We start from the raw sequence: 71,772 nt of genomic DNA, 5'->3' as shown, positions 1-71,772 counted from the left end.
AAATGAGAAGTATATTTTAGGAAGCATAGTCATTAAAGTTTGGATTAAACCTACTCATTAAAGTGTGTGTCTGGGAATTCTTAATCAGGTATTTACATCTACTTTCAGTTGGCTTGAGATTTAATATAGTTGAATAAGGCAGAGCCATAATAATAAACGATTAACAAGATCCACGTTTCTTGCTCAGCTTAAGAAAATTTTCAAAAGTCCATTAAAAATAACTACAAGCTCTGCAATAGCGTATTTGTAGTTTTAAGGAACTCTAAGAGCTGATAGCTAATAAAATGAGTTGAGAAGGCTCAACTGGCTTGGGCAAAAGCACAAACTGGCTATTAGTAAGATGCAGAGAATAAAGAGTAGAACAGAAAGAAGGAATCAGGTGCCACGAATGAAGAGGAAGACAAAGCAAGAGAAAGTAGGCTAAGATTTTGAGTTTGATGTATGTGATGAGAGCTACCTAAAGTTCTCCAGTGAGGGAGTGACATAGTCAAGATGGAAGTCAGTAAATATGACTCTGAGGGCTGTAACGGGTTTTATAGAAGGGAAAAAAGATGAAAGAGTAAGCAAAATGTCTTAGCAGTCTAGTGCAAAGGAATATGAAGACCGCCATTTACATCATTCAGTATTCTAGGCTAGTAGTCTATCTTTGTGCACCAAAGAATATGGCTCGCTTATTTGACATTGAATTAATTTCAAACGATTAGGGTGGTATTTACTCTCTATTATTCATCTGAACCTGATGTCATAGTCCACAGATTGAAATTCACAGCTCTTTTGTGTGTGTGTATTGGGGAGGGGGGTGTTTCACACTGACCGACACAGTGTCATTGTTGAATATTTGAACGAGTCACTAACTAGCTTCACATAAACATCTGAATTTCCAGCTTTAAAATTAGAAATTTTATTTGCCACATTTCCCACTATTCTGTATCATTGCTCTGATTGAGCCCCCTTCATGAATAATGTGACCCGCTCATTTGAGTTCACAATCTTGGATCTAAATCTTCCAAAAAGGATTTATATTTCGACATAATTTTCCCCAAATGGTTTCCCTTGCTACGTAAAGTACTAATTTAAGAATTCCCTATCTTCATGTATGCTTTATTGCTTACAAAGAACTTTCATACTTAGTACAATTCACACAGTCACCCTATGAGTTAGGCAAGGTATATATCATTTCCACCATTTTACAGGTGAGAGAAAAGAAGTTGTGACAAACCAAGAGATACATCCTCCTGGTAAATGTCCGTATTGGTACTAGGTCTTAGATCTTTTGTCTCTTGGTAATTGGTCTTCCCATTCCTCTGAGCTCCCAGGGCTATACCTCAATTTTTATATTCAGAGATTCAGCCAACAGGTCTACCTTATTATGACATCCTAGCTTTCACATTTCCTCCCACTCCATCTTATCTCTGGACTGCAAACTCTGCCCCATCTCAGCTTCTGCTCACTCCTGTCTAGCCTCAACTGATCCTTCAGTTCCCAACTAAAACCTCTCTTCCTGAGGAAACTTTCTCAGACACACCCCAAGACTTGGCTAGATATCCTTGCTAGTTACACTCATTGTGCCCTCTACTCACTTTGTTGTCACATGCTTAGCACTAGATGGATATGTGCCTCCCTGTCTGGGTCATCAGTGCTACAGGATAGGGAATAAGGGGTTCTCATTCATAGCAGTGTCTCCAGTCCCTAGAAGAACTCTGCTGGCATGATGCCAAGTTTTTGGTTTTGTTTCTAAAAATAGTGTTTTAAATGTATTAGTCTATCTTAATAAGTGAACAGCGACAGCCAATTATTGAGCACTTACTAACAATTTCTTCAGATATTCAGATGTCTTTATTCATATCAGAACTGCAGGATTCTGGATGGGGATAGAGCATGGGTCCAAAAATAGGATACTGGGATTCTCTTGTGCCACTTTCTTGACATGTATAGGGATGTGCTACTTTCACACTTTAGCTGACATTTACTTAGTTTTGGCATTTCTTATCAATGACCCTTAAATTTTGTGTGGCCCTAACCAATGTCTAGTTTGCAACCAAGATCATGAGGCAGCCTATTTGGCTTAGATGGGCAATATTTTTTTGTTTCTTGGCCTTGTCTAGTTTGCCAGTTGGCAATGTATGATTACAGTCTATATTCTTTAATGTGCTTATTTTTTTATAAGCACAATACTTTTTCCCTGGAATTCTAAAAAAAGAGTGTTTTAAAACACCCTCTAATCTCCCTATGGATTACTTACTCATTTTCATTTTTTAAAACAAAAGCTTCCATTATGTCAAGGTTCCCATAGCTAAAATTGAATAAGTACAAGCTTATTGTTTAAACCAAATGCTATATTAGGTATGCCTTGCCTTGTAGATCCTTGAGGGCAAGACTTAAGTCCTTTTAATAGTTAGGAACTCATTAAGTACTGATGGATTTTATCACAGGAAAAGAAGGAAATAAAAGTCATCAGCAGATGGAGTTTTTGAAACCAGAAGGAAGCTGCTGGCCATCAACATGGCAAAGATAGCCAGTAGGGAGATATTGAAAGCATAAATAAAATTTTTCTTTTTTAACCACTCTAACTTTTAGCTATTGTCCAGACACAAAGAATGTGATGTGGAGAAGCAGAGAAACAATGTGCAACATTCCATAAAAACAGTAGTTCCACTGGGAGACTGAATCAGAGTCCCAAGAAAACAGGTTGTAAATGAAAAGAGCCCAAGAAAATTCACATTGTGCAAAAACACTGATAGAGGTATTTACCATTACTAAATGTAAAACTCGTCTTTACTTTTCTAGATCTTGGCTGCATGTCACCTGTACTGTGAAGCACTTCCTGGCTACACAGCCTGAGTTTGTCACTTCCTCGACATTCATACGCCAGTCAGTCCCTTTGCTTATTATACCAAGTGCTACAATGCTCTAAATCTCTCTCTGCATCCCTGTGCCTCCCTAGACAGGCTGGAAACTTCTTGAAGGTGAAACCAAATTGCTACAATTGCTTCTCCAAGATCTAGCAATCTCCCACACGACCTGGTGCACAGTAGGTACTTCATAAATGAATGATCAATGTATGAATGATTACATTAAATTTGAACAATAGATTAGATACCAAGGCAGAACATTGCTTAAGAATAAGAAGAGAGCTTCATTTGAATTTCAGGGTACTAATGTCACCAATGTCACGGTCAGAAAAGGGCTCCATTATAATAACAAACAAGGATCCTCTGTATTTCCTGCCATTATTTTTACCTTAACTGAATACAGAGAAAGCTCTATATTAACATAACTGTAACACTTGCAACGAAGTAATTGGTCCAAACAGATCTTCTAATCTAGCACTTTCTTCTTGAAGTCAAAGCCCAATTAAAATGAACCATAACTGACACTAATGTCATGTCAATGCAGCATTTCAAACAGCAGTGGTGTGCCTGGAGGGCTGGGCCAGGAACCAGGCAAAACTAATTGTTGCCTTGAAATTGGGGATATGATGTTGCTAAATAAACCTCAAAAATAGTGACTCTGACATTTCTGTTTAGTAAGCCTTTTTCTCTCCTCTCTTCCCTGCAGACGCTTCTACAGATGGATGCGGAGACAGGCACCTGCTACAGGCCCTGTTCCCCCCTGGGAAACATGTGTTTGCTATTTTTCATGGCTATTCTATTTTAAGATTTGTTTCAGGAATGCTGAGAAAGGGACCACCACTAAGCTAACTTGCTCTGCCTAGCAAGAAGCAGGTGACAAGAGTTTCTTCAGTCACTGTGGGAACTAACTGGAAATGTTTGCTTCACTGGCTTTGTTATCATGTGTCTTTTAATTTCTTCAACTACTTGGGTACAGCGGGAGAGAATATTAATTAATCAGCACAGCAATGAGCCTGTCCTCTGGAAAGAGCACGGTATCTCTGCGATATAGTGTATCTCTATTATATGACATGAGCTAATTTACAGTGGCCTTCCTTTCTCGGTTATGTAGGTTACGAGAGGGCAGGCCTTCAAATAATAGACGTGTTCCATACAAAATTAATTTAATTTCACTGGGTATATTGTTAAGATACTCTACCCAACTTTGGTTAGACAAAAAACATGAAAAATAGGGACCATGATTTTTAACTTTTAACTGTGTTTTAGTATATTTCCAACCTGGGTATTACTCGAGACCTCCCAGTAAATATTGAAATTAAATCTATGGCTGGTGAACAGAAGGGGCTCGTACTGATGGGCTAGATCCACAGACTGTTTCTTGAAGCACCCGGATCCTCTGTGGAGCGTCTGCGTGTGACGTGGTCAGACTGAGATGCCCCCAGGCACTCAGAAGTTTGGACCGAGGCCACGAGACATAACATCTGGCCATAAGACTTCTCTTAATGAGTGAGGAAACTGCCTTATCTGCAGCCATCTTCATATCCCAAAGGCCTGGAGCAGTGCTCCTCAAGGTATTGTCTGTGCATCGGGCCTGGCACAGGCAGTTTTGGTATCCGTCCACCAAGAAATAAGCTAGAAATTGTGACTGAGTCTTTAGAAGCCCCTATAGCAACGTGACAGAGTAACTTTACATTTGTTGAATCTAACAATAAAGGTTTTGTATGTCTTCTTTAATCTTATTTTTCCAGTAATTCAAATTTCTTCTATCTTATGAAAAGATCAAACCACAACAGATTGTAAAGTAAGAGAGGGGGAAAGGTCCTTTTCGAGAATTAGAAGATTCAGAATGATGGTGCAGCCTAGCGTGCAGGGTCTGACCGACCTGGATGGGATTCCGGCTCTGCCACATAGAGCCATGGGGACAAATTACTTAAACCCTGTGTCCCAACTGCTTCATCTGCAAAATGCACATAATGCTATCTATGTCTCTGGAACCTGGGGAAATCCAAAAGCACTGGCTTTGCTGTCAGAGAAACCTTAGTTTCCTCAACTGTAAAGTGCACACAGTATCAGTGTCACAAGGTTGTTTTAAGGATTAAGTAATCTGGGTAAAGTCTGTAGCTGATTGCCTGTTCAGTGCCTAGCAAAACCCCAAAGTTAGCAATTAATATTCTTGAAAGTGTTTTGCACATAGTAGGTACTCAATAAACATTAGCTTTTGTCTTTCCTCGTTTGGGTAAAGGATTCTGAAAATGTTAAGCCTCATGGCCTCAGTCCAAGTTTCTGAGCGCCCTAGGGGCATCTCAGCCTGACCATGCCACATAGATGCTCTACAGAATGATCTGGATCCTCTGAGAAACAGTTAGTGGATCTAGCCCACCAATACGGGCCCCTTGTTTACCAGTGAAATTTCTCCTCATTTTTCATCTGAGAATATTCTCCTCTGGGCCATCTCTGAATTAAATGATACAATGCTGGCAGGAAGCAACTGACAAAGATATCCTAAGAATGAACAGAATAGCTATTTCAGGTAATGAGGGGAAATACCAAAGAGACATAATTCTATCCCTTCTTTCACAAATTACGAAACAGTATGTCTCTTTCTGCTCTCCCTTGAAAAAAAAATAGCTTGAGAGAGTAGTCATAACGGGTGAAAGGAAAATTAAAAAAGCTTTTACTCCACTTTCAAGTTTACAAAACACTTTGATTCTTACAACACCAGGGCACACCCTTTTAATTCTCACATCATTGATAAGATGAGGTGGCGAAATTAAACGGTTTTCCACACATATATTGCTGGTGAAGGCATACCTTAAACTTGAACCCGGTCCTTCCAACTCTCAAATCTGTGCACAGAAAATACAGGTGAAGTAGAGTTACATAAAAAAGAATATTTCAGGAGAATGTCTCAGCGTAATAGTTTGATGTGTGAAAAACTTTAAATCATGAATACAGGCCTTTGTGAAAGAAATACAATGGATAACTAAGAATGAATATATGGATGGGATGTGGGTAGAAAAAAAATGGGTATATCCAAAAATAAAGAAAAGTATTAGGAAAAATGTTCAAAGGACTACAGTTTGTGGTCTAAGGCATAACTAGATTCAAAACCCACAGACACAAATGGAAAAAAAAGAGGAAAAGCTGACAGACATTCCTAAATGGCCCCGGGCTGAGAGAGAGAGGCAGCCTTTGAGGATGTCAGGCAACCCCAGGAGAGCGCCAGTGCGTACCTTCAGCAGCAGAACTAACCTTACCCCTTGGCCCAGTTAACCATTCCCACTCTGGGAAGATCTCCAGAAGGCAAGGGAGAGATCACACTGTGAAACAAATTTCTCCAGCTGCTGCCAGATGTCTACAATCTCATCAGCTCGGTATGTGATGTTTGATGAGAGGTCAGTGGCCTCTACAAGGGCAACACCTCAAATGTTCTCAGGCATCTAGACCTTTGTGTGGATAAATTTCAGGTCTGTGCTTGAAAGGAGGTTTTGCCAGTAAAGGCAAGAAGAGAGGCAGGGCGCTAAGAATTCAAAGGGAATAAGGAGAGAATGCATCTTCTGAATAAAAGCTAGCAATGCTGAGGGTAGATCCTGCCTTTTCATGATTTTGCCTAAGATTAGACATCATTCTTTGAATAACGCATCATATAGAAAAATTGCATCAATGGGGTATGTGTGTGTCTGCACAGACGTAATAAATAACAGTAATACTAAAATCATTATTAATGTTTGTTGGCCTTTTACCATATGCCTACAACTGAGCTTTATACTCATCATTCCATTTAATCTTTACAGCAAACCAGTGGGGGTGGGTATGATTGCTTTCCTCATTTTATAGCTGAAGAAGCAGGTTTAGAAACTGTTTATACAGCTAGTAAGTGGTAGAGCAGGTATTCAAACCAGTCAATCCAACTCCAGTTTAACCATGACATTTGTGCACGAAACTTAAGCTGCAATGTTTTCATCATATCACACAAACACACACATACACATCAAAATTCTAGACTCTGCAGCAAAGAAGTCAGAGCCCCCTGTCCACTGAGTTTTTAATCTTCTGGTTTAACCCGCACCAAGCACAGCAAATTGGACTAAGAAAGAAAAAAATGCAAGAGTTCATCTTCAGAAAAAATGGGAAACGAAGGGAAAGAGCGAAATGAAAGGGTATAAATCTTTCGGTGTGGAACATCTGTCAAAAGTAGGAATGGAAAACAACGAAGAACTTCCTGTATTTCTTAAAAACAGACAATGGAAATGTAACTGTCTAAAGCTTGAAGGAATTGCATTAAGTCCAACGAAAATATACAGATTTGATGGAGCTTTCTGCTAAATTCTGACAATGATCATCTAAAACCCCTGGGTAGAAAAATGTGTACGGTATCAAGTAATTATGCTGACTTACATTTCAGCTATCTACTGCCAGTTCATCTGTCTCACAACCTTGTATTTCTCTATTCTGTGCTTTTCAAACTTGAACACGAGCATCTGGGACAGGTGAGAGTGTTGGGGAGAGGGCCAAATAGTGCCTGGCACACTGTAAAAGCTCAATAAATGTTCTCTGAATGAGTCATTAAAGGGCAAACATGGCACACCCTTCTCAAATATCAGATTTACTCAAAGGTAAGCAAATGAAAACTTTTTCTGAAACAGAATACAAAATGTAAATGAATTTCTGAGCTAAAACCCAAAGCTTCAAATTAAAAATGGACTTGCCTTCGTACCTGCTTAGGGCAACTCCCGACCCCAGACCTTTAGAGAGTTCTGTTTCTCTCCTTTCCACCATTTTTATTACTTTAGCTGAAAAATTTGGACAAGTATATGTATATGAATAAATGTGTGAGTGTATTTAACCTGGATCACGGACCATTGACCTTCGTATTTAAAAATGAGTCTGTTGAAGGGAACTGTTATCTTTATGTCACGTTAAGAGAGAAATGGTGCGTCCTTCCTTTTAGCTTATTAATAGAAAGCATGGTGGGCCCCTAAGAAGCACCAGAGCTGAAGAGTGACGGGCCTACTTCCCTCTCTCTTCTCCATGACGATTATGCTGTGACTCATACTTCATGCAATTACTTGAAACAAAAACAAGAGAAAGACATTTCATTCTCCAGCACTTTTCATTTAACAAATTAGGAAAAGAAACACAAAAATATCATCCTTATCCCCCACCCTCTATCCCTTGACCCCAGCGATAACTATCCTGAGAAAGGGTTTTGAAAACCAGAAAGCACTAACTAAACAAATGTGAGATCTCATGCTATTGGACAACTAGGAGGCCAGCTAGTGCACTAAAGTGCAGTGGAGGTTAGCTGTGTCGAGTGTTCCAAAGAATCTGGATATATCCATGGCACTGTTGATTTAGTCAAGCAGAGAGGTGCATAGTAACTGAAATATTTGGAACTTATTGATCTTGAACCTTTCTTTAGAAAATAAATGAGTATCAGAGATTCCCCATGGACTCCATGGGACATTTATAAATAAAAATTCTTTGTCAACTTGAGGCCAAATTGGTTAAAGAATTTGTCTGACTGCTAAAACAGAAGGGACCTCACATATTTTGAAAAGATTCCAGGTACTATAGCCATGGTGTGGACATCTACTGGGCCTTTAACTATTTTTAAATTTTTTTGCTAAAACTTCAAGGAAAAAAATCATTTTATTTTCCATTGTACCCTCTGTTAACTTTTTGACCCAAGCTGATAAGAAATATCCGTAGGATGGGCAGAGAACATAAAACAAAACAAAGGTTATACTCTAGGGTAAGATGGTGCATGTACGGCTCACTCCAGTGAAAGAAGAAGCTTTGTAAAATTCATTTCAATATATAGCATGTGGGCACTAGCTGAAGAATATCAGATTAATTCATAAAAGGAGCTATGATATTATCACAATAATTTGACACTTCTCAGAACTTTAGTCTTCCCACCTTAACTGTATATTATATTCATCCCTCCTAGCTGGCTCTTGTATAGTGCTCTCAAGCTTCCTTAAAAATATATTCAGGGGGCTGGCCCAGTGGCGTAGTGGTTAAGTTCGCATGCAAGCATCTGCGGCCCTGGGGTTCACAGGTTTGGATCCCGAGTGTGGACCTGACACTGCTTGTCAAGCCACACTGTGGCGGCACCTCACATAAAACAGGGGAAGATTGGCATAGATTTTAGCTCAGCGACACTCTTCCTCAAGCAAATAGAAGAAGATTGGCAACAGGTGTTGGCTCAGGGCCAATCTTCCTCACACACAAAATATATATATATATATATATATTCAGTATGAATGCAAACTGCTATTATTCATCCCAGTTTCACCACTTCCAAGGAAGTCCCCTCCCAGGAGACAGTTCCACAGCCCGCTGCTGCTCAGGGAGAAGGGCTAATGCCTTACCTCACTCTTTCTGTTCCCTAAGCTCTCATTGTAAGGATGGGAGGAAAAGGCATTCAAGATGGCAGAGTGACAGGTCAAGGATCAATATAGTGATATGCTTTAGGATATTTGCTTGATTAAGTGAGCTTCATAAAATATTTAAGGAGGTTTATACTTACCACTTAGGAAATAATCAAATTAACAGAACACAGTGAAATCAATTCTCAATTTCTTGTTCTAATAGAAGCAAACAATAACGTAAAATGTATTGTTTGAGGAACTTCACAAATATCTATATTTAAAGGGAATTTCCACCCTGCATGTTTAGTTTCTGCTAACCCAGGAGTTATTATTAAACTGTTCGGAATTCTTCTAGCGCATCTTGTTTACACGTGCAGTGATAGAAAGTAGCCCAATAACATGCTGGGTAGAAGGAGACACCCATTTTGGTGGACAAAATCCACTACAGTTAATCCTCGAAAGTGAAATTCTGCATCCTATAATCAAGAGTTGCTGGGTATTTGATTCAATACCCCAGGCATTTTCTCCCCAACATACTTTCGTTTCTCCCCCCAGCTGGCAAACAAGAGAAATTAGACTAAGAACCTGAAGAAACATAAGTACGTACTTTAATACAGAAATGCTTTTACCTGCCGCACCCGCTGTGAATGAAATGGGCCGGGCTTTCAAAGTGTTAGTCAGCTTAACTCCCAGTTGGTGGCCCTGGGAAAATGTGGCCATGCAGTTTTACTGCTGTTTCTGTTCTTTAACTGCAACTGGAATACAATAGAGGAGCCAAAGGGAAACAAAAGAGACATGGAGCCAGAAGCAACCCAAAGGATGACAACAAAGCAAGCAAAGAAGGTGATAATGAGTCAAAGACATTGTGCTCTCCAACGTTGGCATCCCAGACTATTTTCACGTTGAAGATAATTATGCTTCAGTTAATTGCCACTTGTCCCCTCAAAAATTCATCATATTTTATAGACCACAAATTACCTAATAGAAATTCATCTTTGCAACATTTTAGGAAAAGTCATATCATATACCTAGCCCAAAGAGAGAATGGCTACTATCATGCTGCTCAGACACAGATAAGATATAGCTTACACATTGTGGGAGATTTGGGTATAAACATAAAGGGTAGCGATGTTGAAAACACTAATACTTTTGGACTACAAAGAGAGCACTTTGATGGATTATAGTATGTGTACGAAATAAAGAGTGCTAGATATTTGAGCATTGGCATTTTGTATCTACGGACACCTGGAACTCCCCATATGTCCGGCTTCTGCATCATCTCTCCATTGTCTTTTGTACTTTTTTTCTTCTTATGCAGATGTTATATTATTACAACAGTAAACACAAGGCTGCCACTTACCACGAAATCTTTATTTCCAATTTTAACTTTAGAACACTTCAAAGTATGCCATTGTCATTGGTTTGTTCACATTTGAGAATTCACACACCAAAAGTTAAACCTCATCAAAAGTTAGAGAATAGTATGCCTTTTTATCCCATAAGAATTACAATGTACATAATTTATTTTTTATTTAAATATGTTGCATGATATACTGAGTTATAAATTTCTAAGCTGGAAAGGATGAGAAAACAGTAAAAATAATGTAATTGATACATAAATAAAATACATTAAACAGCCTGGCTTTAAATGTCTCAAATTGATCTTAATTTAGACAATGTATATAAAGCTTTATTTTATAGGTTTCTGTGTCATACTGACAAATGCAAATTTTCTTGGGGCTGGGATAATAATAAATAAAACCAAACGTAATCTCATCTTATGGGAAATGATAAAATCTTACCTTGTCAGATGGGACATCCAGAATGTTTCATTTTCCTTGTTATTTTATTAACAACGCAATAGCAGCCTTCTAATAGACAGTTTTTCTTATAGAATCTTGTCTTCGTGAGTAATCAGAGTCAGGGTACTAACTAGATGATCCACCGAATACAGATTATAAACAATTTTTGTCATTGTTTCAGCCAGTCTGAAAGTTCAGGATAAGGAAAAAAGAATTAAGAATTTTCCACTGAACAGCAAAAAGAAAGAATTAATATTAAGGTAATTCCACACATTATCATGAACTTGTTAGCATTTTATATTTTAACTTTCTTATAATCAACTTTTGATCCCACAAAGTATTAAAACTCAAATTACATCTACCCCCCAGATATAGCAAAGTGGTAATTTGGCAAATTTCTACTTTGAGGCCTGAATTATCTTCCTTGATCACCTACTCTACTCAAATTCATTATAAAAATGACCAATTTACCACCTCACTTCACATGAGAAAGACAATCCTACAGAATGCAGGTCCCAGGGTAGAACAACGAAACCCTACCCGGGGACAGATGAGCATGCTAGAGGATGTGCGAGTACCTCAAATTGTTCCAATTATTCTTTTGCTTATAAAACGATTTCTATACTCCCCATTATGAGTTCCAAAAACACACACTTTGAAGCAAGAGCCATTAGCATACGTCATTTTCTACTGCCAGAAGCAGACTCACAATAAATCTCTTACCTTGTAGAGAGAGAGAACAGCACAGGGCTCATAATAGGATGAGTGATGCATAAAATGTTCTTCAGCTCACTTCTCCTGGGATTTACACTTCCAAACCTAGGAACACCGTCTGCCTGCATGGGTGGAATGCTAAGCAATGCAGTAAACAACCAATGCATTATGTATAGCTTTTCGACTTTACAAAATCTAGAAGAAACTGTAAAATCAGTAAACAAATAAGCAAGTACGTGTCTAAAAATTATGGCACAAATTAGCCAGAAAAATACACAGTTTAAATAAGGAAGATTAGGTTGGGCTCATATTTTTAAGTGTGATTGTCAAAATAATATACTTTTCCTTAGAAGCTGAAGGATTATTTCATTCTTGGCTATAGGTTTAAATGAGACAGTGTTCTATATTGTAAACACAAGTATTCCACAAGGAAATCACTGGATCTGAATTACAGATAAAATGTTGGTCAAGTAGTCAATTTTCTTCAAACTACCCGAAGGAATAAAGAAGTGAATCTAAGAAAACATATGAGAAAAATTTATAGGCTCAAATTCTCATTTGATTTCCTCACTTAATTTTTTTGAAAAAAGTCACTAATTTTTTTAAGGCATAGTCTCAGATCAGACTTGTTTCCAGTCTAAATCTAGCCTGGGTTCCTTGTGTCATATTTCTTCAGGCATGAGAAGAAAAATCAATGCCCTCACTCACCTTTGGAAGAATTTCACTGCCGAGTCTCCATGGTTCTATGGGATCCAATAATCCATGGCTCAGTATTGATTTTTCTATGACACCTGTAGAAACAGCCTCTCCTTCCTCTCTAATAAAATATAGCAACAAAAATCGCGTGGTTTCTGAATGAATTAAACAGAGGCTGTTAAGCACAACTTCATCCTGTAAAGAAATGTGGTTTATTTTCTAAAAAAATGTTACCTTTGCTCAATTTTTCGGAGCAATGCAACAACTTTTTAAAGATAATGTGGACATATGTTTTTAAAGATAATTTGAACGCAGTTTTCTTAGGTCTCTTGCCATTAACTCACATATTACAAACAGTATTTCTTTTTCTAAGGAAATAGACAGTGGTAAAGACTATCAAACTTCAATTCTCAATTTTAAAATCTCTCCAAAATCAGAATCCTTTATGAGTATGAACAACCACAATCATGCCTTTAAAATCTAAAGTTTTGATAAAATAGAAGACCCTTTGAGGTGGTGGAGTAGAGTATATCAGATCCTAGAAGAGAGGGTGGGTTGACCTCTTGGGTGTATTTTATATCATTAAGAGTTGGAAGAACAGGCAAAAACCACCAGCCTTCCCACTTTCCATGACAAAAATAAATGCAAAAAAAAAAAAACCACCCTAGGAGTCATGCTCCCAGCATCCTTCACACACCTGATTTAAACCTCAACGGTGTTTGTTTCACCCTGGGCAGACTTCCTTGGGTATGTCTGAATACGTTCCCCGCAGCCATTCTGAGCTGAGTCGAGTAACTACAGTTCGCACCCCACTGTCACTCACTCCATCAGCATGAGAATCTGCAAAATAAAAATGCAGCGTTAAAAAAAATTCCTTTTACGTTTGCTTTTCCCAGTAAAATCCTAGAGAAGAAAACACAAAGCAGGTTGTTTCCCACAATGTATGTGACATCTTGGTCAAAAGTGACATGGCTGTGTTGCACTCTGACAGGTTTAGTGTTAAGACCTGACAGATAGAAACCTGCCAGAACAACCTCCCTGCCACGGATATTTAAGCTCATGTTCAAACTTTGATTTCATAGTACCAGATTAGCTTGCACAACAGCGAGCACTACTGCCTTTCATGTTCATTATAAATTATGCTATTCTTCACATTATTGTCCATTTAAGCTCCCATTTTACTAAAAGGCAGGCATTTGAACCATTCATCAAACCTGTACACAGTTTTGAATTAAAGAATTAGATCAATCCAAACTCCAGCTCTCAAGAGGAAAGTTCCATTGTTTATCAGGCCATGTCTACACTGGCTGAGCAAAGCGCTCTGTTCAGAAGGAGAAGCGCCTTTGGCAGCTAGAGTCCACATAGCTGACCCATGGATGCTGGGGTGGAGCTTCTTCACCTAATTACACAAGTGCAATGAAATTACTAAGCAGTTCATGAAAATGATGACGAAAAAGCACAGCATGATTGTTGTTCTAATTTATTTATATGGTAGTCATTGAGAATGCAACTCAGAGAAGTATAAAAAAAATAAGTGGGATGCTTACACTTTACAGGCAACGATGAATACAGGAACTGAAACAGTTGATAACTCAACATTTAGTTTAACTCAAGTCATTTTCTTCCTAAACAAGACTGTGGTGACACAATTTTAAAATGCAATACTTTTTCTCAACTGCTCTAGGTTAATCTTACAGCTCTGATTTTATATTTATGGGGGAAAAAATCTTCAGAGTTAAAATAATTAAAAAGATGATTTAGATCTCACACACACAAAAAATGGGTCGAGATGGTAATAGATATTTTGGAGGAAATATTTATACTCTTCCAACTTGCACCATCAAGATTTAGCAAGAACTGTGGGTGCATTCTATTCTGGGGACAGTACAATGCTCTCAAATCATCTTGAATGTTGAGATCCTTTCACCAATTTCTAGAATAAAAGGAGCTTTAGCAGAAATGTTCTACTAACAGCTATGAAATTATAGGCTTCCTCCTCCATCCACCCAAACACACTCCACCCTGTGAAATAATAGATACGACACTAATAACCTTTGGAATTTTGCCAGGCTTCCCCTACCAGTGAGCTGGCAGAGTTGGACCAAATTGCCTTGAAGGAATAAAGCCTCTCTCACCCCCATGGATGCCCTCAAAGAGTGGCACAGAGCATTCCATCCCAACTCTTTGAAGAAAGCAGGAGTGAAGATGTAACTGTCTGGGAATCTATCAGACTGATCTACGAGCTATACCTTACCTCTACTATTATCACCCCAAAATAAATTTGCTGCGTCAAACTCCAAACCCCAGCTTTCCTAATCACTTGGACTTTTCAAGCAGGACTATCTCCCATTTTTGCTACTCCCTTCTTCAGATTTTCAAGATAGTGGTCTGTCTCTCTGCTGGATAATTGTGCAACTTGGATGCTAAATCCTCCTTTCGCTGGGAGCAAAATTCCACCTTCAGACTGAGCCATGGCAACACATTAGTTGATTAATTTATAAATTACCACTCGAATTCTAAAACCAAAATAAATCTAGGTGATCTAAGAATTGCTTTATTTAGCAAAGTCTGTCTAAAATAAATCAAATCTAGTATCTTCTCTTCCTATATGAAAGCCCTAAGAACATCTAAATATAAAACCACTGTCAACATCTTTGCCACGCAACGTTTGAGCACCTCATGATGATGATGATAACGATGATGATGATGATATAGCAAACACTCTTGTGGCATGACCGACTATGTGCCAGGCACTGTTCTAAATGCTTTATATACATGAATTCATTTAATCTCCATGACAACCCTATAAGGTAAGTACTATTAGCTTTCTTTTACAGATAGGGAAACAGAGTCACAGAGCCAGCAAGGAATTTGCCCCAGAACTCAGAGTAGGAAGTGGAAGAGCTAGGCCATCAGGCTCCAGAGTCTATCCTGTTACGTTGCTTCTCTTCTCCTTGCCCAGCCTTGGTAACCAAACCAACTTCATTATGGGTAGAGATTTCTATCAAAAGGTTTTTATTTTACATTGGCTCTTTCTCTCCTATATGCATGACATTAATAGCCTGGAATTAAAACTTTGCTCTGTAAACTGTTCTGGCCCCTAGGCTTATTTTTCTGCCTCTTCCTCACAGGCATTTTCCTCCATACTGAGCCAGCGTCTCCTTCATTCAGAATAAGTTAGATGCACTCAGAAGCAAAATTGGTTCTCACTGATCATCATTTCAGGATACCATTTACTCCATTAAAATTTAAATTCTGGAAGATGCTTACTAATGTGGAAAATGTCAAATAAGAAAGGAAATGTAAGAATAAAAATGACTAAATAGGGCGCCTGAGTAGAGTATGTACCTATCTGTAGCCTGATGGAATCGAGCCTCCTGAGGTCAAATCCTAATGCTACATTTTGTAAGTTGCGCAAGTAGTTTTTTTCTATGACTTATTTTCTTCATCTCTAAAATGGGAGTAAAAATAGTACTGCCACTTAGGGTGAAGATTCAATAAATTTATCCGCGTGAATTGCTTAACCCAGTACACGGCACGTAGCAAGCAGCCGGTAAATACATGCTGCTGTTATTACCGCCTTCAGTTTGTACAGACCAGCCTCCAGCTGCAGCCAAGCACTAACAAGCAAAATTTTTGCCATTTTGATGTGAAAGTATTAACACAGATTTTAGGAAAACTAGTTGGGGGTCACAGGAAATCCTTTCAGCTCAGGGACAATTTGGCTTTAAAAATTCATGGTTACATAGCTCCACAAATAATGTCATTTCCCTTTACTTTCCAAGAGAACAGGCAAATCACAGAATATAACAAAACTACCTAAAAAGTAATCACCACTTACACTCCTGCCAGACACTCACCCCAAGAGCCAGAAGCAGGTTTTTCTAAATGGTAACGTTTGAAATAACATAAAAGGATTGCTTGCTTAATTGTTTGTTTTTTATATCATAATCCAGATTTATGCACAGTTACTGAAGTGAAATTGACCTGGACAGCAGGGATGCAATGTTAACAATTGTGCAATTCAGCAGTAGTAAAATTGTCCATACATTCAGCCTGTCTCTTCCTTCCTTTGCTCCCTTCTCCTCTCTATATTCTAAAAGCCTAGGCTTATGCTTAAGTCCCAACTCTTTGAGGCCACATGGTTGACTTAGAAATGGCTACTAAGGAACCTGAAATAGAAATTTCCATTGCAAAGAGCGAGTAATGCAAGGACTAGAGGAAAATGACTCGCTGAATGCCCAATTGCACTGAGCTATTCAGTAAGTGTTACACAAAGAAAAAGGAACAGATTGAAACCTTTTTCCCTTGCAGCTCTAAAATGGACACGGTCACCAGAGAAAGAGCAAGAAGCCCGGAGGCCCAGCAAGAGAATCAAGGAGAAGCTATTCTAGGTAAAGCTCACAATTTTGCCCATATATTCCCAGGATGCGCTGAACTGCCTTTTTATGGTCCAGGCGCTGTGGGACTTGAGACCCACGTGCTGGTCCCCAAGGGGCTGGCAATGAGGAGGGAAACCTTGCCACATTTCCCAGTGCCTCAGAGATGGCACATTCTTTGGCAATCCTGAGGGGAAGGAAGTATTGTATACAGTTGGACCCTAGTCAGGAATTAAACTTTTGAATAAAGGGGTCAGTGTGTAGTCTCATCTGGAATCAAGAGAGTAGACAGAAAATGGAGCAGTAAGACGAAGCACACGAGGTCGCAATTCTAATCCTACAACTGCGCTTGGGAAAGCTCACCACCTTCAATGCTCAGAAGGCACGAACTCATAAACTCACAGACCAGCAGACTTTCACTCTGAGATGAGATTTTAGCAATAACCAGCCTCCGGTTCTCTAGATGAGCATGGCGTGTCCCAGAAATAGTCATCTGCCTAGAATATCATCGAGTGAGGGGCAGTTCTAGGATTAGAACTCATAGAGGTAGAAGGTGGTTGAAGTGTTAGAGAAGAAATAAATTTTCTAATAGCAATCCAAGTATTGGAAGGAAAATGGACAGGCCAGGAAACACACAACAACGTCTACTGGCAAGAGATGTCAGCATCCTCAACAGGGAATTATCTACACAGACATAGAGGCATGAGGAGGAGATGCAGCACTTGGCATTCTGCATCCAAGAGGATGTAGTGAAGAGGGCCTATCAGGAGCTGGTTTGTTATTGGGATAATCTGGTTTGTTACTTGAGATGATGAGCTGTCTGTAGCAAAGGAAATGGACCATTTCAGCAACTTTGTGGGAAAGTTATCTGACACTCAGGCTTTCTATCTGTGAGCATCATTAAGTCAATTAAGCACGGTGCCAGGCACAAAATTATCCTCGACAAACAAAATTCTTATTTTCTTGCGGCAGTCTCATTTTTTTCTTATTGCCACATGTATGGGTCTCATGTAAGGTCATTTAAATCCTTTAACTCGAGTGATTTTAAAAAGTATTCTTTGTATTTCATATCATATACAGATGCCAACAAATGACCTTGATTTCCAAACACCAAATAATCCCCAAACACGAAATGGAAAGTTTAAAAAAGAAAAAGATCAGATCTACGAGTGGTCCTCACTGGCCACTCCACAGACCTGCTGCCATTTCTCATTATCCTTTTTTTATGGTTCCCCACACAAATTCAACCTAGGTAATTTAGTTCTTAATGAAATGAACGTGAATTAATTCTGATCATAAATTTTAATGAGACAACACTTCAGATGCCCTCAGACATTCCAAATGCAAAACTCATCTTTTTCTGTGGTGAAACTGGAAATTTTTTTCTTAGGAAACCTTGACAGTTTCACCTCTGCTATTTTGACATAATAAAACAATTTGCATATCAGTGAGGTCAGAGGGGACAGACTTGGAATCTCAAGCTCCCCACATCCTTCTTTCCATTCTACCATTGCATATTCCTCGTTCCCTTTTGTTCACAAGTTTTATAATTTCCCAGAATTACAGGGTGTACAGCGTGACATCAAGCCTGATCTTGCCATTACGCCTGATTGTTCAAAATTACACTAGTCCCAGAATGTTGACGGAATTCCTTTCAATATTTTCTCTGTTGGCTTATTAAGTGGCAGCGTCATACTTAAAGAATGATCATTTCTGGGGCCACTCTTTCAATTCTTTGATGCCTGACATCACATAAAAAATGGTCCCCCCAATCTTCTCTATCCCCAGTATATTTGACACGTCAGAAATAATTATAAGTGGCTTAATAAATACAGGAGACATTTCTGTTTAGTATTCCGGAATGGATGAGCACAAGATGGCTTTGTTATCAGCTTTATTCCAGTTGGGAATTTGCATTCAGCAGCAGCAACCTCTCATGAAAAAGCAGAAGCCTGCCCAAATGTTTTAGATTTCTGTTTCTGTGAATCCAGCCTACCTCCCAGGCACTGCCTGTTCCTCACAGATAATTATTAATGGTGAAGGCCCTTCTTCCTCAGGCATCCCTCACCTTCTTATACCACTTTTCATAGGAGCATGTTCAAGGCAGTCACTTTTCCATGTCACTTATTAATATCAGGGCAGCTTGTTTAAAAACAGGTTTCTGATTAGAATGAAAAGAAAAAAAAGCAAGAGGTGATGATAAAACCTTGCATTCAGAGCTCTCCTATTTCACACTTTCTCCTTAGAATGGGCACAGCTTATTCTTTTCATCAAAGGCAGAAAACCTGTTTTGTATCCAAAGCAAATGGAGAATGCCCACACCTATATTTCCTTTCAAAGCTTGCTATGCTCATTTATGGTAAAAAGCTATTACAAAGGGTCCCATTCTATCACAGTCTTGGTCATATTGTAGGATAAATAAAGTGGTCTCTCTACAAAATGATGCATTCAACGCACCTCTCCAGGTGGATGGAGCGTGATCTAATATTGGGGACATTATTCCTTTTCACTGATAATCAGGATTACAACAAATTTTCTGAGTCTCTGATGTGTTGGTTTTTCTTAGCTCCTCTGATGAGCCTTAGAAAGAAACTTCACCAGATGGGTTTACAAGTGGAGAGGGCCATGGTCGGCTGAAAGCTCCTGACACAAATTCTGGGAGATGAGTTTCTGAGGTGGCTGTGGCTTGATGGAAAAAGTTCTTGACTTGGTCCGATGGAATGGGGTTTCTTCTCTACTACTTATTAACCATGTGGCTTTGTACAAACCACTTATGCTCCCTGGGGCTTATTTTATAAAATACTGGTAACAATACCTTTTGAGCGCTTATATAATAAATTGAACAATGTTTATGACAATGAAAGTATTGGTTCATAATAAAGCATCGTACAAATTCTTGGCATTATTTTTCTCAAAAAATGACCTATGGCTAATGATCAAATAGGTCAAGACTGTGGACCTTAAACAGACATCTGGGGGAAAATCCATATAAAATATAATCATGTTTATTCAACACTAGGAATAAGGCTTCTTCTAAAAATATATTACCATGACTAAAATTTAATCTTATGTATATATCATATGTACTGGTGACCAATTTTCAAGGAAGGATAATGCAGTAAAATACTTGAAACTACGTACAGGGTAGACATAAATTAACACTTCTTAATAATTCAGGAGGCATTTCATTGTCTTACTACACCTAAGGGTCATAATTACGATTATCAGTGGCTAATTTACTAGAGAAATGGATGGAATCCACATGACTCTATGATATAACTGAGAATAAATTTTAGGAATTAGTCCACGCTGTCCATTTTTAATAGTCTCATGTCTCTATTTCAAAAAAGTAACATCACCTCCTTAATTCTGAATTATCTGACCTGAGCTTTTTAGTGATTTGTATTCTCTTTTACAGGATGTTAACCACAGCAGAAATGTCCACATTATAACATATCACCAAGCACGTTGCCCAAACATAATGACTTTCGGATCTTGTTCAGGGCTGGGAGTTCTACTTCAACTCTAATGCACCAAGTTTGGAAACAGCAGTAGGAAATAACTGCAGAGGTGGAAAATAAGGAGAAAATAATAAGCTGTATCCTGACTAATTGATGGGACTGACAAAAAAGAAATAAATGAAAACTTGAGGAAGACTTTGTAAGTTATATGGCACTAGACAAAAATAAAGTGTTGTTATAATTATTACTATTAATAGTCTTAGTTTACAATGGATAAGTTATATACAGCTTGAAAGAGAAGAGTACTTTTTCAAATGATGGTACATCTATTCCTCCATCTTCCAATTCTTGCTTTCTCAGCTGATCTCTCAGCCAACATGAGTGACATGTACAGTCTATTGTTGTTTTCTTCTGTTTATGCCATAGTTTGACACAGTTGGAATAGATGGGAAGATCTTGCAGAGAATAGAGGCTGCAAGTGAATTTGGAAATTTTTAAAGCAGTTGTCTCTGAAGAGTAAGGTATAAAGGTTTCTGCACATAGAAGGTTAAAGATGCTCTTTGTTACTATGGCTAAAAGCATGTAGCAATTATTGTAGGATGGTAGAATATTCTGAAAGCTCTGCATCTGCACACTGTATCTGTTAGGATGCCACTGTCACATAAGGCAAGATACATGTCATAATGATCTCCACTCTGAGCTTGGCTGCCTGAATTGTCTCCTTGAAATAAAGAATTCTGCATATGTGCATGTGTATGCATGTGCGGTCTTGAGCCCTTATGGTTGTATAATTATAAACACACACAGTTATACAAAAATATGTCGCTGTAAGAACCAAGGACACATTTGGCAGCATGCTGTAAAACTCTACGAGGCTATCAACAATCATCTGTGAACCAATTAAAAGTAAAACTAGATTAATAAAAGTAGATGTTCATTTCCACACAATGGGAAGGACTGTTTTCATATCCTTAATTAACTAGTATAAGCATCTTTGAAATACTGTCATAAGCACAGCACAGGGCTTAAAAGGAGGAGGGGAGAAAAGTATAGAGTGGTTATATAATGGCCAGTACTTTCATAAATAGAATGAGGGATATTTACATCAATTACCATGCAATGATTACTGTATACATATACCGTATATACATACTGAGAAAGCAACTTGTAGAACACTAAGCATAATTTGGTCCCAGTTAGCTTTCACACACACAGACAAGTATACATATAGAAAAAGTGTAAAAAGACAAAGATCCATCTGTTAATAGATGTTCTATCTGGGAAGGGAAGTGGAATTGGGGAGGGAGGGACAGGAGGAAGAGAGGGAGTTCCTTTTCACTCTTTAAATTTCAGTATGATTACCATTATTTTTATAATTAATTTTTAAAGAAACAGGAAATATAAGTTATGTCTCCTGTAGTCAGGGGACGTTGAACGCAATCCAGCTCTTTTGTGATTGAGCCTACTGCTATCTCTGTTGGTCACAGAGTTCTGTAGAATAGGTATTTTTAATTAATGTAAATAGCACCTTTTCTGGCATATGGCCACTTTCCCATCACAAGTACTTCCAAAGCGTCACCCAGGACATGATACCCACAATAACCTCAAATGTAAGAAAGCTGAAAATTCTAGTAAATCTATCATGCTCCTCAGCCCACATTCATAGCTAAAAGGGTTTTCCTTCTTGTTTTTAATGGGATAGATCTAAAGCCCTAGAGAAAACATTGTACCCTACTTATCAAAACCTGTCCATACATATTCACCATATAAACCCCCACAAGCAGCCATTTCAGAACCTGGGCTCAGGAGGAAAAGCACACTGCTTTCTCCACTGTCAGCGGCACTGTTATTTATCCCATTATCAGTGCAGCTAAGCTGGGATCCTTTGAAGTAACAGAAGACAAAGAACTAAGAGTCTTAAAAACTGGGTCTGATATTTTGTCAACAATATGATCAACCTGACATATCAGTTGGCATACAGGGCCCTAATCATTCATTCATCTGTTTGAAAAGACACCTTTACCATGAACCAGGCACTTTGGTCCTGGTGAGAGCATGAGATGAATTATCCTGTACTCACTCCCTGCAAGAAACTTACAATTGTACAAACAATAACTTCGAGTATAGAAAAATCTTAAAAATTATTGTTTTTCTAACCCCAGAAAAATTTATGTTTGTCTTTGATATAACCTAAAATTTTACTCATTATAAAAGTAAGCATTAATCTTTACATCCATGACTTTAAAAATCAAAATAAAAGAGTTCCTAACGGAAGTAATGAGTTAAATGGGGAGCTGGCAAACTATGACCAGTGAGCCAAATCCAGCCTGCTGCCTGTTTGTGTAAAGTTTCACTGGAACACTGTCACGCTTGTCTGCTTGTGTATTACCTGTGGCTGCTTTTGTGCCACAAGAGAAGATGTGAGTAGACACAATAGAAAATATATTAACTGAAATTGAATGGTGTACTTAAAAAACGAAATGTACCTATTTGTCCATTTTCCATTTTGGTGTGTTAATTTGGGAATCTATTTTTGTAGGATATCCTAAAAGTGATTTCTCAAGGAATGTGTGTTTATTCACTCTCTAACACTAGGAAGAACAAAAAGAAATAGTGAATAAATAGTATTGTAAAACATAGGTCAGCCAGCCCTGGTGGTCTAGCAGTTAAAAATTCGGTGGAGAGTGCCTCGGCCCAGGTTCATTTCCCAGTCAGGGAACCACACCACTGGTCTGTAGGTTCTCACCCTATAGTGGCTGCATGTTGCTGTGATGCTGAAAGCTATGCCACTGATATTTCAAATACCAGAAGGGTCACCCATGGTGGACAGGTTTCAGTGGTGCTTCCAGAATAAGACAGATTAGGAAGAAAGACCTGGCCACCCACTTCTGAAAAAAATTGGCCATGAAAACCCTATGAATAGCAGGAGAGCATTGGCTGACCGGAAGTGAGAGGATGGTGCAAAAAGACTGGACAGGGTTCCACTTTGCTGTACACAGGGGCACTGGGAGTCAGAATCCATCCGAGAGCACCAAGAACAAAACAGAAACATAGGTAGAGGGAATATATATGAGAAAGGGAGGGACTTTGCAAGGAGTGTTTTTAAATCTGAACTTTGTCACCTCACTCACACGTATCTGGGCCAAGTGCTGAAGTTCTGGTGCGTGAGGTGGGGGTAGGAAGAAAGGCTTGAGTTGAACGATCAGGATAATAATGGAGCTTATTTAACCAGTCTTTGGAAATGTTTATAATGTTGTGAGAGCTGCCCCAATTCCTGAATGTTCCTACTCTATCCTGAAAAGAATCTGCCCCCCCCCCCTCAAAAATTGCTTAAGCTAAATTTTTGCAAAACATTTGCATGGATGGAGCTACTCAGCTTACTGCCAAAGATGTTCCAGTTTAATTATGCCTGGCAAGTTGGCTGGGCTTGTTTGGCATTTCATTAACAAAAAATAAACTTCACTCTTCTTCCTGAGAAAATAGCATTTGTAGTATTTTGGGGGACAGCAAAGCTCAGTGTGCTACTTCTTGGTATGAAAAATTTATATCTGAAATGTGGATAAATAAAGCTTTAAAATCCTTTTTCTGCCATGGTAATTGACCATGACCACCCTGGAAAATTCATGTTTTAGGCATGTGATTGAATAAAGGTCACATAAAATATACCTTTACATGTTTAAAAAAATCACAGAGAAGCAATGTCATAAAATAGTAAGAGGACCGATCTGGAAATCCAGAAAATAGATTCTTATGACAGTTCTTAACTAATTGTGGTGTTCTGTACAAGCCAACAACTTAGTCTTTTTTGAATTTCAGCTTCTTTGGGGGATAAAATATAGGTAAAGTATGGATGTTGAGGGAGAAGGTAAAATAAAGATACTTGTATATTTGTGACTCAGTTATCATTTAGAAGGAACGAAAGGTAAAATTAAATTAAAGGCAAAACATATATATAAAGATATCTCTCTATATATATACATACATATCTAAGGATAGATCTCACTATATATATACATATATATAGATATATAAGGATATCTCTCTCTATATATACATATATCTTTAAAGGAACAGCCTCCTAATTCAATTGACAGCATCAGAACTGACAGAGATCTTTCCAGTTCTGTACCAAATTCTTATCCAAAGATGTCTGAATTTCGATGAAGGAAATAAGTTGCAAACAGCTGTCTGTGGACTGTATAGCTCACAGAAATACAAATTAGAAAATTATATAGTTAATGCAATGACTGGAATATGCACAGGGTATTGATAAGAATAGTTGGGATGGAGGGTGACAAGACACATAAAGGAAAGGTTCTCGGAGGAGGTGACACACTTGTGTTGACTAAAGGAAGACTACAAGTGGGCCAGGGAAGAGGAGTGAGAAGTGTATTAAAGGCAAAGGAGACAGTAAAAGCAAAGTAATAATATGGTTTATGGGTAGAATTCCCAGCTGTTGATAAGAATAAAGGGAGACAGGAAACAGAGTATTTAGGGCTAGAAACTAAGTTGGGACTCTTGTGGACTTTATCCAGCATGAAAGGGTTTTCAGTTTGCAAGTAGCAGGTTTACTTTAGACTGCATGTATGGTGGATTGATGGTGACAAGGCTGTTGGAAGAAAAGACATTTAAATGGTGCAGATACCCAAGCAAGAGATAAATCATAGCAAGTGGCAGCAGTTCTGAACTATAACAGTGGTAGTAATGACGGGCATTATAGACAGTTTCAAGAAGTTTTTAGGATGGAAGATTAGCAAGTCCTGACCAAAATGACCGTTGGGTTTCTAGTTGGGGTGAATGAGTGGACAGTGGTTCCACAAAATGATAGAGAGAACACAGATGGAGAACCAGGTTAAGGGGAACAATGAGGACATTGGTTCACACACGTTGGGCTGGAGGGTGCCTGATGGACACAGCAGGCAGCTGGATATTCGAGCCTGAATCGCAGGAAGGGAACTTGAGCTACAACAAAATGTATGAGTAATTGTAAATCATGAGAGTGGATGAGAGTATGGAAGGAGAGTGTGCAGGGTGAGAAGAGCTGGGCTGAGGATGAACCCCAGGGAGGAGGAAGAAGAGAAGAACATGAAAGAGACAGAGAAGGAACAATTTGAGGATGATGGGATAGAAATAGTGCTGTGGAAGGCAGGGGGAGCAGAGAACTTTAAGAAGGAGTGAGTGATCAACGGGAGCAAATGTGCAGAGAGATCCAGAAAACACCCAAGAAATCCATTGGATTTAGCAATTCAAGAACCACTAGTTCAGTTGTGAAGTGAACGTAGGCACCAGATGCTGAGAATTGTAAAGTGGAGACAAGGAAACGCACAAAGTACGTATAGATCAAATTTGCAAGAGGTCTGAATGTGATGGGGAGAAAAGAGATCAGAATGACGATAGACAAAGACCAGAACAAGGGAGGGGACTTTTAGGACAGGACAAACACAGGGATACACCTGAACAGATGACCATCTGTGTCTGAGTGCTAGCGCAGACCACAGCAACTGAGCTGTGGCTGTCAATGGCTGTTCCACTCCCCTTTTCTTCCCTCTTCCATTTGTCCTTTCTGTTTTCCTACCACATTCACATTTGAGAAACTTTCTGGGCAATTTGCCCTGGTCCTAGGATGGCAGGTGCTTTGGTAAGCAAACATGGAATAAGATAGAGTCAAATTCATAATTTTCTTATTATATCTCCTGAGGAAATCAGAGAAAAGGTGACTTTTTTCTTAAATAATTACTATATTTTAAAAATCTCTTCTTTAACTCTTATTTAAGCTGTGTCAGTCATTACCACAGTGCTCGTATTTTATTTTACGTTAACGCTTTTATGATAGAGTGCAGGCACATTATGAGACATCAAACATGAGATCTGACTTATTGGTGGATAGCAATTATATGTGTAGTTAGTTTTCTACAGATTAGAATCTCCTACACTGGGAAGGGATAGCACAGCCTAGTTAAAAGAACCTTATCTCAATGTAAGTAGATTTGAGATTTTCCTGGCTCTGTTACTACCTAGCCTATGACCTTAAACAAGTCCCTTCACCAAGTTCAACCTTCATTATAACTGTGAAGTGAGGTGCTTCCGCTTTAGTTTCCTCTTCCAGAATTTCCAGCCAAGAGAAAACCATGACCAAAACTCCTCTTATATTTTCTAAGATTTAGGAAATTAAATCAAAATATATTTTGTGTATAGTGAAGCAAATATTGAGCCCTTCCAAGGTCATAAAATTATGTCATATATCTTGGGAGAGAAATACCTACTGGTGATAATTAGAAAGATAGTTAGACACACAGTCTTTTTGTTTTTAAATGAAAAGCTCATCTGAATCACACAATATTTTTCTTCCCTTTCAAAGTCCAATACCAAGTGTTTGATGACAAATCAAAGCCAGATTGTTCCAGCCATAGTACACATGCCAGTGTCTCCAAAAGGAAAGTCAGAATGACAATTTCTGGAGACAAATGTTTCATTTCTGCTTCTGCTCTATTCACTAGAAGAACATAACCACAGTCGAGATTCAATCTGAAGTTCAGTAATACAAAGTCTGTGCCTTTGGTTACCACACAGACAGCAGTTTCTCTCTGTACCGTCTCCCTAGACAACACCGAATGAAATGACCTCACAGAACTCTGGGATGTGGGGGCTCAGAAATTAAAAAGTACTTTTAGCTTTATACAACCTTAACTATCATATACTTTGTGATCCTGGAGATAAAAATGGAATAAATCAAAGTGCAAAGAAATAACCTTATTCTCTTTCTTCTTCATTCCAAGGACAGAAGAAAGAACATGGAAAAAAGTATGCTTGGTCCTCTTTCCAGGACTTGCTGCATACCCTCACTCAGTCTTGCTTTATCTGTAATTTCTCCACCAAAGAAGTAAAACTTTCAAACAGTTTTTAGCTCTTTTCTAGCCTTTACGGTTTCTGAACTCTTCTGTGGCATTGGATTTTGTTGATGTTGTTGTTACTTTACTTATTTCCATCACAACTATTAAATTTACCTTACTTGGTTTTACGTCTCATCCACGGTCTCAGTCCAGGACCTGGCAATTGCTCGACTCTTTTATCTGGTCCTCTGATTTCTGAAAATTAAGACTCTTTATCTGCCTTTATATGGCTTTCAGACTTCATAAATAAGCCTATTGTCAACACATGACAGGACTGGTAGGGTTTTTTCCCTGCTTGGCCATGGACCCCATCACTTCCACTTCCTCCTTAGGTTCCACGTTGACATTTTAAATCTTAGACTCTCCTAGCTTCAGTCCATGGGAGCACCTTACCCTGCTCTATTTGCTTTGTCTCTTGATACTTTCCAGTCTGCCATATTCTCCTCTGGCAAGCCATCTCAATGCCCATGTCATCAAATCATTCCTCTTTCATCCTATGCCTTCTCCCAAAGGGTGCCCTGTTTGTGATGATGTCTTCAACTCCTCCAATCTTCTCCCTTCCTTTGCTCAGCAATGCCTGGCTCTAGCTTTCTGTAAGAAGTTTACCTTTGCTGACAAAATCTGGGAAGCAAACACACCTTCGTCATAATTTCTCAAGAACACACCATTCTTTACGCCATCCCTTTTCTTAATACCTAAAATTACCCTATGATTTGCATGTTTCATGCCTTTGTGAACTTAGTAGTATTTTCTACTAAATACAATAGGAGTATACAATATACGTTGTATCTCCTTTACTAGACTTTAAGCTCCCCAAGTGCAGGAATTATATAGCCATAAGTCAACCTTTTTGAGTACTGTCCAGTCATTATTTTTAAAATGATTTTAAAAGAGACAATAAAATAGAAAGTATTATGCAAGTTTACCTGTTCTTCCATGAAGACATAAACGAACAAGTCGTCTTGGTAACCACATAGCTTGGCTCTATCAGCTCCCTAGCAGGCCTTAAAAGCACTAAGCCTGTTTCTTACCTTGTTCCCTGTCCTGTGGAGCTAATCCAACCATAGACTTGCCTTTGAAGTCAACTGGAACATCACGCATGGGTGAGCTCCAGAGAGCACACAAAAGTAAGAAAAGAAAACTGCCGTTTTATTCTTAACCAAAGGGACTGTGCTATTTCCATGTTTCTATATGCACTTGGGCATCCCACAGCCTTCAAGAGGCAGCAGATGAAGTAGGAGAAGACGCTGAAGTTAGCAGTGTCTTGCATCAGGGAATGGGCAGCAGACGAAGCCACAATAGAATGAAAGTTTTAAATTCCTGGTAAATAATTCTCGTTTTTTTTTCTTTATCGAGAGTCATACAAATCACAAACATAAAATTCTTCAAGACTATGAAACTCCTCCCTGAGAATGTCAAGCTCTTCTGGAAATGGCATCCACTCTTCATCTAAGGCATAACAATTGCCTTGTAGACTAGCATTCAATTCCAAGCAACAGCCATTTATACAGAATATTTACTGAAAAGGAGTTGTACTCATCAACATGAGAGCACCATCAGCATCTCCAAGAAGAAAAGCATAAAGCAGCTCTCACAGCATATAGCTCTCCATGGCCACTTACAAAGTACACTCTCAAACAGCACAGTCTGGAACGCAGCAACATGGGGAAACATAAATTACACCTTTAATACTGCTTCTCATAGTCAAGGGCTTAAAACTAAATGACATTTTGGAAACTAACTGCATTTATTATGTACATACCTTTCGACCGTGCAAGTCCTTTCCTAAAAAACAAATTCTATGGAAATAAAAGAAGCAACAAGAGGCCCCACTACTTAACAACTACGTGTGCTTTAGGTGGGTCTGCTTTACCTCTCCAAGCTTCAGTGTGGTAATTTGTAAACTGTGGATTATAATAGTACTTGCCTCATAGCCCGTGTGGGTATCGTGGCTGGCATGTGGAAAATGGTCAGGAAATGTTAGTAAGTAGTGATTATAATCCTTGTTTTGCAGAGGAAGAAACTGTGTTTCAAAGATGCTAAACAATTGGTCCAAAGTGGTAGCCGGTCTGAGATTTGAATTTCATTTGCTTTGATTCCAATGACTAGACCCTTCCTTTCTCAAAGGCTGCTGCTTAACGTACAGCCTCAAAATGGACAGGAAAAGGAGACATTAGCTGAGCAGATTCTCCACATGCCATCCCAATGATCATTCGAGAATGTCTGTTTTTCAATAACCCTTTCTTCAAAGTGTATGCTCAAATATTAGAATATTAGGCTTTCAAAAACCATTCAAATCACAGAGCACTAAAATAAAATACAAATATGACCGAAATCATGACTAGTCAATATAGCCTAAAAAATGAACAGGAACCTGAAAAGCTGACACGCACTGATTACTGACAAGACGTGGATTCACCACAGGTGCAAGAAAAAGTCTCTGCGCTCCTGGACATTGACATAGCACTATAATTTCGATTTCATATTTAAATATTTCAAGATGAGGCAGAAGAAGTTATATTTGCCATCAGAAACACCATGAATTAAAATACTTTGGCTCCTTCATTGGAGGAAAGACCTGGATGACAATGAGCAAGTTATGCCAAAGTTAAATTGTTATGAACAAGCATACTGGAAATGCACCAAAGAGGTGTGCCATTCCCTGAAAGAACGAACAAGGTGGGGATGCCCACACTAAAACACATTTACTTTTAGAGGTATGGTGCTAAAATTAAATTTTAAGAAGACGAAGGACATCATGATCTAGCAAGTGAAAGTAAAACTGAAATAGGTGACTCTGCAATTCAACAAAAAATTGATGTCTTTTTTCCTAAATGTTTTCTTTTATCTCTTCTGATTCGCAAATTTAACCATTTACCATATTCCCTACGTAGAATACTTTAGCCTTCTCAAGTTTTTTTGATTTGTTTAATTTTTCTTCAAATAACGTGAACCTAAATGTGCAGTTTTAGAAGTAAGCTAGATAGAATGTTTCTAAGTCCCTAATCTTCACGTTCCAAATCACCCACTAGGGGGTAGGGAGAAATCCCACTGAAGAATTTCTCAACCATACCTTTCACATGCATGGAGTTCAAAGGTGTCTCCTGCAAATGGCTATCAAAATGAAATGCATCTCAGAGCAGACAGCAGTGAGAAGAGTTCCTTATTTGAGGGCACCAGAGGCATTCCCAAGTCAGAGCGAGAAAGTGTGCAGTGTCTCTGCTCTCATTATCTGTTTAGACAGGTGGATGGCGAATCCTGCTTCCCAAAGACACTGAGAATCAAGAGCTGCTACATTTTAGAGAGGATGCTGCTATCTATTCTCTCACTGGGGATCATTAAGGATCCTTCTGCCTGATTTTCCCCATAACGTGTCTAGTATAAGTCCATTCACATAATAGGATATGGAGGAGAATTGGCCCTATGCTACACCTTCCCCTGGCCCCTTAATAATAGGACATCTGTCGTCTCCTGTTCAGTGGATGCCATATACTGCCCATAGGAGATGTCTGCTAGGAATGGGGTGTGCATTTTCCTATCCAATTCTTCCCTTCCCTGAGGGCAGAAGGCAGAAATAGCCAAGGCTTCTCTCTATGGCTACAAAATACAAACTCCCCAAGACAAAAGAAGAGAATAATTAAGTTATTATTGGGCTTTTCAGCACACAGTTCTCAACATAACTAAAGGCAAAAACTTCAAGGCTTTTTAAGTAAAGTTTTAAAATTTTTTGGCTTTGGAAAATGATAATCAACATACATACAAAGTTGTTGTTTTTCCTTAAAATTCTGAAATTTTATACTCAGAGATAGAAACTAAGAATTGAGCTAGTCCCGAAGCTCTTTGCTCAGTGTTAGGTTTTGTTTGGAATAGTGTTTTTATTTCTGTGGATGAATGGTGTAACATTTCTGCCAGAGAGCGAAGCTATGGGCAGGGCTTTACACACCCAGGCTGTTGTTAAAGACAGCTTTGAAAAGTGGTCCACTGCATAGAAGCGTTAGCCTGTGTTCTCAAGATAATGAGAAAGTTGAAGTATTTGAAAAAACATTTCAATTTACATGTGTCCAAATTTTGGAAGAATATTGTGATGTATAATTAAGGCAATTGAAACTCCACCCCCCACATACATATTTTATCATAAATAGTCAGTAAAGTAAGGTATTTGTAAGCTTTGGACTGCTGAATTAATTACTAACCATGCGACACTTCATTTTTTTAAAGTCCTCATGAAATGAAAATCTTTTTGCTGATGAAATCAACTGGAAATTAGATAATCCATTTTCAAGAACTAGCCTTTATTCTGAATGTTCTCATCATTGCTCCCACAACAAGTAATCTGAAACAATGTTCTGAGCCAAACAGCTATATTTGATTGTTAATACTGCTTTCTACCTGTGAGAAAATAGCTTCGTCCTTCCCAGTACTGAAGTATGATTGCTAAGAGTAATTTTATTATATTATCCAATTAGTTCTTTAGAGTTCTTTTTCTCTCTCCAATTATATTATAGTTGATGAGGGAAAGATCATATTTTTCTCCTTTTATAAAATCCTCCACAGTGCCTTTAGCAACACTGGTCAGACAAGATAATGAAGGAAAAAGAGCCAATTGAATAATTGAGTAAATAAATAATTTGAAATCTTCTCAAATTTATGACAATAATCATGATTATTGAGTAAAAGAGATACCATTTTAGTTAGTTATCCGGTACCAACTTTTACCCAACTTGAAACAGAAAAAATAAAATGTCCCCAGTGATGTAGAAATTCTGAACTCTTTAACATATTTTGTTTTGGGGAAGGGAGTGCAGGGAGGGTAAAAAAGGTAAAAGAGCACATATGTGTGGTGATGGATGGAAACTAGACTTTTGGTGGTGAACATGACGCAGTCTTACAGAAGGCGAAATATAGTAATGTACACCTGAAATTTACACAATGTTATAAACCAATGTGACCTCAATAAAATAATTTTATAAATAAAATATTTTGTTCTGTGGTAAGGAACCAGAAATTCTTTGCCACATGTACTGACATTTCTTATTGTATTTACCCAACCAAAAAAAATATATAAAATAAAATAATACCACCAAAGAGAGAACTGCCTGGAGGAGGTTAAAATGGTCATAAATATTAGAAATCCAGTGAGTAACTGGGTGAATTGAAGTGGATTGCATTGCATTGCATTGCATTGAATTAGAAGGACCAAAGTAAAATAAAGACTAAACTCTGGATTCCAATCTTTCTAGCACTTTGAAAACACCAGGCTTTAAAAATAGATCTCAATCTTTAAGATGATATGCTGCCTGTTTATACGGATAATTCTATTCTCATACCATTTTCCTACTTGTCAAAACTAGTTCCCTGGACTGAATATACGCACAACAGCTGATGGGAGGCAAGGTACGTTTCATGTTTCCATTACGTAAGTACACACCTCCTAGGTGATTTCCTCGTCATACGAAAGTTATATCATTCTCGTTATTTTTCAAAAAATTTAAATTAAAAGCTGCTAACATGAAACTATTTTTGTAAATGTCACCAAATGGAATTTCTTCTAAAGATCAACAGCATCATCATACTACGTGTCTAAAAATGGAATGGTATTATTTGTGCGTCATTTACAGCCTTTTACATATTAAGTCCACAGCCAACCAACAAAACAGAGGACCCAAGGAACTTTTTGAAAAATATTTTTTGACCAAAATGAGTTATTAACTTAGCATATTTTAAAATATCTTCTTTTTGTTTGTACGCTCTAATTGGTATACCATGTCACCAAATTTGCATTATATGAATTTGAGAGGGAGCCAAAGCTTTTATCTTTGCGGTAACAAAACAATGAGTTAACGCAGAGACAATAAAATCTTCAACTGATTCAACTGATTGGGATTGCGTGGAGAAAACTGGCTGATTAAATATTTCCCTTTCCAACTGCATGTGGTGTGTTCTTATGGCAAATCACAGGGGCTAAATATTGTTCTGCATTGTGCACCCAGGTGGCAGCGAGATATCAACAATTACACACTGTAGCTAAGTGCCAAGGTTCATGCCTGAAATTAATGTCAAAATGAAAGGACCATAGAAAGTTAGGGTTAAAGGGGAGACAAGCTCATCCTCCACATTTTACTGACATCAACACAGCATGCAATAAGCATTTGGAGCACAGCTTCATTTTTGGAACTCTCATGGACTATTCAACTGCTACTATTCCAATACAGACTGCAGAAATATTCCTTGATTCTTAAAAGCAGCATATAGTTCAAAGCCTCATGGCCAAAGTTTCATCCTTACTTATCTCAACCAGCAGGTAGGGATTTCCAAAGAATGGGGGTGCATCAGCAGAGCACTCCCATATAAATTGGAGGCTACGCTGAGGTTATCATGTTCTCTGGTTCAAGGTGCCACCTTTCTAGCTTGCTTCACCCAGGAAAATTAGTACATGTTACATATATATTCTGTATTAGTAATATCTCCTTGAGGTAAGCCCTACATTCATATTTATGAATACAGGCCATGGCTCCTCCAGTCAGTAAAAGAGCTCCATAGGAGAAGTCAGACATAGTAGTTGCTTGGAGAAATATCCACCTGAATTTTCCTATGAAGCAAAATTTCTCCCTTAAGCATTTGATTTGAGAACTCATACAAATAGAGACATATATATTTCTCTTGAGATTTCAAGGCTACACTTTTGAATACAATTGAGTAAAAATATAAACAAAGTTAATCACAAGGCTGCTTATTGATAGAGGAGATTCGTACTAGGATTTTGAATGTTGAATTTGGCTTTTATTTTAAAGAAATCCAACGTGAAGGATGAACTAATAAAACTGTATGATGGTTAAAGGGATGGCTCTTTTTGGAGGAAGGGTGATCAGCCACTTCTATGATACCGAAAAATGTTCCAGGGGATAGAGAAATAAATCACATACAGCATAAAACAAGAAAATCAGCTTAGAGTCAGCTGCATCGTTAGGCCTGCAAAGTGATGGAAAACATATACAAACATAACACAATTGCATTTTTACTTAAAAATACCAGAAAGTTCATTCTATATCTAACGTATTAATGTTGATAAGACTGACAATTTATTCCCGGAAGAAGCGAAAATATATTTGAAAGTAAAGATTATTGTGTATATCTATCCATTCCTTAATAGGATCTCTGACCCTAATTAAATATTTAAAGAACTTTGAAGGCCCTGGGCTATACATTTAGGAATATTATTTTCTCTTTCCCTGCTAGCTTCCCTCCTGTTGTCAGTCTCTCCCTCCTTCAGGCCTCTCTTCCCCTCTTCCCAGCCTTTAATGTATTCCCTGCATACTCTATGCCAGGCACTGTGCTAGGCAGGGGGCGGGGGTCTCCCTTCCAAGCCTTCTGTTCCTACCTTTTTTACTTCCTTCTCTTATTTACTGGTGCTTCCCTGAACTCTTTGCCCACATGTCAGTTGGGCACATCTGCAAACATGGAAGCAGCCAGAACACAGGAAATATGTAAAATGCTACCTAGCCTCAAATCACTTAGCTGTTGCAAATGTGATGCGTCAGATGATCAATGCAGATAAAGGAATTTTAGGGTTTCGTTTCTAAGACAGGCTCTGTGGGAGCTGTTGACTTAGACCCAGGCACTGAAGGATGGGAGACATTGAGAAAACACTGGCAAAGTGTTTCAGGTGTAGGAATGACCAGAGAAAACACAAAGCAAATTTCAGGGAGGCAATGAGCAGATCAGCCTTCCAGTGTAGAAAATTCCTATTTAGACAAAGGCAATAATGCAGTTGGAAAGAAAAACTGAAGCCAAGTGGTGAGAAGTCCAAAGAAGTTGTGAGATTTTAAAATGTTCTCCTATTGGCTCTGGGGAATCCGTAGATGCAGAGGGGAATAATGTGATGCAAATATCAAGGTGGTTGTGAATAATGCACATCAAGGTGGTTGCGAACTCCTATTCTAAGGGCAGAGGCTTGCCTATAATATCCACTGATTTATTCTAAACATCTTGAGCAGGCCTAGGACTTCATAGAGGCTCAGTAATATTTGCTGAATGACTAGAAGAATGAATAGAGTCTGAAAGACCTGGGTTTTAAGTCAACTTAGCTGCTCCCTAGCTCTGTGACCTTGAGCGAGTTATTGAACCTCTCAAAGCCTCAGTTTCCTCATATAAGGAGGGATAATAACGCTGCCTTTCTCATAGTGTGATTGAAAGGATTAAGTTAGAAAACAAAGGTAACGGGCTTAGCACATTGACTGGCATATAGAAAATAAATGTTAGCCATTAATCATTAGAATTAGAGGTCCTTTAAAATAGTATAAAAAGCATTGGAAAGAGGCATGAAAAGAGTAAAACAGACTCAGTGTCTGCTGCATTGTAGGTCTGAATAGTGAGGAAAAAGGGCTGCATTTAGACATTTCTAAATGCATATCAATAGGATAACTTCTTAAAATGCATTCTGTTTTACCAATATATTCTTTAAATTGGTATAGATGCCTAGAACATATTTTAATCCACTTAAAGAAGAGACAAAAGAAATACAGATTCCAAAATGATACAGATTGTGATGTGATTAGCTCATGATGTACAAATAATTGGCGAGTCTCCTATGATCTGCAAAATCCGGCAAATAACGAATATTGAATCAATGGTGAATATTAAGTTAAAAACCACAACAATAGTGTCTATTTTCCAAATCCACATAGGAGGGCATTTTTATAATAATTTATTTGATTTCCATGTTTCAAATTTCTAGCAAATCATATTCTTCTTCAAATGTTTCTGGAAAATCCAATATTTTCAAAGACAACTGCAGCACACTATGTTAAAACCCTTGTGATTATGGTAGTTGACTATACGTCCTGTGTTCCTGGTCACATTGTGCTACCTGGTCTTTCTTTCCATAGGCAAACTCTTAGCTTTATGGTATGTTTTAGTTTTTGCATTTGGACTGTGAACTCAATTGTCAGGACAAGACAGGAAATTCAAAGATTTATTAATTACAAGTACATTGTGCTTATATAATGCCAAGCAACATTAAGAATATAAATTACAGCTTAGAGATATTATTAAGGATGTAAAAAGATTCTGTTCACTATGTGGTGTAAGAGCATAAAGTCTAGCAACTTTAGAAGGACTTGGGGTCATTACGAGTCTATATAGGCCGTCTCTTGATGAAGAAATTATAAATACCATTAAACAAACTGCAATTTTCACATTTTAAAACTGAATGAGTTTTTAAATGCTTCGATTAATTATTAGTGAGTGCTAGAGTGTATAATTAAGCTTTTTAATGTAACTTTTATTTTCTTAAGTCATTCTGGTATTCTGTAAACATAAGCATCCGACTCATGGTAATGCAAATTAAAATCTGTTGGATCATGGAGGTGATTAAATACAAAACACTTTAATAGATAAAACTTTACCGTGTGTCCTTGACAACATGCCAGAATAGTAACTTGGGGTGAAATCTTCACTAGCTATCTAACAGGGTCCCTCCCCTGCCAGTTCTTTCGCCATAATAAACTTTCTAGATGATGCTCAATGCAAATCTGAGGCTTGCCACTTGGCAGACTATTTTTGTGGAAAATAAACTACGATAGCTAAAGGAAAGATTTTATTGAATTATGCAAGTAACTTGCTTCTACTAGAAAAATCCTATATCCTAATTTCAACCCCTTGAACAACATCCCAAGGCCAGCTCAAATCTTTCAGCACTTTATACACAATTTCTAATGAAATATGTTTTGGGTTTTTTTCCCTCCAAACTCAGACAAATAGGTCAGACAAATAGCTTCAAAGTTAATACAACTTTCTAAGTGACAGATAAGAATAATGGCACACCAAAAAGACAAAAACCGAAATTATAGGAGACAGAGAGAAACTAGGAGTAACCAACTACTCTGAAACAATGGCATTTGGGAAAGAATATTAATTATGAAAAGAAAGCAAATTTGGGGAAATTTAATAAACATACCAGTAGAGGAGAATAATCAGATACTAGAGCTTAATTTTACTTTTATAAAAAACTGCACTGACGGCATGTTAATTCAGCAATAATACCATATTTTAACTTTAAGTATTCACTACAATCAAATTAAATTGCATAAAATTTTTTTCTAATTAGCATTTAGAGCAACGCAGTTTGGAAGCTAATGGCTTTGTGTAACATGCACAGAAAAATTGATTTAAGGGTTTCATTTTGACTTACATGAATATTGATCTAATATGTCACAACTCCAGTTCCCAAAAGATTTGATTCTTTAAAAGCTATGTGATTAACTTTACTTGTGCCTACATCTCCTGAAAGAATTGAGGTGCAAAGATGTTTCTGGTAACATTAGGTACAATCTTTCTAAGTTTATACCTATTCAATAAAGACAGATATAATGACTGCATATTTGCACACATATTTTTTATTTCTTACTTTATTTTTAAATTTTAAAAATTACATGACATCTGGAAGGAAAGTCAAGTCAATTTTGTGATAACGCATAGTATTTATTCCTCCCGTCCAAGTTAGCTTTCCCCTGACTTGCAAGCCTCTTTGTTTTTCCTCTTTAAACCACAAACTATCATATATAATATTTCTTCCTTTAAGATACACCTAATTCTCATAAGGAAATATCAAATTAAAATAGGAGAATTCTGGAAATACTCATATTTTATCTCAAGAGTTCAATGCAGTTACTTCAGCTGAGATAAACGCATGAGGACTTTTCTGAAATAACTTTTACATAAGGATAAAATGATTTCTATCTAAGAAACAATTACCAGCCAACACTATTATCACCAGAAATTTGTAAGCTAGAATGAGCAATAAAAACATTTTATTTGGAATGAGATATTAGAGAATAGCTATTAAAATATTTTACTCAATTTCTATTACACCTTAAAATGAAAGTCATCAAAATGTCATTACAGGCCTTTTCCCCAGATTCTTCAGAGACTGAATTTAATCATTTCAGGAAATTGAGGGCTATCTAACATTCGCTTAAATCTTTTGAAATAACAGCAAAGCAAAACACTGTGAAATTTATAAGACGTTTTATATTAAAATATGTTCACATCCATACATAGATACATACCACATATCAGGAATATTTGTCCTCAGATACCTAGAATTAAATATTTCTTGTGAAATTAACCACTCATATAAAGTATCACCTTGAAGCAGATCTGAAGTAAGAAACCCAAGTTAAGGAGCCACAATTGAGCTTTGCGAAACCCCAGGCTTAATAAAGCGGTTAAGTAGCAGTTTAAAAAAATACCTACAAAAATCAATTCTTTGGAAATTACTTCCAGCCACAATTATTACCTGTACAACAGACCACAGAACTTTTAACTGCTGCTCAGCTAAAGAGCTAAACATTAGTTGAATAAGCACAATTACACTAATAAAGGCATCCTTATGTGTTCTTTCAGAAAACTAGTACTCTGAAGAATTTTCAAGCCGGAAGAGACCTTCAACATCACCTAATCCTGGTTCTTGTTTACCAGTTCCAGGGATAAAATCTACATAAAATAGATAAAGATCACTTTTATTGGTCCCCAAAATGACCACTTTCTCTAAAATATAAAAATCTGCTTATTTTCAAGACTGGAAGTAAACAGACAAAATACCTGATTGTATTTTGTTAATAAAAGCTAGGCAATCTTCAGCAAATGACTAACAATAAAATTCCCTAAGATAGTCTCTTCTTTAAACCTTTTATGTTAAAAAGAACAGTTTAAATTTCAAATAGTTTCATTTAGAAAGCAGTTTTCTGATGCTACCGGCAAGAAGCACATGAAATAGTTTGGAAAATTGCACTTTAAAAAATCTTTAATTTTTACCTTTCATTTTGAGGAGGATGCCACTTCTGACGGAAACCGTTTTTCCTGAAGATACTCAGTGCTGGCCGATTTGGAATAAAAACCATTAGCATATTACTATCGAACGGAAAAAAATACACTACAAAGCCACAATCTCTCTCGGAAGGAAGCTGATGGTGCTTATAAGCAATAAATGCCTTTCCTGATACCTATTTTGTCATCATCATCTTATTTGCAGAGTGGATGCTCCCTGCAGCATCAATTAGGCAGTTTTTAAGGGAACGGGGAGACGCATGCGGGCTCCTCTGCTAAGCACAGCTGTATACTCCACGGCCTCTTAAGTACCACGGCTCCTTTCTAACAAGGTTCTAGAAGGCAAGGATGTCCGGGGCCCATTAAGTAGCACACAAGCAGAACCTTCCTGGGAGTCACCAATATTAGATACAACTTTCGCTCAAAGAACCAGCACCAGACTGAAGGCAACAGAGCTGCAGAACGTCTGCCTGTTTCTGCCTCAGCACTTGGCAGTCGCGAATCGGAGGCCAAGCCCATCAGGGAAACTACTCCTGACTTCTCAGCGCCCCAGCAGCATCCAGGCATCCAAAGGGGGCCTGTTTTCTAGGCAGACCCAACTAAGAAAAAGTAAGGAAATGGAAGGTTTACCCTCTCTTCCACAATCCACCTAAAGCCGCATCATCCAAATCACAAATGAAATGCTAATGCACAAGAAAATGAATGCCAATTTCCTCCACTTTGCTCCAAGTTTCAGAGGCCCCTCCACAATAAAAGATAGCTGTTTGTGGAGGCTGCCTTGTTCCATACCATTAACTCAGAACAAAACATATTTTTAGTGGGACAGCGGTGTTTACTTGTAAGAACTGATGAATTGTTCGGCACCATTTATCACATGCAGACAAAGACATTCAGCCACAATTTTGGACATAAATCAAGGTACACGTTCCTCAATAAAAAAAAAAAAAAAAAAAAAAAGACTGCTTAAGTCCCCAAAACCACAGAGATTGAGGTCAGACTGGCCATAGCAACCAAGAACAGGACTTGGGTCTCCGGAAGGACCTAGCAACCGATAAATGAGTTCAGATCTCTTTTCATCTCCACTGGTGTGAAAGCCAAAATTAAAAAGATTAGATCACCCTGCACCCATTACAAAAGGCGCCACAATGAAAAAGTCATTTCCAGCCTTTGAATCACATCAAATAAATAACATTCATCCCTCCTATAATGAACAACTTTCAAAGTAAATTGAATCCCCATAGTACGGCTTTCCCTGGCTGCACAGTATTTACATAACAATATATCACAGGAAGCTCAGAATGGGTCTTGTAAATGGGAAGCTCAGGATAAAAAGCATCTTTAGCCCCGATTACTGTATACTCAAGCTGCTTTTCAATCTCCCTCATTTAAACAATGTGCTGTACCAGGAACATAAACAATGTTTTTAAATTGTGGGAAATGAAAGTTTTTGGTACATTTTTAAGTGTCTGGACTCACCCCTTTTGTGGGGTGCTGAGAATGTAGGAATCGCTTAACCCCCTGAATCCATGCCCTGGCTTCATTTTTGTGACAAAGAATTCTCATCTATGTGTTCACTTGCTTCTTTGTTCATGCCAGAAATTTTTCACCCTAAATGTCTCCTGAATTTTTATATATTACTTAAGATGAAAGCACTTTTGCAGATTTTTTTAGCATGTGGCTCATTCATTATTTGTCATTTCCTCGAAAGTATACGGTATTCTCCATTACCATAACAATAATGTCTATTAAGTTTTAGCAATATCTCCACAGAAAATATTAATCTTCTACAGTCTAATTTTGACAACATTTCTCTAGGTCACCAAAAAAAATTTTTTAAGGACTAATATCCCAAAATACTTAGGCTTCCATAAACTATTGCACAATTCATATATTTCAAATGGAGTATGTTCAAGATAAGAAAGTTAAATCTATGTTAAAAATATGCCAGCATAATCTTATCTTTTTGTGGCAGCTCACGTAGACATTACTATTTGAACTCCACAGGGAATCTCATTAATTTTTAAAACTCTCTGACCTCAGTACAGTTGAGTGTAAAAATAATTACAAATTAAGAATGAAAGAGCATCGCTTAAATTCTACATGGCCATATGCTCTACTTTGCACAAAACATTGCTAACTATCATCAAACAGAATTTTTCCCCGATACGAATTTAAACAGCATGATAAATGTCACCAGACAGACATAAAAAGCAGCTCACCCTTCCACCCAGCCCGCTCACACCTCGCCTCCGACGATCCTAATAACACAAAGCCCTGAGAACACAGGTTTGCAGGCGAGTGACAGCACAGATGATCCCCTCACAAAAATATTTCCCTCTCGAGACTCGCTTTATGTCTCAATGTCTCTCTCAGCCACAAAGATGTAAAAATACAAGAATCGGGGCATAAATATTTTCTTACCTAAAACTTGTCAGAAGGACGGTCCTTGGGTCCTTGTCATTGTTGTCACCTCCGGTGCCCCCTCTCGCCATCGTGGAAATTGGTTCCACTATGTTTATTGCTCTGTGCCTCAGTTACAGCTGTGGCACTCATCTGCCTGCATAGAACCTACGAGAGGAAATGAGAGTGAGAGAGTAAGAGAGAGGGAGGGAGTGGATGTGTGTTTGCTTGTGTGTGTGTGTGTGTGTGTGTGTGTGAGTGAGAGAGAGAGAGAGAGAGAGAGAGAGAGAAAGAGAAAGAGAGAGAGAGGGAGAAAGGGAGAGACTGCTGACTTGAAACTAAGAACCTAAAACCTCCGGCCAAGACAAGCCTGAATAAAAATGATCAAAGCTCTGTCCTTCATCAAGAGAGTAGACAGATATTTTTTTTTCTCCTCCACTGAAAAGTGGAACTGTCATTGGGGAGTCTCACCAGGAAAGCGCAGACAGAGGCAGACCTTCTCCAGAGTGTCAGTGCTGCCCAGCAGTCCGTGCAGAATACAGGTACCTATTGTTCCAGAGACAGATATGTAGCCAGCCAGTCAGACTCTGACAGATCTCAGCAAACCAGTGAGCCTGCCTTCATTTTAACTCCTTATTTACTAGTGCTTTTTGGTCAAATGCAAAGGTCTTCTCAACACCCACGAGAAATAAATGGAGATGATTCAGATGAGCTCACGGCAGGAACTAATCCTGTATCTTTTACAAAGAAGGACTTTTCACCACTATTCTTGAAATGATGAATTTGATGCAAATATCTTATTTTTCTGGGAAGAAATGAAGCATTAGATTACATGAGGAAGACTTAGCGAGTAAAAGAAAACCTTGACATCCAAGATGAACAGCGCAGCCAATTTTAAAATGAAGACAGAAATTGGGGTTATTCAAACCACCCTGAATGTAAATATATATATATTCCAGAACTTGAATGGGGTTACCTAAGCTAACGGGGTCTCAACCTTTTGCATAGGGGTGTGGCACGTTGAACACATTCCGCACAAAACGCTACTCAGGTAGACCTCTGTGTTCCTAGGGGCTGGCGTCTTTTTGGTCTCTCTCTTTCCAGACCCCACTGCTTTCTCAAGCACCCCCCAAACATCTCTCTTTCCCAAAGCCTCACCAGTGTTTAAATTATGCCTAAGGCAGTAAAACAAAATTAAGGAAGCTCAGAGAAAAATAACTTGTTCTGTGTTCTCTCTGATGGATCCAGAGATCCAGAAGGCACTCTTGATTCTTTAAATTCCTGGACCTTTCTAGGTTACGATGGGTTTCTAACTTTCACCTTTGTGTATTAATTGAACAATTTTTTTTCGAGGGAGTGAAAGAAGGCAAAATGTCTTCCATTTGATGGTTCAGCACTATTAGAAGGCAGAGAATAGAAAAACAAAAGAAAAAGAAAAAGTAGTTTCTTAGTGAGTTAAAATAAAAGATGGACTTATACTCCCTCAAAAGACTCGGTAGACAAGCACTTTGGACTTCTTTCTACAATGAACCCAATTTCATTAATTGTTGCCATTTACCCACGAAACGCTGTGCATATTCTGATATGGTAGGTGTGTTGCAGAGTCCATAAAATAGTTATGAAATCCCTACATGAAATCCAAACTCAAGAATCACTTTACAAAGCCGGAGGGTAAATAACGCAATAGGGGAAGGCTGAACCACACCCGGCTGTTAACGATAACAAGAGAAGCAGAAGACATCTATGCTATGCCCAACAGCTTCTTCGAAACGTCTACGGTTTGCCTGATTTATTTTTTTTAAAACCTAATAAGAGACTGTATCATGACATTTCGAAACTCCATTAAAAAAAGAGAAAAAAGACCTAGAAAATTCAGTTCTCTTCTTTCATACTCTCTCTTGTCCTCAATCCCAGCATTTTGAAACCAGTTCAAGTCATGCTAATTTAACGAGAACTCTGTCCAATTAATATAAGCTTTAGAAACACTTTTAGAAGTTAAAATTGCTTGACTTGATGACTTCTGCAAGTGGATGCTGTGTTTTGTACTCAAGGAGGGTTTTTCTTATGCTCAGAAGGGAGAGGATGTCAAAAGACTTTACCTAAACAGGGAGAAAAATATACAAGGTTTCTTACTAAGCTCATCTTCACCTATGAGCCGGCAACAAAACACGAAAATCTTGTAGCCTGTTTTTCCTAAGTGGGATAAAATGATTTTCCTTAAAACCCATTTTAAAGAACATGCATATCTTTGTAAGCTTAAAAGATTGCATAATTTTTCATGACTATCTTAATAGCAAAAGAGCAGAAGCCCAGTCAATGAAAGACAGTAGGATAGATTACAGGTATACAGACAGAACAGAGGTGGATGACAGTGGAGGTGACAGCTCCCATTCGAGGCTCCCATGACTGCCTCTAATGTAGTTGAAAAGGGGCGTCTAAGCTCTCACTCCTGAGCATGTGATAAGACTTAGGTGTAAGTACATTTAATTAGAGCATTACCAGGCCCCATCCAGATGTCATTATCTTTCGCGGTGTTTTTTTTTTCTTTTGATCTTTCTGTCCAACTTCTGTTGTCTTCAGAAAATCAAGCTTGGTGTGCCAAGCAGATTTTAAATATTCAGCTCTTAACATGTTTGAATACAGACAGTTCTCACAGTCGGGGTCCTTTATTTTCTGGAGGTTTGTGCAGAGGGTTATCAACACTAATGAGTGTCATGTGCACATGTAAATAAAAAACAGAGGACACACTCCTGCAAAGTGTGTGCGTCCATGTGTATGTATAAATGGGTATAGAGCTGTGCAAGGTACACTTTTTTTGTTGTTTCATGAGTAGGGGAAAATATCGTTTTTTTCTCAATAAAGTTTTTTGTGAAACTCCCACTAGGATGGCTTTGTCCCTAGAAAGATCACCCCTGAAGCCTATTACACAGCCCTAAGTTTATAATTCACACTTCAGTCCCCAATTTGCCAAATAATTCATGTCAAGCAGAAGTTTGACATAAAGTGCCAACTGTTTCTTGAAAGAAAAAAAAACCTGTTTCATGTGCTGGGTTTTTAAGGAATAAGCACATGAGGTTAGGGGCACCACTCATTAACAGTAGCAAGGGGTAGGCTCATTCCTCTGGTATTCCATGGGGGTTTATCTTTTTTCATCCACATAACTAGAACTGAGAGATATGAAATTAGGTTTTCCAGAAGAAATGTGAAAGGAAAACAGAATATCTTCTTTATGTCGCAGAATATCCCAATTTTTATAATTTCCCCCCAGGATTTGCTACAGACACATTCAGTTACTCATTCACACAATAAACCTCACGCTGATAGAACTTCTAAGAGACTCTCCCGGAACATTGCAGGTAACCCGACTCCAGCAAAGTTAAAAATAGTCTCTCCACCAAATTAAACATTATCTAAGTTCTCCACACAGTTATTAAATACATAGAAGATCACCTCTGTGCATAATCTATAAATGGCTTGGATTACATATTAAAAATCTAATTAAAAGTTTTGCCTTATCTCAGTTGGCCGATTTGAGATTAGAGAGTAAATTCTGGTTCAGGGTGAAAGCTCATGTGGAATCGAGATTTCTGACGGTTGGAAGTTGGAAATTAATGGCAATATCACAAAGCATTTCTAATAGAAAATATTACAAAATTATGAACAACTTTCTAGACCCCTTTTGGACCACATTTAGTGCCGTGAGGAGATGCCCTGGTGACTTATTCCAAAGAACTTTATTTTCTTGAGAGCTGGAGAGAGATGGACATGAGAGAGGAAATTTCTGTGAGGTACGAGAGGAAAGTGTTACTGTGATTACTTTCAAAACTGAAATCTTAAAAATCTAGTCATGCAACTTGACTGATTAGAAAACACATCTTGAAATATACAAACTAAAGCTTCTCAATATTTAGGATCCAGGCTGGGGTAAGTGCTACTGAGGTTTCCACTTAATCCACTAACATGGTAGTGAAAACACTATTTCTGTAGAGAGCACTGCTCTGAAAAGTCAGTGAAAATTTAATGGAAGTTATTAGGGGCTAATTTACACCATTCAAACACCTGCAATATTTAATACTTTGGTCATTTGATAATTAATAGAAGGTAAAGCATGCATTCTCTCGAACAATCCCCTCACTGTAGCACAATAACATATATTTTATAGAGTCTAGGTGACCAACTTCCTGACATACAGTTTAAATTAGATAAATATTTGGTTTCAAAAAATTCAATGAAATATTTTACTCATCAATTAGTAAGCAGTCAGATATTTTGAGGTAATTGTAGAGTAATTTTGCCTTTCTCATTCTAAAATAGCTGCTGGAAATCAACTCTGAGAAGATACATTCAGAGAACAGAATGTTAATACTTTGAATAGTAACAAAGGGAAAGTATTTGCATTGTTGGATGTGTAAATGAAACAATATGTTTTCCAGTGTCTATAAATGTCTTCTTAATGGTCGCAGACTTAACAGCACAATGCAAAAAATTAACATGGAGCTGATTGATGAGAGTTGATAATCAACACAAAAGTATTTCATAGAAGTTGGGAAACTCCCAGAAGGGAATTAAGCACAGAAGTTGATAGAAACTTCCCTACATTTATTTTGTACAGCATTTTTTAAATCACAGAATATTCCAGAACATGAATATTTCCTTCAAGAATTACAATTTGGAAGTTTTTGTTAATAGACATATATTATCCTGTATCCCATTCTTTGAGTGAATTTGGACCTACCTGACTTCTCCAACAGCTGCTTCTAGAACTTCACAGGGATTGGGAGAGTCGTGCAATATGCAAAGCTTCAGCTAAAAGTGTTCTTCTCTCTTCCTTCCCCATCATATGCAGTCTTCCCCATGCAAATCTTTTGATAAAAGTCAGGATAAAGCATGATTTATTAATATAGCAAAGTCATTACAATCCTGAGCTAAAATGTTATTGGAGCTTTCCCCAGCTACTGCTGTTTAAGGAAGTCTTTAAAAACCAATTTAATTTCCTTCCACCCAGTCAAGTTTTCTCCACAGATAATTGGTTTTCATTATATATACAAAAAGCATCAGTGAAGTCAGTATGTATGAGGCATTTAAATATTTTCAAATGAAAGTATGTGTGTATTTATGTTTGCGTGCCCAAACACACACTTCCATTTGATTCTGTATCAGTGACCATTAACACTCTTCTAACACCAGAGAAAGCATTGTAGAAATTGTAACACTGCACAAACAGCAAAGGTAGCCATTAGTAGTAGCAGAAGTTCGATAAAGTTAGTATGGTGGATGTCATATTCTTTTATTTTAACCAAGTATATTATCGTAAAGCAATGTATTCTCCCTGCTAATTGTGCTGAATTTTTGCATGCTCACAACCAGAACGTTCACGTTTTTATTTTCAAAGCCTTAATCATTTCACTGGGAAAATACTCTATTTTTTTTCTAATCATCATTTGCACAACAGCCCTTTTAGGATTTATAGAACTTATCTCAGTATATTATTATCATCAAAAGTGTGTTTGAGATGCTAGTGCAGAATCACTAATTGTTCCTAAGTACCTTGAAACATTAGATTAGCAATGTTTATAATTGTCTAAATACAGCATGACAATAGGAAATCAATTACCATGCACATCAATCTTTGACATTTCAATGCACTACAACTGTAGCAAAGTTGCCATAAACTTAAAAAAAGCCACTGTTTCTACTGCCTGAAAATCTAACTAATGAAGTAGTATTCAGTTGTAAACATTGCAGAAATAAGCATCGTAGCATCTGCAATGCTGAAACTGGTCTACTTACTTGAATATTCATCTTCTTCTGACTTAAGACTATTCTCGAATTTGCAGAATTTCACATTTGAGAATTTTTCAGTGTCCTCTTGACCCCACTGTCCCTCCTCCACAGGTGAGCTATTATCAAATAAAAAGTACCCTATGTCAACAACCATACAACTATTTTTTAAAGTCATTTAACTTCTGAGAACTGACGAGAATATTCTAAAACTTCTGTGACACAGGTGCCTGTTGCTGTCCATTGTCAGATCAGATCCATCAGAGCTTGTACACTCACGGTCTCCTTCATTTTTTGCATCCTGGGGGTCCAGGGTGCTGAAGCGGGAATGGCTTCTCCCTGGTATTTATTTGCTTTTTGATCAGAAGAAGAAGGTTAGCAATTTTTTTCAATTCAAAATCAAAGACAGACATAGTTTTCGGGGTTGAATTTGGGTTTGAGGTTTGCTCCATTTTTTAATGAAAAATAAACCCAAATAGAACATAGAGCAGAACAATTCGGTGTGCCTGATTCCATCAAGTCACTGTGATTTAAAAGAAAAAGACAATCAAATGAGAAAAGAAAGGAAACATTCTAAGCAAATTAGTTTCTTCGCTGGGTCCCACACTATCCCCTTAAACCCCCGACCTCTGCAGACCACGTCCTCCTCCTGTTGAATAGTAACTATTTCTGAAAAGACAGCACTTAATGAAGCTAAGGTCAGGCTGCTTCCAGTTGGCATTTGCAGTGATAACAAATCAGAAATGATAGCATCATACAGATTTATGAATTTTTTACCCCTGCAGTCATAAACATCAGACGTTTACTTTATAAAGAGAGCTTTTAGATCCTTCCTGCAGTTTCCATAGTGATTTCATTTTTTCCCTTTTATCACAGATTGGCTGAAGAGCTGCTACCCTTTGTGCATTAAAAGGCTTGTGCTACCAACTGTCGATATAAAAGGTAGCTGAGGCAGAGACGCAATATATACTGCCAAAAATAATTGAAACAGAGACATGTTGTTGAAAGGTTCCAGAAGAATTTATTTTTCTGTATCAATGTGATAGTACAGGAAAAAATAATTTTGCCTGAATTTTCATAATTACTTTGAGTTAAATGTAGTTGTATTTTACGCTGTGTACCATACTTATATTAAAACACTCATCATACAAAACATAATCCTTTCATAAAAGGGTTTAATATAGCTTACACTGTTCCAAGTGTCTGGGCTTGTTAAACATAAAAGTTCATTATGAAAACATTTTCACTTCAGTTACTTTAGTTTCGGCTGCAATGTTTATTTCAGTGTTTATTCTTCTCTTCTTATCTCTCAGCTGATTCAATTTTATTTTACTTTTTTCTCTTGGGAAAAGTGCATTCCCTTTTAAAATTAATTCAGACTGTCCATAACAAAACAGTAAAAACCTGTGGAAGAAATCTATGCATCTGGCACTTAGTAAAGTGAGGACTCAGTTCTTAATTTAGTTCCACATTGTTTTATGCACTTTTTCTCTCTATTAAAATTGAACATTTAAATGAATTTTAAATGTTATACTGATTTTTCTTTCAACTCTCATTTTATTTAATAATGTTGGCACCTGAATAATCCTAGTCATAGGTTGCTATAATCCTAAGAGAAATGTCTGCTCTCTAACTACTTATTAAATATATTGAATTCTTGTCATGATGCTGTAGATGTTTTACAAGTAAACTTTTAGCTCTGAGTCTGTTTTTTAAGACTGTAAGGAAAATAACACCGCTGCCAGTTACCACTGAAGTTCAGGTTCTATTTACGTATATTAAATGATTGAAATGGAAATAAATATAAAATAATTGTCATCTTAGAAAAAAAGAACATTTCTAAGAAAGTACTTAAGATATAATATATTCTTATATTTTTTATATTATAATCTTTGAATTTCTGTAAGATACAGAGATCTATGGGCACTATCCTATGGCTATTACAATATATACTTTATTCCATCTCGTGCTTTTTTTTTAATTTCCAAAGAACATAAATAGGCTAGCTATTTCTAAATTTTTATTCAGTGTGAACCAAATTATGCACCATAATAAGATTTCTTCTTCTCCTTTTCATCCTACTTTCATCAGAGAAAATAAATTCACTGTTGAGTGGATTTTGAAAGAGAAAAATTTAAATTGACTTATATGTTGAGAATTCCAAGAGCTGGTGAGGTAGGTAGATATGGTAAAAGGGCACTATTTTAATTAAGTTCTTTGAGAGTCAAGGAATGGAGATTACATTGACTTACTTTGGTTAAAGGCATAGTTAAGTGTAAGAAGACACAAACTAATAATTAACTTGGAAATCTCACACCAATCTACAGATCACACTTCTGAACTTCACAGAGATTAAAATGAGAGTCAAAGAAGCACTAGACCTTGTCAGCTAGAATTTATCAATTCAGTCATTGACCAAATTCTTATTAAACATGCCACATACCAGACACTTTGGTAGATGTTGGTTATAACTCCATTTGTGAACAAGAGATATTATCCTTGCCTTCGTGGAGCTTCTAGTCTGGGGAGGAGATGGGGGGACAAGAGAAGTAGCAAGCAAATAAAATATATAATTGCATTAAAGAAAATAAGAGTGCCTCTGAGAAAGACATCTGTAATCTGAGACCTGAAGAATCAAGCTGCCACACACAGGCTGTGTAGGAGGAGTGTTCCAGACACAGCAAGATCATTCTATGCTTGAAGAAGTAAAAGAAGGCCAGTGTTAATGCAGCAAGGTGAGACAGGGTGATGGTGGCTCATGAGTTGGTTAGGTGGGCATAGACTGTGGTTGGAGGTCAACTTACTTCTAAGCATAAGGGAGTATCATTGAAGAGTTTTAAGCAGAGGAGTGACATGATCAAATTTTAGTTTTTAAGATCATTCTAGATGCCATGTGTAAAACAGATTGAAACAAGATGAATGTAGAAACAAACAAATAAATTAGGAGATTACTGTAGAGACCCACTAAAGAGATGCTGATGACCTGGACTACAGGAGTGCTGTCAAGATGAGAAGATGAAGATGGATTTGAGTAGATAGTGGTGGTAGAAATGTGGAGATGGATCGGCTACGGGTGGTGAGTCAGAAGGAGAAGCCAACAATTCCCACGTTGTTATGAATGGGGACTATAGTATGGAAAATACAGAGGAAGGGAAATTCTTGACAGGGTGGGAAGAACAAAAGTTCAGTACTACACATGTTAGATTTTAGACATCTATGGATGTCTCAGAGGTATAGTCTTGGTTGGGAACATAAATTTGTGAGTTGTCAGCATATAGATAGTATATAAAGACATTTCCTTCCTTTCTAAGAAAAAGAAATCACCTAGAGAAAATCTTTACAGAAAGAAGAAAATGAGTCCTAAGCTAGATTTCTGAGAAATGTCAGCTTTTAAATGTATGACAAAAGGAGGAATTGAGAATAACCAAAGAGGTAGGAAAAAAAAAACAAAGGGACCATGGTACCTCAGAAGCTAAGGAAACAGGCTATTTCAGAAAGGAGGGAAGGGTCAACTGTGTAGAATATTGCTAAGAGGTCAAGTAAAACAAGAATAGAAAAGAACATTTTGGATTAAGTATTCACTGGTGATATGGAATGATGAAGGTCAAAGCTATGTCAGAATGGGCTGAGGGATGACTGGGAGGTAAGGATGTGGAGACCATATGTTTAGACAAATCTTTGAGAAGTTTAATCATGAAAGAAAGTATATGGTACAGTAGCTGTTGGGGAGGAGATGGAGCCAAGGGATATTTTCTTCTTTTTTTCAATATGGAAGATTCTGGAGCATGTTAACAGTGATGGGATTAATCCATTCAGAGAGAAGTGTTTATTATTTGAAGAGAAAGAGAATGAGGGAAGAACCGAAGTCTTTAACAAGGCAAGAAGGGATGAGATGTACAGCACCATCCCTTTTCTAGGATTTCCACTCATCTTTTCTAGGAGAAGAGACATTTCCACCATTGTAATAGGAGAGAAGAAAGAGAAGATGGGTGAAGAGGCAGGTATGTGTGTAGATTTGGTGGTGAGAAGGGGAGTGAGTTCTTGACTGACCAAGAGCTTCTACATTCTAAATGAAGTCTGGGTCAAGGTAGTCAGCTAAGAACAAAGGGAGAAGAGATGATGTGGAAGCATGAATGAAACATGTCATCTTGTGTTTTAAAAAATTATTCATAACGCTTGTTACAGACAGTAAGGAAGACTTTGTTTGAGAGGGTCTGCTGCAATGGAGGTTTTGCAGTAGGGAAGAGAGATCAGCTCACTTCAGAATACAACCAGGACAAGTGGGGATTGACAGCCAAGAAACAGGGTAGTGGTCAGTGGATGGAAAACAACCAAGAGGAAACATCAAGGGTAAGGGAGAGTCTGGCTAAAGCAACTTGACAGGACTCTTGCTGAAGGCAGGCCAAGGTGATAAGATATCAAGAATGGGGAGATGTGGGATTTGATCAGATATCAAGGGTGATCAGATACCAAGGGTGGTGTTTTTTCGGCAAACTGACCCAGCAGGATTCATGCTAAAAATGGACTAAGTGGGCCAAACACAGAGCCCAAGTTCAGGGCCTAGTCACCAAACGGCTCAGAGGATCCTGCCTAGAGTTTGGTCGTGGAGAAAGTCTTTGTCATTGGTGGGGTGGAAATAGGAGCTTGCTAGATAAATATAGAAGGGTTGTCAGCAGGTTTGAGGTTTATGATCTCAAATTGAAAATGAAATGAAATTCTGAATGCACATTTGATTTTTTTTAATGAACTTTATTTTTTCCATTATTTTCTTATTTCATTTTTTGCAATAATTTTTAATGAACTTTAACTGCTTGATTTAAGAAAGTACTAAACTGGGGCTTTGCCAAGACAAACAACAAAGGGAATTAGATAAAATGAATTGGAAGCATTTATTAGACCATGGCTGTATTAATGGATTATGGAATCCCGTCTTGGGAAGGAGGAAGGAGTAGCTTTCCTTCTCTCCTCAGAAATGAGAATGGTTAGGGTCTGTGGACTGCAGGTCTTGACAATGTTGAAGATTGGATGAAGAAGTGAGATGGAAGGATGGGAGACGATGATCTCAAAATGAGATAAGAAACTGAGATATGAGAGGTAGCATAGATTTCAACAAGGCCAAGTGTAACAGCCATGAGAGCACATAACTGAGACTGAGTGGAGAAATGAGAAACTGGCAACAAGGAAGTTAAGGATCTGAGAGGTATATGAGGTCGAAGAACAGGGTTGCCTTTCTGGAACATGGTAAACATTTCCTGAATGTGAACATTTACTCTTAGTAAAGAATAATGTGTTCTAGAAAAAATGTTCTTAGCAGAGGCTTTTCAACCAGATCATAAGGGTGATAAATGACATTTGGGAGGGAGGAAAAAGGTAGAAAATCATAGACAAGAAGCTACATATGCCTAACAGCGAACAGTAGGAAAGAAGTACCTGAGTTCTCAAGTAACAGGAAATGTGTCCCAAATAATAAATGTACCTTCCAATACATAGACATCAATGAGCAATATTTGGACAGTAAACTGAAATGGAACATTCAACAAAGGAAGCAAGTATTGTCCTGAAGTAATCCTGATGCTTGACATGATAGCAATCACGATTAGAATATGACAATGAAAAGGTATACTTTGCTCAAAATCAATATATTTAGTGGAAGTGGTGGAAATGAAACACAGTCTGCCAAGAAAGAGGATGCTGGTAGAGAACGCCATGAACCTGAAGGTAGAAAGGACTTGGATAAAAATGAAAGAGGAAAGGAACAGGACAAATAATGCCATTGGGGGTGTCCTGCAGATTTCTTTGCTGGAAAAGATAATTTATAAAATAAATAACTACAGAAGAAAGACACAATGATGATGATGAGCAACTCCAACTGATCTGGACTTGTTCAGAGAATCTCCTTCTATTCCAAGCAAAACAATCTGATAACTCTTAGTCAATCCTTACAACAACTTTACCTCTCAGATGATGGAGTAGGCAGTGACTGGGGCGGATTCTCTGAGCTTCATTCTGTCCCATAAGGAGGTACTGAATTTTTTAAAAACAAAAATGTATTGAGATGTTATTATGTGTTTTGCTGAAAACCAAAAGTGGACCGTAAGTACCAAATATAATGGTTTTGGGTTAAAATAGTGGTAGCCTGGGAGGAACTTCCCTTCTTCTTGTGGTTTGTATTAGCCACAGAAGGGAAAAGTGTCCTTTACGTATGCAGATTTCAGAAAGCTTCCAGGAAATACAGGTAGGAGTCTGTGTGTTCCAGGAGGAACACAAGAGGGAAGAGGTCTCAAGGATGATGAGAAATTCTTAGAATCTCAATTCTGGTGGAAAAAAAATGATAAAGAAAGAAAATTTTAAGAAAGCAATATTGCTTGTCCATGTACATTTTAAAAGTGCTTGATTGAAAAAAGGCACATATAAAACATAGAAAGAGAAGCATAAATCCAAGGCTGGGAAGAACAGGCGGGCAAACACTCATAAGATGCTATCAAGAAGAAAAAGGCCAGAATGACTAGAGGTGTGTGAAAAGTGTAAAAAACGAAACAGGCATTTTAACCTGTTTAATCTATTTTTCTGAGGAAAAACAAAAAAGAGATCAGCTCACTATTTGGGGAAAACAGAGTCATTCATTCATGCAGTTATCCAGCAAGCTTTTATAGAGTCCCCACTGTGCTCTAGGTATGGTACGGGCACAAAGTTGGAAAGTACAAACCTCGCGCTCAAATAACAATAAGAGCAAAATATTTAAAAATAACAGTTAACCAGGAAATGAGTGCTTCCCATAAGACAGGCACTGTTTTAAGCAATTTCCATGAGTTAGCTATTGAATTCTAGTAGCAACTCTATGGGTAGGTACTAATATTATTTCCATTCTACAGATGAGGGTTCCAATGCAGAAAGAGGTTACTAAATTGTCCAATATCACACAATTTATATCGAAGGGGCAGGGTTTAAATCCAAGATATCAGCCTGTAAAATTCATAAATCTCATCAGGAACTGTTGGAGCGAAATACGTTTCAGAATTCACAATTTTTTTTTGGACTTCAGAAATATAAGACAACCTATACACCTTTATTTTCGAACATCTCCAGTATAGTCTGAGGCAGTGGTTATGATAAATTTATTAATAGTTTTGCAGTGAAATATATTAGCTTAATTCTGAATGGGAATAACAAATAAAGATCTTAAATACCATACATCAGTTCAGATTAGGATTTGTGGTCAAATGAGTTTTAGTATAAGTTTATAAGAAGGAAGGAAGGGAGGAAGAGAGGAAGGGAGGGAGGAAGGAAGAAAGGGAAGGAGGGAGGTAAGGAGGGAGGAACGGAGGGACGAAGAGAGAAAGAGAGAAAGAAAGAAGGAAAGAAAGAATAAGAGAAAGAAAGAAAGAAAGAGAGAGAGAGAGAGAGAAAGAAAGAAAGAAAGAAAGAAAGAAAGAGAAAGAGAGAAAGAAAGAAGGAAAGAAAGAAAATCTGGTTTTCAATTCATTTCTAATTTTGGAATCATGGACAAAGGATTGTGGACCTAAATCTTATATAAATCACAGAAGGATGAAACGACAGTAGAATTCAAAATATTTAACAACAGTATAGCTAGGGAATCAGCCAATCAGAATGAGAGACTGGAAACTAGCATTGAAGTGGGATCCTAAAGAACCCCTCTCCTGTCAAGACTTAACCTTTTACTTGCTCTGTTTTAAGAAAGTCTAAAGAATACTAGAGATGGGGATTGAGGCTGCTGAGGAGACAGTAAGTGGGAACAAAGTGGGTGGAAATGTCACCTTGAGGCAACAGTTTTTTAAAACAAACAGTAGGAAAGATTTCAACGTATTACCAGCCAGTACCTTGGAGAGAGACCATTAAATTATATCATTTCTGCACTGGCTGTTATAAATATATCCACAGAGTGGTACAGCAAAGAGAAAGAATATCTAACACACGGGAGCGGTTATAGGGGGCAGGAAGAGGGTCAGAGAATGTTTTCTTATTACACTTATACTTTAATTATAACCTTGATAGCAAGCACTGATCAAGATTTTACATGTGCCAGGTACTATTCTAAATACTTTCTACATGCTAACTCATTTACTCCTCACAACAACCCTATAAGGGAGTGCTACTATTATCCCCAGTTCACAGAGGAGAAAACAGAATCACCAAGTAGTTAAAAAACTTTTTGCAGGCTAAATGGTCACTAAGTGTTGGGGCCCAGATTTGAACCTAGGCAGTCTGGCTCCTGAGTTGATGTGCAAAACCACCACAGCACACACCATGTTCTAAGTGTAGCTTTCCACACCACTCTGACATCACCCAAGGATCTGATCTTGGGACCAGCTCTCTTTCATTTCTACACCCCCTGTTCAGGGCCTAGGTCACAGTAGGTGCACAATAAATAGTTGTTGTTATTGCTGCTATTATATGAGATCATGCTGGAACGATTCTGAACAGTTAGGAGAAGTAAAGAACAGGATTCTAGACAGAGAGTGTAGTGTGAGCAAAGGTAGGGAAATCTTTGGTGGCAACTCCTTTTGTGACTCTTTCTTTACTACCAGGGAAAATAATCTTCAAGTTGAAAGGGGTAGAACTAACAGGAGTTGCAAACTCAAAACATTTCATGGACCAGTCCAGTAGCATAAATGCGTGAAATGCTAGGTTAAGGAAATAGAACGCTTAGGAAGGACTGGGTAGACTGGAGGGTAAATGCCCTACCCAAAGGCATTCAAAGACTTCCTAAAGGGCTAGTTTTGCATCGTTTGGCTCAGAGGGATTTAGAGGTGAGATGGATAAGAAAGAGCATTTAGAAATTTTGAAAAAAAACTCAAGCCAAGAAAATGATGAACAGATAGGACCATTTTTGGTCCTCATAGAGTAAATAGACGAATAGGAAAAAATCTAGAATATGGAACATGGGTAAACAATGTACTCATATCCAAAAAAAAGGAGAAAAGATTCCAGAGCCGACAAATCAGTGAGTTTCACATCAATTTCTAGGGAAAATTCTATTTAAGATGACTGAAAAGATAAGTCATGAGCAATTATCAATGGAAATGGAAATAATTGGAATGCCCCCTGTATTCTTTAAAAAATGAGTATCCTGACTGAAATATATTTGCTGCTTTGGTAAGACCTTTCCAGACTAGCAGATCACTGTCTTAAGACAACTTGTGGAGAAGATGGACAACCCCGAGATAGATCTGTGGCTCTGTCGCTAAGAACCCTTGGTCTCTGTCTTCTGCCCTGGGGAAGTTCTACAAAGAGCATGATGTTGAAGTCAAGGAATCTAGCCTACAAGGGCACCATGAGCAGCGGAAGCTCATCCAGAGGACATAACCAGGTCGGTAAAATAACTTGAAACCCCATCAGCATGTAGAATAATAAGGATATTTGGCCCAGAAAAAAACAAGAATGGGGAGAAGGACAAAATGCTCTCTTTAAAAGCTTTAAGGTGTGCTATGTGGAAATATATTATAGACCACCTTACAGGACAATGAGATTCCAGGTGCTGGACTGCCATGGCTGTTGGGAAAATACCTTTCTTCTAAGTGAGGCAGACTCAGAACTTAATTTCTTTAGGGAGAGTCTACTCCAGGTCTATGATTTTATTAATAAGGAAACTGAGAATTGAAGGAAGAAGGTGATTTTGTCCAATTCCATATAGGACCAGGAGAAAAACCAAGATTCTGAGTTTCTAGTTCAATTGTTTTTCAACAACACTATGGCATCCAGAAGCTAATTCAGCTCTTTCTTCATAACGCTGGGAACTAGAGGAAGATACTGTTAATTGTCCCACTAAATTCTATTGTCTTTCCCCAAGGCTGTAGCATTCTAAGTGGAAAAAGCCAGAATCTGCACGTTTCAAACAATATTTCAGGCTGAAGTGGTATATTCTTCAAGTGTCATGTAGCAATTGCCTCCTTCTGAAGAATTTAATCTGCTTCATGAGGCAGACTAAATTTGACTTGCTGGTTTGTACTAAAAATCTGTTATTTTCTGGTTGATAGTCAAATCTATTAAACTGACAGAACTTTAAACCTAGTATGCAAATACTCTCCATCAACACATTAACAAAAGTTTGGTATGCCAGAAAGCAGCAATTTTCAATCACAAGAGTGTGCACATTTTCCTGTCATTTACAGCCATGGTCACCATAGGGGTCATTTTATAAACCACTTAAATATCCAGGACAAAAAATTTCTCAGTACATGTTCCACGTCAGGTAACATTGACATGAAATATTTGCAATGGTGCCTTTCCTAAGAGGTCTCAACTAGCCTGCCTCTGTAGGATGAAAAGCAAAACTTCACCCAAGCTGACTTAAGCAGCCTCATCAATTTCAGAAAAGGAAGGGAAATTAAGATTCAGCACACATCTTTTATGAGCCAGGCACTGTCATATCATCTATTCCTCATAGCAATCTGTAAACTATTTTATTTATCAAACACATATTTACCTACATATTGACTTATCAAAAAATATTTCAGGTAATCTACTAGGTACTAATATTTTAATTTTGCAGATAAAGACACTAAGTTTCTAAGTGTAAGTAGTTTGCCCAAGGTTTCAGCTAATAAGTGGAGGGGCCAGGACTTGAAGATTGATATGTTTATGTCAAAGCTCTGTGTGTTCTTTCTGCTGTATAGGTACCACATGGATCAAAAGTGGTATTTTCTATATGATATAAAAAGTCAAATTTAAGGAAAATTGACTTGAAAGTTGAAATGATTTTATGTTATTATTATGGTGTCTATATAAAATCCATGTATTTTCAAGACATGATTTTTCATCATTCTATCTTTAAACCAAGTCAATGAGAAAACTAGTTTTGATATGCAAGTCAGCTTCGCCACTGGGCTAAGCCTTGTCTTTCTCAGTGACCAAGTGTGGTTGGGAATGAACTTGAGGAAGGAGATGTGGAAACCAGAGTTCTCATCATTCTTCCAGCACATACGTCCTCTAGGAAGCAGTTTCTTCATCTGTAAAATGAGAGACACTGAATAGATCATTTCTACAGCCCCTTCTAGCTCTAACTTTCCGTAATTCTTCATTTCTTCACTTTCTTCTCTCAAAATTCCAAAGTAGCTCTGTACAGGGGCGTATCCAGCAGACACCACAAAGTAGAACAAATATGAAAAACTAAAAATCAAAACTGGAAGAGAATATCTCATTAGGTTCCAGAAAACAAAGGCCTAGATTACAATATATTAAAAAAAATATTTTTCCCCTTCGCTACTTCAGGCTTTCTGCTTCAATATAGGATAGAGGGTAGAAATAAGAAACGTGTGGGAAAATTTGATCTACTTGTAATTCTAATCCAATTAGAAATCCAATCCAACCAGAAAATGTCAGATATATCTTTTAAAAACCCATCATTCTATTCCTTGCCCATTTTTATAAGCTTAAGAGTTTAGATAGTTTTGATGCAAATTCTAAACTCCTGGGTACCTTTCACACTCAACCAACATAAGAAGTAAATATGCACAACTTTATAAGATCAAAAATGTTTCCTCAAGGACACTTAATTAGATTCATTTCTTTACTATTTTTTTCTTTGCTTTACTTTATATTTTCTAAAAAGAAGACCTGCTTTTGTGGTAAGATAATTCAGATGCCTGAGACAAAGTTAGCATGCAATAAATAAGTATCACTATTATCTTTCAATAAATATTTATAAAGTGCCTACTATGTGATAGGCACTGGGAATAAGATACTGTGCAAAAACTGCCAGGCTCATGGACCTTATAGCTGGTGGAGGAGACATGAACGTTGCAAAGGAAAGCGACAGACTCTGCGAGAAGATATGATGGGGCAGCTAGTCAAGGAAGCCAGGGAAAGCTTCTCGGAAGTGGAGACACTTGAGCTGAGATCTGAAGGATGAGCATTAGTTAAACAAGCGAAGATGAGGGACAAGTTTCTGTAGGCAGAGGGAACAGCAGGTGCAAAGACTCTGGAATGAGAAAACACATGCCAAGTATGAGGGAAGTAAAGAGGATTTTCTGCTCCAGAAAAAGCAACACAGAGGCCTGATGTGAGGTGGAGCTGGAGATGCAGGTGAGAGCCAGACCACAGAAGAAGAAGTTTTGGGTTTTATTCTAAGAGGAACGGGAAACCGTTCAAGAGTTTTAAGAAATTGGGTGGGTGGGAGGGGGAATGCGATATTGTCCTTTCTGAATTTATTATAATAATTTTCATATTATTTCTGAAAATTCCTTTAAGATTTTTTTCCCCTTTTATTTCCAATTCATATAATTTAGGGAGGATTTTCTATTAAAGTCTCTTCAATTAGACACAACTCTCCAAATATAATTAATCATTATGGTGGGCTTGGATTAATGCCATGTCTTGGTGGTGTTGATCTAACCATATGCTCATATTATCCAGTCATAACACTTTTTGACTACAAACTCAGAAACCAGGTAGGGTTATCAAACACTAACAGTTCTAATGTCCTATATTTCTAGTTATGTTATTACTTTTACTAAGAAAAGAAAAACAACAATCCAACATGAATCTTCTAGATTTGGAGAATATTAGTTTGTATTTTTCTTTGAGAATAAGGGCTGAAATATGAATTTTATAAAGTAAAAGCTGGTTTTAGTAATTATTGGAAAAAGTCACAAGTAATGTATTGACCATTAAAATTGATTGAAAGAAAAGTGATCAGAATAGCTGTTCAGTAAATGAAAACATTGTTGTCAACTTGGGTTATGTGAGATGTGGTTATTTCTGGTTGAAACTAATGGACGTGAAAGGAAAACTTTAAACAAGTGTTTGGGTTAAAACAATTGAAATAGAAATATTTCTAGTTCTAATATGGTAATATAAAGTTAGTATTCTCCCTTTATACTGTTAGAAATACCCCTCCCTCCAAGAAATTAGGTTAATGTGAATAAGTAATTTAAAGTTTATTTCTGATGAAATTTGGAGACAGCTGAAAGCTTAAATCAGAAAATGGATGGAGTAGGGGGCCAGCACAGTGGTGTAGCAGTTAAGTTCGCACACTCTACTTCAGCGGCCCGGGCTCACTGGTTCAGATCCTGGTGTGGACCCATGCACCACTTATCAAGCCATGCTGTGGCAGGCATCCCACATATAAAGTAGAGGAAGATGGGCATGGATGTTAGCTCAGGGCCAATCTTCCTCAGCAAAAAAAAGGATGATTGGCGGTGGATGTCAGCTCAGGATTAATCTTCCTAAAAAAAGGAAAAGAAAAGAAAATGGATGGAGGTAAAAATCGAAATACTTGCTCTACTACCACAAGAGGGATATGTACGAATTGGAGACAAGGGTTTCCCCAGATCTGATTTGGTTCTGAAAAGCAAAAGAATTCTAGCCAAAGAAGAGTAACACAGAGAAGCTAAGTTTTGCAGGAAGAAGCCCACGGCAGTCGGGAGAAAAGAGAGTTTTCGTCATGAACCAACCCACAGTTTGCTCTCTCTATGAGCTGAGGAGATTAAATGGCTAAACAAAATCCCACACAATCACCTGGGTCAAAAAGAAAATTCCTAGTCAATTAAAGCATGGTCTTGGGTCTTCTCGCCCACACATAGAAACCTCTGCTAACAGCGGGTTCAGAAAAATAAAATTTTCAGAGCTAGTCCTGTAGTGTAGTGGTTAAATTTGTATGCTCTGCTTCAGCAGCCCAGGGTTCGCAAGTTCGGATCCTGGGCACAGACCTACACATGGCTCATCAAGCCATGCTGTGGCAGCATCTCACATAAAATACAGGAAGATTGGCATAGATGTTAGCTCAGTGACAATCTTCCTTGCCAAAACAAAAAAAGAAAGAGAAAGAAAATATTCTACCTCTAGATGAACAACCAAAAAGGAACAGATAAGAATATTATGTAGAGATACTACAATAAAGAAAACAAGAAAAGGAGTCAGAAATATAAGGATAGATGAACACTCACCAGAAAATTTTTAAAAATATTTCAATGGAGCAGCTGAAAACTTTGACAAATATTTAACTATGAATTAAATACTACTACTACTACCAATAATAACAATAGGACAATTGCCTCTATGAAGCAAGAACACAGCCTAGAATACAGGACCCCAGGGAAGAGATGATTAGGAAACAGGAGATGAAATGTGAGCTCCCAGAGATCTGCAAAAGAAGTGAAAGAGAAAAGAAAACCAAGAAGCGAAGGTGGAATTAGAAGAGTTTAAGAGAGTATAGATACTGTTGAAACACAGTAAAAGGTACACAGAGCATAAATTTAAATAGTGAGCAAAATCAAATGAAAGGGAGTGAAGGAAGAAAGGAAGAGAGAGAGAGGGAAGGGAAAAATAGGAGGAAGGATAGAAGAGAAGGAACTCAAGAGAAGTGTGGAGAGGCAAAAAAATCCAACATACAAGTAATTGGAGCCTCAGAAAAAGAAAACCAGAGTAACAAAATAGAACAAACGTTAATGTACATAAAGAAAAATTTCAAAAAAAAACAAAAACAAAAGAATCTAATCTTCCTACTGGAAAGGTGCACTATTCTTAGAAAAAAAATGACTCCATATGCTTAATACTAAGAAGTTATTAGAATAAAAAAGACAGAATACTTTGGGTCTCCAAGCAAAATGGTAAAGTTACATAATAATGAAAATTTAAAATCTGGTTGCCTTAAACTTATCCAAAGCAGCACACAATCTACAAAATCCTAAAGGACAGTGTCACCCTATAATTTAAAGCTAGCCCAAACACCATTCAACTATAAAGAAAATCAACAGTTTAAAACACTAAAGAATTCAGAGACTATTTCACATGAGAAATTCACGAAGAATCTACCAGAAAACAAACTTCAGCAAACTCAGAAATAACTAGAAAAAAATATGACAAAAGACCACTGGTGAAAATTGAAACTATTTCACTACAGGTTTAAGATTAAGATGAGTATGAGGATTGTGTTTACAGAAGAGAATATAAGGACATAAACATGGGAAATTAGCAATGTTATAACCAACAAAAGTTTGGAGAAGATAGGATAGAAGAGGAAAAGTTTAAGCACAGTGATTGCTCATGTTTAACAGCTGGAGTTAAAAAAAATCAGTTAAAGCTAACATGTCATGGAAAAAAAGAGAAAGTTTAATGCTACAAAGGTAGTTATAAAAAGATAAAATGATCTGAAACTGAGTAGTAAGAGAGAAGGAGGAAAGGAAAGGATGAAGTATTAAAAATTTTCACTGTTACTCATGGTAGGGAATCAATTGCCAAAAGAAAAGGAGGATAAAGAAAATTACAAAAAGTAGTTATAAGCAAGTACAAAAAAATGTACAAAGCTTCAAAGTTACCAGAAGAAACGTATGCACACATAGAGCAATAAAAACAAGCTACATGGTAAAAGAATTTTAAAGTAATAAAAACAGAAGCCAAACATAAAGTAACAAACCTAAGACCAAACATATCTATCATATCATTAAATGTAAATGGTCTAATCTCACCTATTAAAAGAAAAAGATGTGTAGATAGTATCACAGAGAAAACTCCCTTGTGTGCAAATATAAAAGACAGAAGTAAAGCAAAGAGACTCAGAATGGTTAGGAATAAAATGACGGGCAATGCGTCGGTATAAACGAAAAGAAATCAGGGTTGTGATCTTAACCTCAAAGTTAGTTCAGCACACAGAGTATTAACTAAGACAAATAAGGACACGCTATAACAGGACACGTTATAATACCAAAGAGTACAATCCACAAAAAAGTTCTCAGTATCTATTTACTAAACCATATATTAACATTTCCAAAGCAAAAACTACAAGTGATATAATAAGAAAAAGACAGTCACATTAGCAGTTGGAAATACCCTTCCCTTTACTGCATAACATATCAAAAGTACAAAAAATATATATAAAGATATAAGGGGCCTAAAAAACAAATAAATATGGTGGCTCTAATGGATAAATATCAAGCTCTATAACCTGACAACGGAGAATATCTCTATTGTCAGGTATCAAATTAATTAATAGTCATAAAAAAAGACATATTTTAGGCCACAAAGAAAACACCAAAAAACTCCAGGAAACAGAAGTAGCTCTAAAAATATTACTTGATCCCAATGCAGCATAACAAAACTAGAAAACAAAAATCACTTACAGCCTGGAAATTTAAAAGCTCTCTCTTAAACAACTATTAGGTCAAAAAGGAGATTCATAAGTCAAAATTGCAAAATATCTCCAAAATAACAATAAAAAACCCTACATAAAAGAACCGTATGATTCAGTTAAAGCAGCAATCATCAGTAAAGTCATACTTAAATTCTCATATTAAGAAACAAGAAGAAATTAAAATAAGTGAATTGAGTATCCAACTCACGAAATTACAAACATTTCATTAGAAAAACATAAGGAACCACAAGATGAATAAATATTAAAGCAAAAGTTAGTAAATTAAAATACAGGATATATGGAGATCTAATAAATAAATCCAAAAGATAGTCTTTAAAAACAATGCAATAACAACACACCCACATACAGAAAAAGAGGTAAAATATAACCAATATAATCAAGAAAGAGGGGACATAAAACAAAAAATAAGAAATAATTAGAAATACAGAGGAAATTTAAGTAATCATATCTGGTGACTTTGATCAACAACATTGCATATTAATCTGAAAATATGGCTGAGACAGTTAATTTTCTAGGAAAGTGTAACTAGCCAAAACTGACTTCAGAAGGGAGAGAAAATCTAAACTGATCAATTGCTGTAGAAGAAATAAAGAAATTTGTTAAATAGCTTCATCTCCCCACTCCCTCCCAAAAAGGTCCAAGGCCCACTTGATTCACAGAAGTTCTAACAAACCTTTACGGAGCAGCTAATTTTCATGCTATTTTAAATTATTCCAGACCATAGAAATGACAAGAAACCTTCCAATTTTTTTCTTGTAGCAATGAAAACATTGATGCAGAAGCCCAAAAATGGTTGCACAGAAGGAAAACTACAAACCAAACAGATTTATGAGCATAAATAACCAAATCCCATATAAAATATTATTATGGAGAACCAGTAGCATATTAAAAACAATATACTATGACCAAGTGGACTTTATCTTAGGAATCCAAAATTGATTTATTTGGAAATCTATTATTATAATTTACTGTACTAGTAAGATATAGTGAGAAAAATTATAATTATTACCAAATATGCTAAAATAACTATATGATAAAATTCAACATCCCTTCTTGAAAGATATTCTTAATAAAATGGAGGAGCTGGCTCTATGGCTGAGTGGTTAAGTTCACTCTGTCTGCTGTGGCTGCCTGAGGTTCCTAGGCTCGGATCCCCAGTGTGGACCTACACACCGCTCATCAAGCCATGCTGTGGCAGCATCCCAAGTAGAGGAACCAGAATGACTTACAGCTAGCATATACAACTATGTACCGGGGCTTGGGGAGAAAAAAACAAAGAAAAGAGGAAGATTGACAGCAGATGTTAGCTCAGGGTCAATCTTCCTTACCAAAAAAAGCATTAAAGAATAAATTAAATTAAATGGAAAAATATATTTTAAAAAAGAGAAAAATATATTAATGTAGCCTCCTTGCTTCCATCTTTGCCCCTCCCCACCCATAGACTATTCCTCACCTGTTGACCACAGAGACGGTCTCTAAAGTACAATCATATTATTTCTCAGCTGAAGATCCTCTAGTGTTTCTTCATTTTACACAAAGTAAAAACCAGGTCATCACAATTGCCACATGCCATCCATGATCTGCCCCACTGCCTCTCCGGCATGGTCTCCTGTCACCCTCTCTCTCTTGCTCACTGCTCGACCCACACCAGGCTCTCTGCTTTCTCTTGGACGTACCACGTACACCTCTGCTTCAGACACTTTGTATCTGCCACTTCCTCTGCCTGGGAAATTCTTAGCCCACATAACTGTATGGTTCACCCCCTCACTGCTTTCAAGTCTTTTTTCTTTTTTCAAGTATCACGTTAGTGAGGGCTTTTGTGGTTTAAATATTTGAACTCTCACATCATATCCCCTTACTCACTTTGTTTTTCTCCGTGGCATTTATTATCTTCTATCATTCCATATAATTTGTTTATGATTTTTTTGTTGTCTGCTCCCATTAGAATGCAAGCTTCATAAAGACGATATTTTTGCCCATTTTGCTTTCTTTTTGTTCACTGATGGCCTGGCCTATAATCAATACCTACTATATACCTGTCGAACAAATGAATTAATAATATATTATGCAAACGTGCAAAAAAGTCCTTTATGTATAGTTATGGATGAACATTTAAGATATATTTCTAAGAGAAAAACGTAAAAGGCAGTAGGGTGTGTCAAACACTCTACTATTTTGTGTAGAAACAGAAGGAAGAGTGAGGGAGGAGAAAAAGGAGGAGGGCAATAGGAAGAGAGGGGGACATGAGAAAGGTCCCTATTTGTATAGGCATGAACTGTGTCTAGTAGTCCATACAAGAAACCGGTGAGACTCGATGCCCTTGGCAAGGACAACCAAGTGGGCGAGGAACAGAAATGAAAGGGAGACTGTTCACAATAGAACACTTTGTTTCTTCTGAATGTGATCTATGAGACTATTTCAAAAACACTTTTTTCAAAAACAAATAAACAAGCAATTTAAATGACCAAACATTATAGAAAGAATTTAATGCTAATTACACACACCTACACATACACACAAGACATACAAAAATATATTACAATGAGTGAAATAACATCTTGCCTTTTCCCAATTCTGGAGTAGGAGAAAGCTACTCCAGAAGATATTTTTATATTGTATAATTTAAAGCACATTTCCATTTTTTAAGGTAGCTTTAGTGGACTTTATTCTCCTGACCCATAAACTCTAGCATACTGAAATATTGCAAAGCTAGAAGTCTTGCCCTATGCGACAATGCTAGAATTGTTGAAACCACGATTTGAACTCAGGATTATCTGGCTCCAAAGCTCTCATTCTTCCTACAACACTTTGATGCTGAGGCCTCAGATACCACTGAGAGAGAGAAGGAGAGTGAGAGAGACAGAGAGACAGAAAGGGAGACAGAGAGAGAAGAGACTATATTGTTGGACAACATCACATATGAGAAAAAAATCAATGAATAAAGGGGCAAAAATTCTCTGAACAAAGCTGATACAAGCATTAAGTGGAATCGTCACACAATGTTAAAGACCTAAAGGTTATCTCACGCCCCCAGCAGCACTTTCACTACTGAATGGCTTTAAGCCACCTTTTATGTTTTCTCCTAAGAAACGTGACCAAAGACTTTTGAATATTGGGAAAGGGTGAGATTTCATTGACTATTTCCTTCACACTTTTCCCTAAAGCCCCTGAAGAATAGGGACATAAGAGATAAACTAATGAAATAGAGTTAATAATTTAAGTTATGACTTCTTTACAGCCAGTAGTCCTTTTGACATTTTCAAAAAAGAGAAAAAATTAGTGAACAAAAACTTGCCCCAGGATTCCAAACTGCAGGTGGCATCAAAGGGACTAAGCGAGAGAAAAGTTCCATTCATCAGCTTCCTGCTGGCCAACCGTTTCTTCTGATAAGAGCTAAGGGAAGATCACTGGAAGACACGGTCAACCCGTTTTTCATACTGTTTTCCCTGGTGGCAATACGATTGATTTTCTGAAACGTATTCTTAGGGCTTTGTGCACTAGGAAGTGCCTGACAAACGAAGGTGGAATCCTAATAATTGCTCTTGGTATTAAAAACATGTAGTTTAGAGCAGTGATTCTCCGCCAGGGACAATTTTACCCTCCATAGGACATTTGGCCATGTCCAGAGACATTCTTGGTTGTCACAATCCGGGGTGGTGGTGATGCTATAGGCATCTAGTGGACAGAGACCAAGGATGCTGCTAAACATCCTACAAATGCATGGGATGGTCTCCCACAACAAAGAATTTCCAGCCCCAAATGTCAATAGTGCTCAGGTTGAGACACCCGGATTTAGAGGGGGGACAGCGTTTGTTTGTGTGGCCACAGTGATATGCCGTCATTGTGTGTACCTGTAGGTGAGGGGGGTGGATTTGTAGAGTCAGTCTATTCTCGTTCATCACCCAGGCACCCATTGGGCATCCAGTTTTCCGAGGCTGAACCTTATCCTCATCAGTGTGTCTGAGGTCAGGATTTTGCCATTCAAGTTCTCATCATCCAGTGGCAATTTCAGGCAGCCCTTATGGAAGGAACAGCAGATGTTTATATAGAAAAGATGATTTCAATAGCACATAGAAAATTAGCCTCAACTCTGAGTCATTAAAATATCTCCAGGTGGGCTTTTTTGTTGCTGCGGTTTGGAGTAGCCTCTTGTCATCATTTGGGAAGTACTGTCACGTCTCCAGGATATGTTTTTGTCCTATCCCCAATTTCAGCACCTGTTCATCTGACAAGGATGGAAACGACTCTCTCTTCAAGCCTACACTGCATTGCCATGAACTAATTTCCTAAGCCTTTGTCTCCCCGTGCATTATGTCCCCACTCATCACCATTAATAGGTAAATAATCTTCCCAACCACCTGTGGCCATACTTCAACACATCTTGAGAGGCTCTTAGAAAATGCATTTTAAATAAACTCATCAGAGAAATGCATATAATCAAATAACATGCTTAAAGGAAACAGAAATCCTACATAAAGAGTGGGTCCGCTAGCAAGACTTTGCCCTTCTCTCACAATCCTGAAAGGTCCCTCCTACAGAAGTGGAGGGCTATGGCACAGAAACTTCTCTTCAATGCTGCCTAAACTACAACGAGGGAGATGGCCGTGGCAAAGGTAAATTAATGAATAGTAATCCCTTCCCAGTCAAAACTGAACATTTTGGCATAGTTCTATATTTTAGTGATAAACATGATTCAGAACCACTATTTTAAAAAATCTATTCAGAAAATAGAATAAAAAATAAAAACTCCCTTTACCTAGTTCCTGTAGCTTCTCCCATCTTTAGAAGAAATCACTGTTAAGAGTCTATTGTGAATCTTTCCATATCAATTTTATATTCCTTCATTCAGCAAATACGTATTGAGTACCTCTTACGTGTTTGGCTGCTGGGTTACAACGGTGGATGGAAGAGACATGGTTCCCGCCATCAGGTAGCTTATATTTTAGTGAAGGAAGGAAATAGAGAAAAGCAATGACTTCAGATTAACATACTAATAAAAGAATTATAATTTGTGATCAGCCCAAGGAAGGAAACAAACACGAGGCTGGAATAGAGAATACTGAGGAAGCCTGCACTAGGTAAAGAGATAAAAAATGCTCTCAGACAAACTAAGACCTGAAGGATAAGAAAGGGAAAGTGAAGAATGGGGAGGAAAGTTCTATAACTTCCTTTTTTGCACAACATAATAGATATTTGTCCATGTTTATTCATAAATATTCTTTCTTTTAGTTAATAAACACTGAGAGTCTGTCTATGTGCCAGTCCTGTGTCCTACAGTTAAAATAACGAGCAACATCTTTGTCTTCATTGACTTCATCTAATAGTTTCCATACATCTGGTTAATTTTAATGGCTGCACGATATTCTTCAGTGTAATGCACTAATATTTATTTAGCTACGCCCCCATGGATGCACATTTTGGTTGTTTCAGTTTTTCACTATTACAATCAATGCTCCTGGAAACATCTTTGCTCATATATGGCTGTGTAAATTTTTGTAGGATACTTTCTACCATTAAGTGTCTACTATGTGACAGCATAATTATTAATGTGTCACTCATAAAGTCCTCACCATCATATTAAGGTGTGTAAAGTTCTTGTCCTCATTTTATAAATGTGAAGCCCACAGCACAGATATATTGAGAAACTTATCCAAGGCTACAAGATGGTAAGTGACAGAGCCTGGACATAAAACCAGACAGTCTAACTCCAGGAGCCACTATAGCTCCTCGCAAGGGATAGTGTCCTAGATTTTGTTTTCCGGTTGCAAAAAAGTGAATATATGTTTATTATTTAAAATTTGAGAAATACAAATAAGAACATTTCAAATTTTTTTTTAGCTTTTTAATAGTCATTTGTAATAAAAATATTATTTGTCACTGTATCCATTTGGGAAGTAAGAAGCAACTAAAAGCAATGTCATCACAAAAAAGTCTGACCAGTGGATTCTACAAAAAAGAAGGTCCTACAAAACATTCCTTAAAAAAATGTATATGTATATACATATTCCTAAAGAAAATATGTACATATATATATACATATATATATATGTATATTCCTGTCCTCCCCCATCATGACCATTCCCTGGGAGAGACTGGTAGACCAGTTGAACATAGAACACCTCAAGCTCCCTGCAATGAATGAGCAACCAGGATTCTGGGATTTCTGTTCTCACTATAACTGGTTTTCCAGCTGCTCCACTTGGAGACTGCAAGCTTGTTTAACACTCCGCATGAAGCAAAATAAGCCAAAAGATGGTCCAAAGAATGCTTCCAGGATATAGGTCAGTGTTCCGAATCCTTAGATTCCAGGGCCCCCCCGGAAGTTCTGGTGCACTCACTGCAGCAAAGCAGTGCGGAACAGAGATTACGCGCACAGGCTCTGGAGGCAGCGGGCCCAAGGCCAAAGACAGAGGACCTTGGAAAAATGGCTCAATCTTCCTGTGTGCTGGTTTCCTCATACATAAAATGGGATAATATTAGAACTTACCCCACAGGTTATTAGCAGTAATTGTGAGTGGTATATTTAATATCTTTGAAGTTCTTAAGATAATGTTGTCAGAGTTAGCACTTAATAGTTGTTACTCATTAGTGTATTACAGAGTCACCTCTAGGTCTGTCTAAGATTTTTTTGCTTAGTTTCAAGATGTTAGTACTACCGAAAGATAAATGTATGTGAACATTGGAAAAATGCTAGAAGGGCCAAGTACTTCTGGTTTTCTATACCTAGCAGCATTACAGTGATATTTTTCTTCTTGTTTTTGCTTCTCTTTGTTCTCTATGTTGTCTTTACTGAATATGTGTTACTTTTTAAAAATCAGAATAAAAAGCCAATAATTTATTTTTAAATAATTTTAACCAATTCAACCGGATGAGAGAAAATCAATGATTAAGTCCAGTTTTTGTTTTTTGGGTTTTTTTGTGTGTGTGTGAGGAAGATTGCCCTGAGCTCATATCTGTGCCAATCTTCTTTTATCTTATGTGGGAGGCTGCCACAGTGTGGCTTGACCAGCAGTGGTAGGTCCCCTTGACAAGTGGTACTAGGTCTGCACCCAGGATCCGAAGCTGTGAACCCTGGGGTACCAAAGCAGAGCATGCTAATTTAACCACTATGCCACTGGGCCAGCCCCCTAAGGCCAGTTTTTAAAATTGAATGCTATAGATGTTATTCATGGTGACTTAATTCTTAGTTACTTAACCTCTCTTGACTGTTAGGTGTTGTTATCATGATTGTGATCATCATGAGCATCGTCCTCATCAACAAACGCTTTTACTAGTGGTGATACCTTAAATAAGCAGAGTGATTCTAATATTAGTCATATCATTTTGACACTCAGTTCCCTCATTGTCACATGGAGTTAATAATATCTTCTCTGTCAATCCCAATACTCCACAAGAGAATGAAATAATGCAAAATGGTATAATGAAATAACGAGATTGACACTGAGACATATACTAGGAAATCATTAAATTATGACTCTCATAGTTATACTACATATTATTTGATTCTGACAAGGTAAACAAGAACTCTTACTTCAGTTGAGGAATAAGCAAATGGAAGTACAGAGCACTTACGATGGTTTCTTATCTCACATGTTGGATAGAGGTAGAGACTAAACTAAAACTCAGAGTCTCATTACCCAATCAGTTAAGGATTGATCTGCCTTAATCCAAAGAAGCCCTCTTCCAAATACCAACAGTTTCTCTACTTCTACTGATTGCAATCCTGCTCCACAGCCAGTCTTGGAACCTTGGGGAATTTTTAGAACCATTTAGAGCTGAGGTAAAGTCGCAATGACCTTTTCAGTCCAACAATGCTAAAAGTGAATTGAAAAGGTTTAGAAAGTGTGGTGAGAAACAAGGCATTGCCTAGAACTGTTCATTGTTTCCCCAAAATTCTACTCCTCAACCATCTTCACAAAATCAAGGTTCTAAATGTTATGGAGAAAGGCTTCCAACGGTATTAGGTTGAAATGTAAAATAGGATATAAAACTGAAGATAGACAGACTGACAGACAGACAAAGATATAGTACAATCTTAATATTGCATCTTTTAAAAAGATTAAAAGAAGATGCACCAATCTTTCATGGTTAGTTAACATTCGGCTAGTCATAATCTCTAAAAGTGAGATTATGAGTGATTTTTTTTATTACTCTTGAAAGCAGTTTTCAAATTTTCTACAATAAGTATAAATTACTTTTACGGTTACTAAAAGTAACAGATGCCTAGCTCGTAGTAGAAGTTGTGGTGTTTGCCCCATAAATATGGGCAGTGGTGGGAGTGCAGGAGTGGGCATAGGTCTTCGTCTAAGTCTAGGCTTGGCCCTGATGGTTTAACCTGGTCAGTTTAACCCATAGTTAAACCTATGCTTTTACCCAGCCCCTTAGCTACTTGTCAAATAAACCCAGCCCTAAGCAATTCAACCTGTGGCATGATTCTGGCTGGAAGTATTGGTCCAATTTAAACATGAGGCAGTTTTCTGGGAGCT

The 71,772-nt window shown here is 37.5% G+C and overlaps 1 long non-coding RNA gene across 1 annotated transcript; it reads right to left on the bottom strand.

The window, feature by feature from the left end:
* Positions 1–11,031: 11,031 nt before the first annotated feature.
* On the bottom strand, positions 11,032–41,575 carry LOC123283249 (uncharacterized). The gene is made up of 4 exons (XR_011502653.1): positions 41,419–41,575; positions 12,454–13,281; positions 11,755–11,867; positions 11,032–11,217 (listed from the first exon to the last, which is right to left on the bottom strand). It is a non-coding gene; the product is annotated as an uncharacterized lncRNA (long non-coding RNA).
* Positions 41,576–71,772: the final 30,197 nt, after the last annotated feature.

This window comes from Equus asinus, chromosome 4 (assembly GCF_041296235.1).
Source record: "Equus asinus isolate D_3611 breed Donkey chromosome 4, EquAss-T2T_v2, whole genome shotgun sequence".
In the NCBI taxonomy this organism is placed as follows: Eukaryota; Metazoa; Chordata; class Mammalia; order Perissodactyla; family Equidae; genus Equus; species Equus asinus.
Note: the sequence above shows the minus strand (reverse complement) of the source record. Positions and strands in the feature narration are given on the sequence as shown.